This window comes from Eriocheir sinensis, chromosome 1, assembly GCF_024679095.1.
Source record: "Eriocheir sinensis breed Jianghai 21 chromosome 1, ASM2467909v1, whole genome shotgun sequence".
Classification (NCBI taxonomy): domain Eukaryota; kingdom Metazoa; phylum Arthropoda; class Malacostraca; order Decapoda; family Varunidae; genus Eriocheir; species Eriocheir sinensis.
The window spans coordinates 31,918,687-31,978,686 of record NC_066509.1 but is presented as its reverse complement, the minus strand read 5'-3'; the positions used below and the strand labels follow the sequence as shown (position 1 = coordinate 31,978,686).

Sequence of the window (60,000 nt, the reverse complement as noted above, 5' to 3'; positions counted from 1 at the left end):
CGTAAGTGTTTTTGTGTGTGTGTGTGTGTGTGTGTGTGTGTGTGTGTGTGTGTGTGTGTGTGTGTGTGTTTAACGGTTGATGGCATGACAAAATCAGCAACCACGTCAAAAGGAATATCTGGGAAACTAAACTAAACAATCGGTAAAGAAAACGAAACTTTAGCAACATTTCCCCGCTGTTTCACGCACCGTCACAATGCATCCATCAGCTCCACCTCTTCCTCCACTGCCACCCAAACAACACACGCGTCTCTTCCTCCACCTCCTTCATCACTTCCTTCTTTTCCTCCACTTCCACCGCCACTCAACCACCACCTCCATCTCTTCCACCACCTCCCCTACTACATCCCTTCCACCTAGCCACCATATTCATTTCTCCCTCCACCTCCTCCACTACCTCCATTTATTTCTCCATTTTATCTACCACCCAATTACCTCCAATTTTCATTCTTCCACTTCCTCCACCATCACCACCCCACCACCACCCCCATCTCTTAAAATTCCCTCTCGTCCACCCTTTCGCCATGCGGTCACCGAGCGGAGAGACGGGTGACAGTGTATCAGATGGGTGGGAAGGTGGATGACTTGGGTGTGTGTGAAGCGGGTGACGGGAGAATGTAAGTGAGTCGGATGTGGATGACTAGTTAGTGGGTGAGAGTGTTAGGTTTGTGAGAATGTGTGGATGGGTGAGGTGAATGGGAAAATGAATTAATGGGTGAGAAAGTAGGGAGACATGGAAGGTTGGGAGGAAGGGGGTGAAGGGACAGGGGAAGGGGAGCAGTAATCGTGGAAGGTGTTCGTTTTCATTGTTGTTCATAATTGACGCGTGGATACCTTTTCTTTGGGCCCGTGCTGAGAGAGAGAGAGAGAGAGAGAGAGAGAGAGAGAGAGAGAGAGAGAGATTTACATAGATTTACATAGAAAATCAGACCACACAGACCCCATGGTCCAGACTTGGTGGTCTGCCCTTAAACCTAAGTGATTTTACATTAATCAGAAGACTCCAAAACGTTGCATTTCTACTCTAGTTGATATTAAGTTGAAGGAAGTGACGGTCGAGCTTATTTTTGAAGGAGTCAATCGTGTTACACTGGACCATTGACGGTGGAAGCTTATTCCATTCTCGCACTACAACGTTGGTGAAGAAAAATTTGGTGCAGTCTGAATTTACTTGTCTACATCTGAGTTTTACGCCATTGTTCCTCGTGCGCAAAGTGTCATCGATCATAAACAATGTTGATCTGTCTACATTCGTGAAACCATTAAGTATTTTAAAACATTCGATCAGTTTTCCTCGGAGGCGACGTTTCTCAAGAGAGAACATGTTAAGGGTAGAAAGCCTTTCTTCGTAGGATTTGTTGCGCAAGGAAGGGATCATTTTCGTTGCCCGACGCTGAACACCTTCTAATTTAGCAATGTCCTTTGCATGGTGGGGAGACCAAAACTGTATCGCATATTCCAAGTGGGGTCTGACTAAACTGTTGTAGAGCGGGAGTATTACATCTTTATTCTTGAATACAAAGTTTCTTTTAATGAAGCCCAACATTCTGTTCGCTTTATTTGCTGCATCGTTGCATTGCTGTGAGAATTTGAGGTTTGACGCGATTTTGACCCCCAAGTCTTTGACGCATTGAACGCTTTTGAGTTTAACGCCGCGCATTTCGTATTCGAACTTCTTATTCCTCGTTCCAACTTGAAGGACCTGGCACTTGTCTACGTTAAAGGGCATCTCCCATCTATCCGACCAAGCTGAAATTTTGTGCAAATCCTCTTGGAGGCTTTGCCTGTCTTCGTCAGTGAGAACCGAGTTGCCAATCTTTGTGTCGTCTGCAAATTTACTAATGCGGTTATTGAGTCCAACATCCACGTCGTTGATGTAAATAATGAAGAGCACTGGGCCAGGACCGAGCCCTGAGGGACGCCACTAGTGACAGGCGCCCACTCTGAGTTAAATCCGTCGATCACTACTCTTTGTTGTCTGTTGCTCAACCAATTCGCGATCCATTGGTTTACTTGACCGTCAATACCTATTTGCTTTAATTTGTAAAGTAATTTATGATGCGGGACTTTATCAAACGCTTTCTGGAAATCAAGATAGACTACGTCCAGTGATTTGGTTACGTCATAAACAGTGAAGAGGTCGTTATAAAAGGTTAATAGGTTTGATAGGCAGGATCTTTTGTTTCGGAAGCCATGTTGTGAGTCCCCAATCAATGAGTGGCTTTCAAGGTAATTCACAATTTTGTCTCTAATTATGCCCTCAAGTAGCTTACCTACAACCGAAGTTAGACTAATGGGCCTGTAATTACCTGGTACTTTTTGTCTCCTTTCTTGAAAATCGGTGTCACGTTAGCCTTTTTCCAATCTGAAGGGACGATGCCTTGTTGCAAGGACATATTGAATACGGTTGTGAGGGAGGAGTATTTCGCTCTTTGTTTCTTTCAGCAGAGTTGGATATACTTTGTCAGGTCCAGGACTTTTATTTGTTTTAAGTGAATGGAGAGCTTTAAGGACTTCATCGGTTGTTATTTCAAAATTAGGCAATGCATGCTCGAGATTTACAATAGTACTGGTGTTGGTGGTAGCGAGAGGAAGACTGTTAGTATTAAACACCGAGGAAAAGTAATTGTTTAAGAGGTTTGCAATGTGTTGGCTGTCAGTCACTAGTGCACCGTCGCTGTTTGTTATGGTTCCAATACCACTTTTGATCGCCTTTCTGTTGTTTATGTAACTGAAGAAAGATTTCGGATTATTTTACAGTTGGCTGCAATATTTTCTTCGTATCTACGCTTTGCCTGACCTACTAGTCTTTTTACTCGTCGCCTGGCATCATTATAAAGTCTAATGTTTTCAGGCGTGCTTTGTTCTTTCTTTAACCTGTAAAACAATTTTCTCTCATTGACTGATTGTTTAATTTCGCTATTAAACCACGGTGGGCTTTTATTAGTGTTAATTCGCTTCTCGCACAAGGGGACGAATGTGTTCTGCTGAGTGAGTAAGTGATTTTTAAGGCTTAGCCAGGCTTCCTCTACGTTGCCGTCATCTGATAGTTGTATTTCTGTTAGTTTTGTCGGATTTCTACGAAGTTAGCTCTTTTGAAATTGGGCACCTTTACTTTATTTTCAGTCACTGATGATTGAGCTTTAATGTCGACGCGCACTAATTTATGATCGCAAGAACCGAGGTGTTCTCCTACCGTGACACTACTGACTAGGTTATCTTGGGTTGTTATAACAAGGTCGAGTATATTATTTTGTCGAGTTGGCTCAGAAACCATTTGGCTTAGATAATTTTCTTCTAGAAATTCGATCATTCTATGTGACTCGCCTTCTGTACCTGACAGTGTCGCCCAGTCGATATGGGGAGGTTAAAGTCTCCTAATATCAGTGAGTCGCTGTTATTAAGTGACTGCCTTAAGACGCTGTACATTTCAAGGTCGTCATCAGTGATTGCCCGGGAGGTCTGTAGGTGACAGATATATTTAAGTTGACTTTTGCAATGTTTACTCGCACGCACAAATGTTCAACGTTACTGTTTCCCGGAGTTTTGTCAGTGGGTTGCAAATAGCTTTTGACATAAAGGGCGACGCCACCGCCTCTACGGTTTACACGATCTTTGTTGAAGAGTCTGTAGCCATCTATGTTGTATTCGGAACTTAAATCAATATTTGTGGTGTCGATAAATGTTTCGGTTATAGCAATTATGTCAAAATTTTCTGTTAAAGCAAGACATCTCAGTTCATCAAATTTGTTTCTTAGGCTACGCGCATTGAAACTAAGGATTTTTAAGTTATCTAGAGGCCTGGTAATAGAGGTGGTGGTACTTGCGGGATCACGGTTACGGGTTTGTTGTGATGCACGGCGTCTATTTACACGGGCGGGGTGGAGGGACGTGGCCGTGACTCGTTTTTTGTTCGGATGACACGCACTGCTTCGTTGAGGAGCCTTCCGAGTCTGGCTGCCCCGATGGGAGAAAGGTGCAATCCGTCCCTGTGAAAGAGCTCATTTTGTCCATAGAAATTGTCCCATGCGTTTAGGAACTCCACGTCAAGCTCCCTACAAAGAGTCTGTAAGCGGTTGTTTAGGCTGAAGGCCTTACTGAAAAAGTCGCTCTCCGCCCAAGTCCGTGGTAGAATTCCTGAAATCAAAATGTTAGGGGATTTAGTCTTATACTGCTGGATGAGCCTACGGTACTTCTCCAGGAGTTCCTCAGACCGGGTCGTGGTGACGTCGTTCGTACCTGTGTGAATAACAAACAGTGAATCATTAGTAGCCTGGGTTTAGTTCTCCTCTTGAGCAGCAGTTATGTCGTCGATCCCAGCACCAGGATAGCAATAGTTCCGTCTTCGACGAGGAACTCTGCCGCAGAACTCAACGACCTGCTGGCGAATCATGGAGTCACCCACCAGGAAGGTGCTCTCCTGCTCGTCCTCCTCCTCCAGAATGGCAAACCTGTTGAAGCAATGAACAGGATAAATCGCTTGTCTGGCTGGCTTGGCTCCTCCATTCACGACGGTGAAGCCATCATGGTCGGTGCCACTAGCATCCTCCCGTTGCGTGGTGTTGTCCGCTGGTGTCGACGGTACCGCTGAGGGCAAGGGGGCGGTTGGAGAAGGGTTTGGCACCACAGCAACGTTAGCCTGGATGAATTCCTGCAAGGAGGCAACAGTGCGAAAGCTCTATTATTTTATTCTGACCTGCTTCCATCTTCTCTTCTTGCTCCTGCAGTCTTGTCTCGAGATGCTGCCTGGTGAGAGAAAGCTCTATTATTTTATTCTGGCCTTCTTCCATCTTCTCTTCCTGCTCCTGCAGTCTTGTCTCGAGATGCTGCCTGGACAGACACAGTCGACAGACAGCAGAACGCCCTGTAAAAAGTGAGCTGAGAAGCTACCGTTACAAGTACTGCACTTCTTAGGCGCCATCTTAGCTGAAATGAAAGAGATAAAACACAGAGTGAAGGGGATTAGGAAAGGGGGTGAGGTGTTAGAGGTAGTTTAGTAATGGAGGAAAAGTGAGAGAGAGGAGGAGTAGGAAGGGATGTGAGGTGAGTAAAGAGGGGGAAAGAGAGGTGTGTGAGATCAAGGAGGGTTAGGAAATAGGTGAGGTGGGAGAGAGGAGGAGTAGGAAGGGATGTGAGGTGAGTAAAGAAGGGGAAAGGGAGGCGGTGAGTGAGGTGTGAGAGATCAAGGAGGGTTAGGAAATAGGTGAGGGGGGAGAGAGGAGGAGGAAGAGAGAGAGAGAGAGAGAGAGAGAGAGAGAGAGAGAGAGAAAGAGAGAGAGAGAATTATGTATCACTCCACCACAAAAGACAAAAAGAGTATCCAAGACACCATTTTCTTTCTTCTGTTTACTGACGAGAGAAATAAAACGGAAAAAAAAGGGATAAGGAGGAAGGAGATGTGTTTCGAAGGGGTGGCTCAAGTGGTCTCCGGGGCACACTTTACGTCATCTGCTTCGCGGCTAAACAATCTATATCCATTATCATATTCCCGTCCTCTTAACTTACATGAAGCGTGTGATTCACGCATGTGAATCCCCCCCCCCCCCCCCCCCCCCCCCCCCGAAAAGACTCGCCCAAATTTTTTATGATGTTGGTGTTCAGGCATAAAGGTGAATGCTGTACTTTTCTTAGATTATTTAATTTTATATGATTGTTATTTATTTATTTATTTAACTTAATTTACTTTAATCAAATTTTTACTCTGCTTGATGTTTTCTTTTTCTTTTCATTCTTTTCTGCTTTTATCTAATTTTCTTGGTGCTCTTTTAATATCATCCTTTTTTTTATGTTCCTTGGTCTGGATGAGCCTCTTTCACCCCAGAAAAGACTCACCCATGATTTTGGATGTTAGTCAGGTTTTGTATCTTCCTTCTTCTTTTATTCTCTTTCTTTATGATTACTTTTCTGGTATTGTTTCTCTTTTATCCTCTTTTTGTTGGTGTTCTCTTGTATCGCGTTTTCTTGGTGCTGTGTGCGGGTACTCCTGAGTCTCCTTCACCCCAGAAAAGACTCACTCGTCCCAGCATACAACACCAAACACCTTCTTCTTTTATTCTGTTTCTATATCATTCTTATTTCTGGTGTTGTTTCTGTTCTCTCCTCTTTTCTCGGTGTTCTTTTTTATCGCCTGTTCTTGGTGCTGTGTGCTGGTAGGGCAAGTCTCCTTCACCCCAGAAAAGACCCACCCATACCAACACACAACACCACACGCCTTAATGCTACATTTTTTTTGTCTTTTTGTCGTTTTGTGATTTTTTGTCCATTTTTGTAGTTGATGAGATGACACGATAGTTTCCTTTTATCGATGTTGTGGTTCCATATTATCATTTTTGGTGGTCTTTTTCTATATCTTCCTTCTTTTATTCTCTTTCTGTATGATTCCTTTTCTGGTATTGTTTCTGTTCTATCCTTTTTCTCGGTGTTTTCTTGTATCGCCTTTTCTTGGTGCTGTGTGCTGGTATGGGCAAGTCTCCTTCACCCCAGAAAAGACTAACTCATACCAACACACAACACCACACACCTTGATGCTAGATTTTTGTCTTTTCTGATTTTTTCTTTTGTTTTTGTTGAGATGACACGATTGCCTTAAGTACCTTCCTTCCACAACGTGTAACGAACGTGTCATTACTTGGGTCGTCTGGTTATTGAGATGGTCAGTACTGTCTTGCTGGCCCCGCCCCCCGCCCCTGGACCCTCGGGGTCTCCAGCACCGCCATGAACGCCCCGGGGGAGCCGAGGCGCTCTGCCGGGACTCCTGGGCCCTGCGACGCTCGCCAGGAAGACCTTGGGCCCCCTGACTCTCCCCAGCCCCGCCGAGGCGAGGAGGGTTGGAGCAAGACTTGCCTCTTAAAACCACCAGACGGGAATATTAAGTTAATCGAAAATACCGTGAAGGCGCCGATCACGGAGTTTGTCGGATCCGGGATGGCAGAACGAAGGGCCGAAGGAGCGTGACAGATCCTGATGACCTTGGAATGGTTTCCTGGGCAGAATCCGTTTGTCTCTTTCCTTCTTGCTTCCCTTTTTGCTTGTTTGCATTCTCTCTCTATCTCTCTATCTCTCTCTCTCTCTCTCTCTCTCTCTCTCTCTCTCTCTCTCTCTCTCTCTCTCTCTCTCTCTCTCTCTCTCTCTCTCTCTCTCTCTCTCTCTCTCTCTCTCTCTCTCTCTCTCTCTCTCTCTCTCTCTCTCTCTCTCTCTTAAACAATATAGTAGTAGTAGTAGTAGTATAAATAGTAGTTAGACCAAATCTGAGTATTGCCTCGTGTCTGTCAGGTCTTGATATGCCTTAACTACGCATACGTAACCACGGCCCGGAGACATAGAATCATAAGAGGGCAAAGGACGGAGCCTAAGAGTAATTACTGGGCTGCAAAGTTGGAACAGGGAAGGGAGGGCTGAGTTATCATTAGACTGAAAGAGTGTCTGGGATGAAGGCAGGAAGAATGGGAAAAGAGGAGAGGAAGGAGGAACCGGGAGGGAGAAAAGGAAGGAGAGGAAGGTTGAAAAGGAATTGAAGAAGGGAAGGAGGAAGAACAAACAGTAGAAAACGGAGGCAATTTAGGAGGAAGAGAAGGACATTAAGAAACGAGAATAGGAAAGAATAATGGGGATGAACGGGAGGTAGAAATTGTGAGAGGGAGGGGCCGACTTGATCGGCTAGATTTCGATCGCCGATAGAGTCGGTCTGTCTGCACCCCGCTACGGGCCTCCTTTGGCAAAGGGCCGTGCTCCATTCTATAGGGAGGGAGCAGTCTTTGGAGGAGGAGGAGGAGGAGGACGCTCCCTCGCTTGGTTTCCACAGTGTGCCACACAACGTCTTGTCCCCTTCAGGACCCCTTCTACATCATACCGAAGGAGAGGAAGGACAGCAAACCCCCCAAAAAGAGCAAGAAGACCAAAGTTTCTCCACCAGCCCCCCTTTCCTTTTCTTCCTTTTCTGTATCAGCTGTGCAACATACTGGAGGGTCATTATGTGCAGTCTCTCAAAGGCCACTAACTGCCACTAGCTGAGGATTCTTCACAGTGTCACTGTCGATAAAGTCAATGAGGCTCATGGTGTTGGCTGCAGGGGTAGATTGGTTAGTGTACAGGCAGGTAGACTCATGGTGTTGGCGTTGGTGCTGCAGGGGTAAATTTGTTAGTGTACAGGCTAGTAGACTCATGGTGTTGGCTGCAGGGGTAGATTGGTTAGTGTACAGGCAGGTAGGCTCATGGTGTTGGCTGCAGGGGTAGATTGGTTAGTGTACAGGCAGGTAGACTCATGGTGTTGGCTGCAGGGGTAGATTGGTTAGTGTACAGGCAGGTAGACTCATGGTGTTGGCTGCAGGGGTGGATTGGTTAGTGTACAGGCAGGTATACTCATGGTGTTGGCGTTGCTGCTGCAGGGGTAGATTGGTTAGTGTACAGGCAGGTAGACTCATGGTGTTGGCTGCAGGGGTAGATTGGTTAGTGTACAGGCAGGTAGACTCATGGTGTTGGCTGCAGGGGTGGATTGGTTAGTGTACAGGCAGGTAGACTCATGGTGTTGGCGTTGCTGCTGCAGGGGTAGATTGGTTAGTGTACAGGCAGGTAGACTCATGGTGTTGGCTGCAGGGGTAGATTGGTTAGTGTACAGGCAGGTAGGCTCATGGTGTTGGCTGCAGGGGTAGATTGGTTAGTGTACAGGCAGGTAGACTCATGGTGTTGGCTGTAGGGGTAGATTGGTTAGTGTACAGGCAGGTAGACTCATGGTGTTGGCTGCAGGGGTAGATTGGCTAGTGTACAGGCAGGTAGACTCATGGTGTTGGCTGCAGGGGTAGATTGGTTAGTGTACAGGCAGGTAGACTCATGGTGTTGGCTGCAGGGGTAGATTGGCTAGTGTACAGGCAGGTAGACTCATGGTGTTGGCGTTGCTGCTGCAGGGGTAGATTGGTTAGTGTACAGGCAGGTAGACTCATGGTGTTGGCGTTGCTGCTGCAGGGGTAGATTGGTTAGTGTACAGGCAGGTAGACTCATGGTGTTGGCTGCAGGGGTAGAGTTGTTAGTGTACAGGCAGGTAGACTCATGGTGTTGGCGTTGCTGCTGCAGGGTATATTGGTTAGTGTACAGGCAGGTTGACTCATGTTGTTGGCGTAGCTGCTGCAGGGGTAGATTGGTTAGTGTACAGGCAGGCAGACTCATGGTGTTGGCGTTGGTGCTGCAGGGGTAGATTGGTTAGTGTACAGGCAGGTAGACTCATGGTGTTGGCGTTGGTGCTGCAGGGGTAGATTGGTTAGTGTACAGGCAGGTAGACTCATGGTGTTGGCGTTGGTGCTGCAGGGGTAGATTGGTTAGTGTACAGGCGGGTAGACTCATGGTGTTGGCGTTGCTGCTGCAGGGGTAGATTGGTTAGTGTACAGGCAGGTAGACTCATGGTGTTGGCGTTGCTGCTGCAGGGGTAGATTGGTTAGTGTACAGGCAGGTAGACTCATGGTGTTGGCGTTGCTGCTGCAGGGGTAGATTGGTTAGTGTACAGGCAGGCAGACTCACTCCTCATTCACATCCCTGTGGGGACACCCGGCAGGTGGTCACGAATAATTGCAGTACATCGTTGCGAAGTCGAACTGTAAACGAGAGCCAGTCGAGCAGCAGTCGAGCAGCATTCTTTACCCATTACAATAATCGTGCGTACGTCGCAGGTGCTCACGATGTGCTCACGATGAATCCCTGCAGGAATTTGCGATAATTGCAGTAAGCTGCGATACCCACTCGATCTTTCATCACTTCGCCTGCAATGGTAGCAAAGGTCTACGACTAAGCGACCGGAGATTGAGCACACGTCGTAATGGATCGCAAGATCTTTCTTGTCGCAACAAATCGCACTTCTAGGGTGGCGACCGAGCTGAGACGCCAACATTTTCGGTATCGCAGTTAGTTGCAGAGGAAAAATCGCAGATGTGTGATCCCAGCAATAGATTCCACTCTGTCCAAGAGAGCTGTGTGAGTGGAGCCCTCCCACACGTGAGATGCATAGGTCAATATATATATATATATATATATATATATATATATATATATATATATATATATATATATATATATATATATATATATATATATATATATATATATATATAACCTATCCATCTACATATATATTCATCTCTCTCTCCATTTCTATCGTTTAACTTCCCCTTCCTCTTCCTCATCTTTTCGTTCCATCCTTACCCATAAGAAGCAGTAACAGGAAAGAGGTAAAGTTAGAGCTTCTTTTCTCTCCTCTCTTCTCACCTCGGCTTTCTCGCCTCATCATCATCATCTCGCCTCCCTTTCACCCACCTTCTTGTCTCCTCACCTGCCCCTCGTCTCCCTCCAATCCTTACACAGGAAAAGCAGGAACAAGAGAGGAATAAGGTAACTCGTTCCTTGTCTCTCTTCTCACCTTCTTGTCTCCTTTTCATCTCCTCCTCTCTACCACACCTTCTTCCCCTCATCTCCTCCTCCTAATCTTCATCCAAGAAAAGCAGGAAGAGGCAGGAATAGGCATAGCTGGGCACGATAACAGAAAACCTTATTCCCGATAACCGATAACTGATAATGAAAAACCTTAACGGCGATAACCGATATTCGTTAACTAGAAACACAAATATAGGCGATAACCGATAACCGATACCCGATATAAATCCACAATTCCGATACTTGCTAGCGATAAGTCCGATAGGCGAAAACGATACTATATTGATATTTCAGATAGAACAACATCGATGAATTCAAATTTTCATTATCTGTATTTTAGGAAACTTACAGAACCTTAAAACCACACGTTGACACGTATATATGGACGGTAATACTAGAAATGCCTGAACCGGTGTCGTGTTATTTGGCGTCCCCACCGTCAAAAATTATTTACAAACACTGGTCTCTCATGAACGGTGCATGCTCAGACCAGCAAGCGTAGACCTGTACAGTCTCACAAAGCTTTTAAACCGTAGTAAAGAGTTGCTGGAAGGCTGAATCAGACATATAGTACAACTACCACCATCCTCGCTGTTTCTAGGACGACACTCTGTACGAGTTGTATTTATATGTACAGAGTGTACGTCGTTCTAGAAACAGCGATGATGGTGGTACTGTGTGTTTGATTCAGCTTTCCAGCAACTCTTAATGGGTTAAAAAAGCATTGTGAGACTGTACAGGTCTACACTTAATGGTCTGAGCATGCGCAGTTCACGAGAGACCAGTGTTTGTAAACAAAAGCGCCAGCTTTTGACGATGGGACACCAAATAACACAACAGCGGATGCCTTCAATACCATGGCATGGTCACAAACGAATATGGAATATCAAATTTGAGGCAGTGAATAATCATTTTGGGGGCAAAGTTAAATGATTTTTTTCTATGATATATTGATTTTTGAGTAGCATAAAAAAAATAACCTAGTTTTTTAAATTTTCATTATCTAAGTATGAAATCTCATCACGGAAGATATTTCATACCCCGAAGTTTTTTCATACAACACCGGGCCACGCATGCGCAGTAGGGAGGAGACAACGTTTTTTTCTGAGAGGCGGAAAAAAAGTAGCGATTATCGCTAGTTTGGTTACAAAAGTAACGAAGATACCGATATATATTTAAATAAGTAGCGGATGGTCGATAATCCGATTTTGTTATCAGCGATAAAGTATCGCGATAACTTATCGCGATAACGCCCGGCTATGGGAATAGGTGACCTCAGACCTCCCTTTTTCCCCTGTCTCCTCACTTTTTTCTTCTCACTTTCCTTCTTTCCTCTTTTCACCTTCTCTCCTCACCTGTCCTTCATCTCCTTTTCCCAACTCTCACACAGTATAACCAGGAACAGAAGGAGTAGGTTAACTCTGAACTCCTTTAATCTCTTCTCACTCATTTCCTCTACTCTTTTCACCTTCTTCCCTCTTCTCTTCTCACCTTATCTCCTCACCTGTCCCTCATCTCGTAACCCTCGCCCATGAAAACCATTAACAAGGAAGGAATAGACGAATTCTGAGCTCCTTTTCTCTTCCCTCTTTTCACCTTCTTCCCCCTCATCTCTGCTCACCGTGTCTCTTCTGTCTCCACCTTGCCTCTTTACCTGCCCCTTATCTTCTCTGTCCAACCCTCACACAGGAACACCAGGGAGAGGAAGGAATAGATGAACTCAGAGCTCCTTTTGTCTCCTCACTTCTTACTTATTCTTTCTCCTCACCTCCTGCTCCTCATCTTCTCCTCACCTCCTCTTTCTCCTCTTTCACCCAAGAACAGGAATACGTATAGATGAACTCAGAGCTCCTTTTGTCTCCTCACTTTAAACATTAATATCCACTTCACCTCATATCCTCACCTCCTGCTCCTCATCTTCTCCTCACCACCTTTTCCCTTCTTCTCCTCATCTCCTTTTCCCTTCTTCTCCTCATCTCCTTTTCCCCTCTTTCACTCACGAACAGAAAGGAATAGGTGAACTCCAACCTCCTTTTCTCTCCTCACTCCTCACATTCATCTCCTGTTTACCGCCTCATCTCCTTCCTCACCCAAGACCATTATGACCAATATTTTGACGAATATTTTTGGAACTGACTAAATTAGTTTTTCTCGCTCAACATGTCGGAGATCTCATGTACTACCAGGTAATGCAGCTTATTTTTGTAGACTTAAAAAAAACAGCGTCCCATTAAGAGATTTAAGTGCCCCGCGCTGTTCCGTCATAGCCTGACTCGCGCGCCAACACTCATGGTATGACTCAGAGATGCTTGGAGGGTGCCACCAGGAACCCTAATGAGTCTCTTCATTCAAAAGTTTGGATCTAGTGCCAGAAAGTCAAGTTTTACGGCCTCTCGAGGGTTCTGTTCTTGGTACAACATCCTGCACTTGATTGTAACTTTGGATATACAGAAGGAAGTATCATAATGCCTCTCCTCAGGACTGAAGCAAGATTACAAGACTCTCTGCAGTGGCTGGATAAGGAAAGAGCCAGGCGTGCAACACCTAAGGCAAAGAAAAAGCGAAAAGAGAAGATGGATGAGGAAGTTAGCACCTTATGACACCCTCACCTTGGAGTGATTATAGTTTTTTAGATGCCTTATCCTTCTCCAGTAAGTGAACAAGGTATAAACAATCATATGTGAATGTTTCATGCCAGTCAAATAAATACAAATAGCAAGACACACAGGAAATGGAAAAAAAATCTTTAGGAGCCAAAATCTCGAAAATTTGTTTTTTACACTTCAAAAATTTCAGAAAATCTACAAAATATCTGACAGTCTGTTGTAAGGTATCAATAGAAACTACAAACAAATGGCAATTTTTTTCATTTTTTTTACTTTTAAAAATGCAAAATGAAAACTGGAGAAAAAGTGGAGAAAATTATTAGTGAAAAAGAAGTGCATTTTTTTCGAAAACAACACAAAAAAATCTAAGATTTTCAAAATGAGAACGTAGATTTACAGTTTATATGTTTTTTTTTTTCAAAGCAATTAACAAAAAATTAAGTTTGAATAAAAAAAATAAAAATGTTTTGTTTCAGTCTCCCATACACATTCACCCAAATCTCACGAAATTCACAAAATGTCGTACATTTACATCAACATACAGCATACTATTTCAAAGCCATAGGACTTACCGTAGGCCCAGGAGGTACCCCCTAGGCTCCCCCCTTAAGGGCTAGGTAATATCTGATCTCCCTTCCTCTCCTCCTCTCACCTTCTTGTCCCCGAGCTGCCTGACGCCGCAGGTGAGGTTGGCCGGGATGCCCACAGGTGTGGTGACCTCGACGGACGTGGGCAGGAAGTAAGGACAGGTGGGACACAGCTGATCCGCCTCCAGGGTTCTGTGGGCGGCACCTAGGGAGGGAGAGGGGGGGAGGGGGTTAGTTTGGTGTGGGAGGCAGCGGTGTGATGGAGGGGGAGGAGGAGGGGGAATAGGAGGAGGAAGGGGGGTAGTGGTGTTAGTTTGGTGTGGGTGGCAGGGGTGTGATGGAGGGGGATGAGGAGGAGGAAGAGGGGTAGTGGTGTTAGTTTGGTGTGGGAGGCAGCGGTGTGATGGAGGGGGAGGAGGAGGGGGAAGAGGAGGAGGAAGTGGGGTAGTGGTGTTAGTTTGGTGTGGGAGGCAGCGGTGTGATGGAGGGAGAGGAGGAGAGGGAAGAGGAGGAGGAAGGGGGGTAGTGGTGTTAGTTTGGTGTGGGAGGCAGCGGTGTGATGGAGGGAGAGGAGGAGAGGGAAGAGGAGGAGGTAGTGGTGTTAGTTTGGTTTGGGAGGCAGCGGTGTGACGGAGGGAGAGGAGGAGAGGGAAGAGGAGGAGGAAGTGGGGTAGTGGTGTTAGTTTGGTGTAGGAGGCAGCGGTGTGATGGAGGGAGAGGGAGGAGAGGAAGAGGAGGAAGTGGGGTAGTGGTGTTAGTTTGGTGTGGGAGGCAGCCGTGTGATGGTGGTGGAAGGAGGAGGGAGGTGGAGGGGGGAGTGGGGATGATAGGGACTGGGGGAGGAAGGGTTGGGTGACATCTGTGAGGGGAAGACTTTGTGGGGGTGGGATCGGGGAGGCTGGGTACGGCTCCATGAGGGGAGAGAGGAGAGTGAGAGTGAAAGGGTGAGTTAAGTGGAAAGGCTTCAGAGAGAGACAGAGATAGATAGATAGAAAGACAAAGCATAATATGAATGTTAAATTATGATGCGCGCGCGCACGCACACACACACACACACACACACACACACACACACACACACACACACACACACACACACACACACACACACACACACACACACACACAAACGGAATTACTCACGGACAAAGTAATTTGAGAGAGAGGATTACGAATGGAACGGAAAAGGAAAAAAAAGAAATCAAGAAAAATGAACGAAAGAAAAAGAGAAAAAAAAAAGCAAGTGGGAGGAAAGAGAAAATATGTAAAGATAAAGAACAGTACTATTATAAGAGAGACAGACAGATAGACAGACAGACAGACAGACAGACAGACAGATCCAGATACAGACAGATAAGCGAAGAGACAAGCAAACGGACAAAGGAGAAACAAGCTCAGACACAGATTTTAAAAAATGAACTAAAATACAAACAGATCGATAATTATGACAGCAAGACAGACAGACAGAGCGCCACCTGACCTGCTGACCGCCCGCTCACCTGTCCCTCCACCTGTCCGGCGCTCACCTGCAGCCACTAATTAACGAGCTGGCGGCCAGGTAACGCGACTCACCTGAGCTTCATGTTTATTACTGCCGCAACAAACCTGTCTCCTTCATCATGACATACGTTTGACAGTGACCAGTGATGGTGGATTGGTTTGTGATGGTGGATTGGGTGGTAATAGTGGATCGGTAGACAGGTGTGCAGGGACGGGTGGATGTACAGGTGTGTGGGATGGGTGAATGGCCAGGCAGGTATACACAGGTGGATGCATGGATCAAAACGATGTATTGGACGGTGTAGAGTTGGACGTTTTAGTAGAGATTGATATTTTTTTCATATCAGAGTTTGACGACGCGACTGATAAGCTAATGATGTGTGTGTGTGTGTGTGTGTGTGTGTGTGTGTGTGTGTGTGTGTGTGTGTGTGTGTGTCCATCAAACACAGTCTCCGTGGTAATAATGAAGTAGTAATGGTTTCTATAATAACTTTCGGTTTCCCCACAAAAATCTGGACACAAAATCAGGACTTGAAACAGAACGTGAAGCTTTTCGTAATTTTCACTTCCTCTTATGTCACACAAAAATCGTCTTTCGCCGCCAGATGTTTCCTCGGCTGTGAATCAACGAAATAAAAGTTAAGGAAAAGGAGGAGAAACAGGCGAAGTAGCTGAAAAAAATCATGACAAAGATTACTCTCCCTCTTTACTCCTTCTTTTCCTCATTCCTGCTCTTGCCTTTTCGCTTTTCTTTTCCTCCTTCCTACCCAGCCAACCTTTTACTCGTTCATTTGTATTACCTCTCCCTTCTTCCCTTCCTTCTTCCCTTCTTCAGCCTCAGTCATATCCAAACACAATTCTGAACTTTTTTTTCTTTGCCCTTTCATTCGTTTTCTCCTTCTTGCACTTCCCTTTTCACCTTTCCTTCCCCTCGTAACCCCTCTTACCCTTTGTCCCCTCAGCAGCATCCCCTTCTTTCATAATTCCCTTTTTCTCCTTCCTCCACATAACTATCTCTCCCCACTATTCTCTTTCTTTTCTCTTTATTTCCTCCTTCCCATTCTTCTATTTCACCCTACTCTTCTTTTTACTCTATTTCCTCCTTCCTATTCTTCTCTGTACCTTCCCTCCTCCACCCTTTACCCGCCTCCACATCGCCCCCCTTTTCCCTCCTCTTCTCCTCTCCTTCCCTCAGTTCCTTGCCATCAAGCCAGCCTCATATTAATCCTTTGATACCTTAATGAAACATCCCCAACTCCAATACTAATATTATAATCATTTTTATTGTTATTATTATCAAGCTTTGCTCCTCCTGGGTTCGTGTTTACGTATCCAAGTCTCCATTCCACGTTTTCTTTGCCCATCATCTTCCGGGGCTCCGCACACTAAGAGGGCAGTGCCGTGGAGTGGATGCCCGGCCGCTGTTTAATCTCCGTCTCAAGTTCTTTCCTATTACATGCTCGCGTCCGTTTGGTTTAATCTGCATAATGATACACTTGCTGAGGCACGGTGCGTCCTGTGTGCCATGCTGGATGGGGTAAGAGAGAGAGAGAGAGAGAGAGAGAGAGAGAGAGAGAGAGAGAGAGAGAGAGAGAGAGAGAGAGAGAGAGAGAGAGAGAACTTCCTCTCCGCCTGGATTAAGGGCCAAGCCTTTGCGTATACACTTCCTGATCAGGCTCGCGTCGGCGAGTGTCTTGCAGGTGACACACACACACACACACACACACACACACACACACACACACACACACACACACACACACACTACTTTTCTTCCTCTCCTCACCACTTGTCCGTGTTCTCAAAATGGCATCAAAGTTCATTACACAGGATGTCCTGCAATCTTTTTCTCCATTGAATCGGAATAGTGACATAAACGTCCTTATTATTTGTTTTTACATTGTTTATTTATTATTATCAACCTGTGTCAGCTTCTAAACTCTTTCTCGTTTGATTTGAATTCCTCATCTTTTACTTCCGATTCCTTTCTTCTGGACTTCTATGCGCCATAATGATACTGAAAGGGAAGTACGGTATAAACTGTTGGGCGTGGCCATTAACCCGTAACAGAGGTTCATAGACAGCTCGTTGTGAGTCTGGCGTAATGATATTGTTGCAACTGATGTCGAGGGAATGGTGGAAGAGGAGGAAGGAAGGGAGGAAGAGCTTGCATGGAGTATGGGCGTTGGCTTCAGTAAGCCGCTCAGACCACCCACGCCAAGCTTTGTGTTGTGACGTGAGGCGCTGAGTGTTGTTTTCCTGTCTGACTTATAAACCCTTCTTACTTTCCACCTTCGTTACGGCACCCTCTCTATCGCTTCCCCACCCCGCTTCACTTTCCTCTTCTATTTATGTTATGTATTTGTGTGTTTACCCACGCTGCTGCCTCCACAAATGTTCAGTTGCACCCAACTTCCTCGGCCTCCCTCCCGTCTATCGTTTTAGTCTTTAATTTACCTCCATCCCTCCCTTCCGTGTCAAAAACTCGCTCCATTCGTCTGTTCCTTCCGTTTAATCTCCTTGAATATCTTCCTCTCTCTGTATCTTCCTCTCTGTCTGGGTTTGAGTTTATAGTAGTGGACAGCTTCCTTTTCTTCTTGACGGTTGTTTTGCGCGTCCTTCCAGTTTATTGTGTTTCCTCTTATCCTTTAGGTGTGTAATTGCATCCATCAGTTTTTATGGTTGGCAGAAAATTATGGACCATTAATGTTTTATGTTCAATACTACGTTTGTTGTGTTATGTTAGAGTTGATATCATTCACGATTATTTTGTTTGCCGACTGAAGTTTGGTTTATCCAGCCCTAACTCTACTTCCTTGCCTTCTGTGTTTCATCTCTGCCTACTTTCACTATTCTCCCTCTCTGTTTACCAATATTTCTAATTCTCTCTTTCCTCTCTACTTTCTTACGAATATCTCTACCTCACTGCCACCTCCATCCTTCCTTTTTTTTCCCTTTTTTTCTCTTCCTCCCTTTCTCTGCCTTCCCACGAATATCCCTCGCTCTCTCCCTCCACCTCTCCATATTTCTCTCTCCTTTGTTCCTTTCACCTCCCTATACATCTTCCTTCCTCTCCACCTGCCTGCCTACAAGTTTCTCCCTCCTTCCCTCTTTTTCTCCCTCCCTCCCAATCTCCCTTTCCCCTCCGCGCCTTTCCTCCCACTCTCTCTTTCCAGTCCGTGCCTCCCGTTTTCCACTCGGTAACGTGACGGGGGGTCTTGGATATTTATGGCCGTCCACTAAACCATTTGTTGCATTAGTTTTTCAAAGTGTTTTTTCTTTGATGAATGTTCGTTATGTTTTGTGTGAGTGAATGCGTTGAAGGCTGCTCTCTGATTTCCCATTGGTGTCTAACTAAACTATTTCAATTAGTTTTATATTTTTTTTTACTTTTGATTTTCCTTGTTGTTTTTATATTCGTCCAATAATTGTTCCGTGCTATAACTTCCATTTGTTTATTCTATAAGATATTTTTTCTTTTTTTTCGATTCTTTTTTCTTTTTTGTCTTCCACTAAACTTTTTTCATTAGTATTCTCACTTGTCTTCTTATCAATAACAGTTTTCTTATTTTTTTTCTGAATTAAAGTCACTGTTGGATTCTGTTTCATCACTTTTTGTGTCACTTTTATTTTTTTTCTCTGATAAGCTTTTTTTTTAATGTTTAGTGTTTGGTTGATGCAGGCCGAGTTATTTATAAAATTCTGTTTAGCTTCTCATTTTTTTTCATCGTTGGTCTGTTGCATCAGGTGTCCGGTGAATGCAATTTGAATTCTCTAGTTTTTTTTCTTTTTCATTTTAACGTTGTTATTGTTTTCCCGAGCAATTCATTGTGTTTTCTTTTAGTTATTTGAGGGGTGGAGGTGCGCACAGGTTTTCTTTTTTTTTCGTTCTTTTTGTTTCATCATTTATATTTTCCGCCTGTTGCCACGCCATTGCTCCGACATTGTTTTTTTATTTTATTTATATGCAATTAATTTTCTTTTTTTCTTATTTTTTAGGGGGGCGTGGAGGAGGAAGCTGAAGATTTACATGTGTTTCATCTTCTTTGTATTTTATTTTCGTATGAACTTTGTCTTCTTCCTTTTTCATCTATAAGTATCATGACATTTATTTCCCTGTTTGCTATTCATTATATTCTTTATTTTTAGAACAAAGGTGTTCAAGCGTCTCTCCTTATTATGTGCGTTCTCTCTTTGCTTGGCTTTTTTTTATCTCCTAAGTGCTGTATTTTTTTTTTCTTTCTGTGCAGTTTCTTTCTTATTTTCTCTTTCTTTTCTCCGCCCTGAGCCTCGCGAGTCAAGGTTGTAGTTTAGCGAGGCCTGAAACGTTTCCTGCCGTACACGACCCCGCCGGCAGAGAGAGAGAGAGAGAGAGAGAGAGAGAGAGAGAGAGAGAGAGAGAGAGAAGCCAGCTCGAGACTATTGCGTCACGGTGACCTTCTTGTCTCAGCCTGTATTCCTTTGTCTGTGTCTGTGTGTGTCTGTGTATTTGTTTTTTCGTGTCTGTCTGTCTGTCTGGGTGTCTCCTGGTTCGTGTGTGTCTTTCTTTAATTTTTGCCTTTGTGTCTGTCTACCGGTCTGTATCTACTTGTCTTTTGTGTGTGTGTGTGTGTGTGTGTGTGTGTGTGTGTGTGTCCTCGTCCGTCTGTTTGTGCGTATTTTTTTTCTATATATATCGTGGTGGTTACGTTTTAGTGTTATTTATATCAGTATCATTTTTGTACTATTTCTATTTTATCATGCCTACTAGTTCTTTTTTTCCTTTATTTGTCTTGCTTCTTGTTTATGTGTTATCAGTGTTATGAGTATTAGTATTAGTGTAATTTCTGTATTGTTTCTTTGTTGTCATGTTTTAGTCGTTATCATTTTTCTCCTCATTTCCTTCTTTTTTGTTTTCATCATCATCATCATCGTCAGCATCATCGGTTAGCCTAATGCCGTCTTCGTAACGTAACTAATGCTGCGAGAAATTTTTTCTTGGCGAGCATTATCATTGTGGATTAAACTCCATTTTCTTCGCATTATTATGATTCATGTTGTATGTTTTTGGCGTCATTATTTTCTTTCTTGATCGTTAGTCTTTCGTTTGTCCAGTTTTTCTATGGAGTTTACGTAGAGTGACTATGTATATATTTTTATGGATTGTTATTTCTATTGTTGTTTGTTTTATTATAGCTGTTACTATTGTATTTTTATTAATGTTATTTATTTTTCACTTCTGAGCGTTATCGTCAGTGTTAATGTTTTTCTTATTTATTTCTCCCGTGGAAGGAACTATTATAGCATTTCTTAGCCTCAAATAAATGCCACCCACCTCTAGTACGCTCGTTTTATACGTTACGGATATTATAGTCAATCAAACGTTCACTGCGTCACAAATACCTACGTTATCTCACCCTTCTCCCACCTGTCAAACATATTCCTCCTACCAATGCCACCCACCTCTAGTACGCCTGTTTTATACGCTACAGATATTATTGTCAATCAAACGTTTATTACTGTGCCTCAAATACGTTACCCCACCCTTCTCCCAATCAATACCACCGCCTGTTTTATATGGTACAGATATTATAGTCAATCAAACGTTCACTGCGTCACAAATACGTTATCCCACCCTTCTCCCACCTATCAAAGACCCTAAATGAATCACCTGAAATTTATATACGGTTGTCACGCGAGGCCTCGGGAACACAAGAGCGATCAGAAACCCTCGCATTAACCATGAAAAGAGGCGGAGGATCTCTGGGCCGAGGGAAAGGTGAAGAGCAAGGAGGATAGAAGAGAGGTAGGGTCATATTAAACACAGCGGCGCCCAAACACACACATTTAACAATGCTTTCGTAGCGTATTTGGCATTTCCAGGGACGGTTTTATAACCTTGGTGGTAGTCTGACCCTTCTTCTGTACCATGCACGTGAAGAACCCGTCATGAAAACCCGATTAATCTCCTTTTCGGCCTCTTGAAGTAGTTGATGTGAGAGGCCGGAGCGTCTGAGAATACCGACCGTAGTGTCATGCAGGTCGGAAAGGGATCCATAATGCCTAATAGAAAAAGTTCATGCCATAATTTTTACTACAGCGGTCTTAGGGAGTGGCGATACCTGTCCCCTGCCTTCCTTGGTCCGGAGCCGCGCGTCTGCCTGAGTCTCCCCTTCAAGGCGGCGCCGGTGGTCTCTTTGTCGGGGCGGCTCGTGTGTCTCAGTTACCATTGTTCTCGATAGCCTAAGTTAATTATTTGTGCGTTTCTGTATCATGAGTTGGTTATTATACGCAAGAAAATGATGTAGGAAATCAAACTTAATCGTCAGGATATGAAAATAACGTAACTGGGTCCCTTTTGTGTTATGGAGGTGCATAATTTAAGCCTTATATCATTATAATTTATAAATCTATTCTATTTTCAAAACTGTTTTTAATATGAAAACCTAATTACAAAAACATATTACGTACGTATAAAGCATGTTTACTTAATAATAAAGAAAATTTTGCATATTACCGATTTTACCTGGCTCAGGTGTTAGTCAGAGGTAAATATATCTTCAGCGGCTGAAGCGGGCGGGCATGGGCGTCATACCGGGCCTTGGCATCTCGGGCACGGGTAGCGGCGCGGCGGTCACAGCTCTCGGCTCTGGCCTGCCACTCCTTCGCGAAGGCTTTGGCATGGGCAGGGACACAGGAACGGAGAGGACAGCCGTACAAGACCTGGGCCGGGGAGTGGCGCGTGGAACTCGGTGTGTTACACAGCTCCAGAAGGCCTTTGTCGAACGCTTCACAGTCGATGTTACCGGACGGGGCCACCTTCAGGATGAGGTGTTTAACTGCTTTCACTGCAGCCTCGGCGTGTCCGTTCGACTGTGGGTAGTTGGGCGATGACACGTTGTGGCGGACCCCCCAACGCTCCAGGAATTCCGCGAGCTCCCGGCTGGTGAACTGAGGGACTCCATCCGTCCGCAGACGCACAGGAACACCCAGATCACGGAAGAGGCGCCGGAAGTAGCGGATGGTGGCGGCAGACGTCGTGTCGGAGCCGCAGGTGACCACCACAGGCCAGCCAGAGAGTCGGTCGACGACGACTAGGAAGTGTTTCCCAGCCGCGGTGAAGAAGTCGGCCGACACTGACTCGAAGGGCCTGGTGGGGTTGTCGTCGCACAACAAGTGCTCCTGCTGCTGGCTAGGTAGCATAACCTGGCACGGCTCACAGGCGCGGACAGTGCTGACGATGTCCGCGTCTATGCCGGGCCAATACACGGCCTGACGAGCGCGGCGCTTGGTGGCTTCGGCCCCGCGATGACTATCATGGAGGCAGGACAGGACACGGCGACAAAGGGCTGCAGGGACGACCACACCAGCACCATACAAGACGAGGTCCCCATCTACGTAGAGGTCCTCCCGGAACTTCCAGTACGGGCGGAGGGCGTTGTGGAGGTCAAAGCGGTCGCGAGGAAACCCGGTCCGTACCTTCTCCAGGAGCTTGGTGTAGGAGGGGTCGTCGCGGGCCGCCTTCCGCAACTCCTCCAGATCCTCGTCAGGAGCTGACGAAGGCTGGGGGCGAGCGAGGGAGTTTACGGCCTGCAGAGTGACGCCGCTGCTGACGGAGAGGCTGGCATTCGTGCCGAGCATCTCGTCTTCTGGCGTCGGGCGGCTGACGGGAAAGCGGTAAAGGGCATCGGGGATGCAGAGGTCCTTGCCCGCACGCCACACCGCTGTGAAGATGAACGCCAAGATTTTCTCCTTCAGCCGCTGGAGGCGGGGATTCTCGACGGCGTCCAGCGTGGAGCTATTCAGGATCGGGACCAGGGGCCTGTGGTCGGTGATGAGGTCGAAGTGTTGTAAGCCAATCAGGTAAAACTTGCACTTCGACATGGCCCATACCACTGCCAGTAGCTCCAGCTCGATGGTGGCGTAGCGAGTCTCGGTATCGGTGAGGAATCGCGAGCCACACTGGACCAGGCGGAACTTTCCTCCTCCGTGGTCCTGCAGGAGGGCGTAACCTACGCCGTACAGGCGCGAGGCGTCTGTCTGCAGGGTGGTGGGGAGGGCTGGGTTGAACGTGGCAAGGACCGGAGGACTTGACAGGGCCTCCTTCACCTTTTTGAAGGCCTGGTCATGGTCAGGTGTCCACGTGAACGTCCTTTTCGGGCTCATCAGGGGACGAAGAGGTAAGGCGGCTGCGGTGATGTCGGAAGATAATTCTGCCAGCTGGTTCACCAATCCCATGAAGGACCTGAGATCCGTCAGATTGGCAGGCGTGGCGAAGTCTGCTATAGCTCGCACTTTCTCCGGGTCGGCCGCAATACCATCCCCTGAGAGCCGGTAACCGCAGAAGGACACAGTCGGAGCAGCCACGACAAGCTTCTCGGCGTTGAGAGTGATGCCGTGCGTCCTGCACCGAGATAGTACCTTATCGATGCTGAGGAGGTGCGTGAGGTAGTCTTTGTCGGAGAGCAGCACGTCGTCCACTACCTTCACACAGTTGGTCACGCCTTGGAGTGCCGTGTCGCCGGGTAAACAGAAGGCGTCGCCCGTGGCGGCGAAACCCATGGGGCCTCGACAGTAGCGAAAACGTCCGTAAGGCGTGATGAAAGTGGTGAGTGGCTGATCTTCCTCTGCCAGCGAAATCTGCCAGTAACCACAAAGGGCGTCGACCGTCGTGAAGAACCGCGCCTCCGGGTCCACGCTCCGTATTGCTGTGAAGTGCGTGGGCGAAGGGTGGGCTGGACGGGACACCTGGCTCTTTAGCTTCGACAAGCCAGTGGTGATGCGGACGCCACCGTTAGGCTTGGCCACAGCCACTAAGGGGTGACACCAAGGGGATGGGTCGTCGCCCGCGGGGGCAATGACGCCTTGAGTCACCATAGAATCCAGTTCTTGGTTGACTGCATCCCTGAAGGCGAGAGGGATGACCCTGGGAGTGTGTATGGCGAACGGCCGCGCGTCCTCCCGCAGGTGGATTCTCATCGGGGGACCCGCCATCGCCTTCAATGGCGCGGTCCTTAAGGCCTCCTTCGTCACCAGCACGTCCGAGTACTCCTTCAGGAAGTACTCCTTAGCTTCCGACGGGGACGTGTGGATATGGAGGGCGGGTGGTGGCTGTGTGTGCTGGCTCGGGTGAGGTGAGGAGGCCACTGCGTGGCCTTGGGTGGCGGCGCGCGGTGCGCTGCTGCCCCGCGCCTTCCTTACCCGGGCGGCGGCCGCGGCGGGGCCTCGGGAAGTCGGCGGGAACCACACCCAGCGCCTTGCAGTGCTCCCACTAGAGCAGAGGCGTGGTAAGAGAGGACTGCACGTCGATCCAGCCTTCACACGACCTATCGCCGTACGTGAGCTCTACTTGGAAGGAGCCCACCGCGGCTTGCATCTGTGAGTCGTCCGCGTTGTAATAGTTGATGGCGGGGGGCGGTTGCAAGTCGCGTTGGTGGAGGCCTAAGCTCTTGAGGTGCTGAAGGCCTATCACGGTAACATCAGCGCCGGTGTCGGATATCACGTCAATCCGGCCAGACGTGTCGCCCTGGGTGACAGCGACGCGGATGGTGGGGGAAGGGCGGGCCCAGGGGCGCGTGTTGGAGTCCACTCGCCGGACGTGGCCCGCACGCTCCTCGGAGTGGCGCGGGGCAGTGTCGGGTGGCGGCGTCCGAACCACGCCAAGGGAAGGACCCTTCCTCGGTTTGGGTTTTTTGGGATTGTTGAGGCTGCAGAATTGGTCGTAGTGCCCCACGCAAAGGCACACGCCGCATTGAACCCCTTTGGCAGAACACCTAACGGTGTACATCCTGTGCCCCTCGCGGCCACAGCCGTGAAAAGGTGCCGCGGCGGCTGGGCACGGCTTGGAGCCGTGCTGCGTGCCACAGCTGCTGCAGGCTGTGCTGGAGGGGGGCGTGGATGTTTTGGCACCAGCTATCTCCGCGTGGGCCGCCTTCTTACCCTTCTTGTACAGTGAGACGCCTCTCACGGCAGTGGACGGTGTCTCTATTTCAGAGTACGTCACATCGGTGGCCTCGTACGACCGACATTTCGTCACTGTCTCTTGAAGCGTGCTGGAGGCGTCCATGGTGATAAGCTCTCGCCTCAACTCCCCGTTGCGAACTCCGATCAACAAGGCATGCTTCATCCCAGCGCTGGCATGTGTTTACCTGTGTCACCTGGCTCAGACATCAGGACCAACTTAACAAACCTTCACTACTTCGCCCGGTCCAAGCGCTGGCATGTGATTACCTGTGTTACCTGCCTCAAAGATGAAAGCCAGTTCACCTTTCGTCAACGGCCACACCACGTTGAAAACACCGCTTCTCGTCCGATCAGCGAAGTTAAGCGACGTTGGGTCTGGATAGTACTTGGATGGGTGACCGCCTGGGAACACCAGATGCTGTTGGCATCCCTCTTTTTATTTAATTTCTCTTAACTTTTCACTTTGCGGTCTTGGTGACTCTTTTCTCTTCATATAGCTTTCGGCCTTTCGTTATGTTTTCTATTTTTTTTCTTTTCCATTTAATTTTTAGCCTTTCGTTTTGCACCCCTCTCCTTTTCTTTTCCTTTAGCTTTTAGCCTTTGTTTTGCATTCCTCTTTTCTTTTCATCTAGGTCTTAGCCTTTCGCTTTGCATCCCTGTTTTCGTTTTATTTAGCTTTTGGACTTTCGTTTTGCACCATTTCTTTTCATTAAGCATTTCGTTTTCCGTCCCTTTCTTTTTTCTTTCCATTTAGCTGAGCCTGTCGTTTTGAAAATGTTGACGCTGGTTACGTAACTTTATTTATTTATTTATTAATTAATTAATTAGTTTATTTATTTTAACCTCAAAGGTGTCCAAGCGCAGGCATTTGTTTACCTGTGTTACCTGGCTCAAACATAAGGAGCAAATTAACAAACCTTCACTACTTCACCCGGTCCAAGCGCTGGTGTTTACCTGTGTCGCCTGGCTCAAACATCAGGACCAACTTAACAAACCTTCACTACTTCGCCCGGTCCAAGCGCTGGCATGTGATTACCTGTGTTACCTGCCTCAAAGATGAAAGCCAGTTCACCTTTCTCGTCAACGGCCACACCACGTTGAAAACACCGCTTCTCGTCCGATCAGCGAAGTTAAGCGACGTTGGGTCTGGATAGTACTTGGATGGGTGACCGCCTGGGAACACCAGATGCTGTTGGCATCCCTCTTTTTATTTAATTTCTCTTAACTTTTCACTTTGCGGTCTTGGTGACTCTTTTCTTCATATAGCTTTCGGCCTTTCGTTATGTTTTCTTTTTTTTCTTTTCCATTTAATTTTTAGCCTTTCGTTTTGCACCCCTCTCCTTTTCTTTTCCTTTAGATTTTAGCCTTTTGTTTGCATTCCTCTTTTCTTTTCATCTAGGTCTTCGCCTTTCGCTTTGCATCCCTATTGTCGTTTTATTTAGCTTTTGGACTTTCGTTTTGCACCATTTCTTTTCATTAAGCATTTCGTTTTCCGTCCCTTTCTTTTTTCTTTCCATTTAGCTGAGCCTGTCGTTTTGAAAATGTTGACGCTGGTTACGTAACTTTATTTATTTATTTATTAATTAATTAATTAGTTTATTTATGTTTACCTCACCGGGGTCCCAGCGCTGGCATGTGTTTACCTGTGTTACCTGGCTCAAACATAAGGAGCAAATTAACAAACCTTCACTACTTCACCCGGTCCAAGCGCTGGTGTTTACCTGTGTCGCCTGGCTCAGACATCAGGACCAACAACAAACCTTCACTACTTCGCCCGGTCCAAGCGCTGGCATGTGATTACCTGTGTTACCTGCCTCAAAGATGAAAGCCAGTTCACCTTTCTCGTCAACGGCCACACCACGTTGAAAACACCGCTTCTCGTCCGATCAGCGAAGTTAAGCGACGTTGGGTCTGGATAGTACTTGGATGGGTGACCGCCTGGGAACACCAGATGCTGTTGGCATCCCTCTTTTTATTTAATTTCTCTTAACTTTTCACTTTGCGGTTTGGTGACTCTTTTCTCTTCATATAGCTTTCGGCCTTTCGTTATGTTTTCTATTTTTTTTCTTTTCCATTTAATTTTTAGCCTTTCGTTTTGCACCTCTCTTTTCTTTTCCTTTAGCTTTTAGCCTTTGTTTTGCATTCCTCTTTTCTTTTCATCTAGGTCTTAGCCTTTCGCTTTGCATCCCTGTTTTCGTTTTATTTAGCTTTTGGACTTTCGTTTTGCACCATTTCTTTTCATTAAGCATTTCGTTTTCCGTCCTTTTTTTTTCTTTCCATTTAGCTGAGCCTGTCGTTTTGAAAATGTTGACGCTGGTTACGTAACTTTATTTATTTATTAATTAATTAATTAGTTTATTTATGTTTACCTCACCGGGGTCCCAGCGCTGGCATGTGTTTACCTGTGTTACCTGGCTCAAACATAAGGAGCAAATTAACAAACCTTCACTACTTCACCCGGTCCAAGCGCTGGTGTTTACCTGTGTCGCCTGGCTCAGACATCAGGACCAACTTAACAAACCTTCACTACTTCGCCCGGTCCAAGCGCTGGCATGTGATTACCTGTGTTACCTGCCTCAAAGATGAAAGCCAGTTCACCTTTCTCGTCAACGGCCACACCACGTTGAAAACACCGCTTCTCGTCCGATCAGCGAAGTTAAGCGACGTTGGGTCTGGATAGTACTTGGATGGGTGACCGCCTGGGAACACCAGATGCTGTTGGCATCCCTCTTTTTATTTAATTTCTCTTAACTTTTCACTTTGCGGTTTGGTGACTCTTTTCTCTTCATATAGCTTTCGGCCTTTCGTTATGTTTTCTATTTTTTTTCTTTTCCATTTAATTTTTAGCCTTTCGTTTTGCACCCCTCTCCTTTTCTTTTCCTTTAGCTTTTAGCCTTTGTTTTGCATTCCTCTTTTCTTTTCATCTAGGTCTTAGCCTTTCGCTTTGCATCCCTGTTTTCGTTTTATTTAGCTTTTGGACTTTCGTTTTGCACCATTTCTTTTCATTAAGCATTTCGTTTTCCGTCCCTTTCTTTTTTCTTTCCATTTAGCTGAGCCTGTCGTTTTGAAAATGTTGACGCTGGTTACGTAACTTTATTTATTTATTTGTTAATTAATTAATTAGTTTATTTATGTTTACCTCACCGGGGTCCCAGCGCTGGCATGTGTTTACCTGTGTTACCTGGCTCAAACATAAGGAGCAAATTAACAAACCTTCACTACTTCACCCGGTCCAAGCGCTGGTGTTTACCTGTGTCGCCTGGCTCAAACATCAGGACCAACAACAAACCTTCACTACTTCGCCCGGTCCAAGCGCTGGCATGTGATTACCTGTGTTACCTGCCTCAAAGATGAAAGCCAGTTCACCTTTCTCGTCAGCAGCCACACCACGTTGAAAACACCGCTTCTCGTCCGATCAGCGAAGTTAAGCGACGTTGGGTCTGGATAGTACTTGGATGGGTGACCGCCTGGGAACACCAGATGCTGTTGGCATCCCTCTTTTTATTTAATTTCTCTTAACTTTTCACTTTCCGGTCTTGGTGACTCTTTTCTCTTCATATAGCTTTCGGCCTTTCGTTATGTTTTCTATTTTGTTTCTTTTCCATTTAATTTTTAGCCTTTCGTTTTGCACCCCTCTCCTTTTCTTTTCCTTTAGCTTTTAGCCTTTGTTTTGCATTCCTCTTTTCTTTTCATCTAGGTCTTAGCCTTTCGCTTTGCATCCCTGTTTTCGTTTTATTTAGCTTTTGGACTTTCGTTTTGCACCATTTCTTTTCATTAAGCATTTCGTTTTCCGTCCCTTTCTTTTTTCTTTCCATTTAGCTGAGCCTGTCGTTTTGAAAATGTTGACGCTGGTTACGTAACTTTATTTATTTATTAATTAATTAATTAGTTTATTTATGTTTACCTCACCGGGGTCCCAGCGCTGGCATGTGTTTACCTGTGTTACCTGGCTCAAACATAAGGAGCAAATTAACAAACCTTCACTACTTCACCCGGTCCAAGCGCTGGTGTTTACCTGTGTCGCCTGGCTCAGACATCAGGACCAACAACAAACCTTCACTACTTCGCCCGGTCAAGCGCTGGCATGTGATTACCTGTGTTACCTGCCTCAAAGATGAAAGCCAGTTCACCTATCGTCAACGGCCACACCACGTTGAAAACACCGCTTCTCGTCCGATCAGCGAAGTTAAGCGACGTTGGGTCTGGATAGTACTTGGATGGGTGACCGCCTGGGAACACCAGATGCTGTTGGCATCCCTCTTTTTATTTAATTTCTCTTAACTTTTCACTTTCCGGTCTTGGTGACTCTTTTCTCTTCATATAGCTTTCGGCCTTTCGTTATGTTTTCTATTTTTTTTCTTTTCCATTTAATTTTTAGCCTTTCGTTTTGCACCCCTCTCCTTTTCTTTTCCTTTAGCTTTTAGCCTTTGTTTTGCATTCCTCTTTTCTTTTCATCTAGGTCTTAGCCTTTCGCTTTGCATCCCTGTTTTCGTTTTATTTAGCTTTTGGACTTTCGTTTTGCACCATTTCTTTTCATTAAGCATTTCGTTTTCCGTCCCTTTCTTTTTTCTTTCCATTTAGCTGAGCCTGTCGTTTTGAAAATGTTGACGCTGGTTACGTAACTTTATTTATTTATTAATTAATTAATTAGTTTATTTATGTTTACCTCACCGGGGTCCCAGCGCTGGCATGTGTTTACCTGTGTTACCTGGCTCAAACATAAGGAGCAAATTAACAAACCTTCACTACTTCACCCGGTCCAAGCGCTGGTGTTTACCTGTGTCGCCTGGCTCAGACATCAGGACCAACTTAACAAACCTTCACTACTTCGCCCGGTCCAAGCGCTGGCATGTGATTACCTGTGTTACCTGCCTCAAAGATGAAAGCCAGTTCACCTTTCTCGTCAACGGCCACACCACGTTGAAAACACCGCTTCTCGTCCGATCAGCGAAGTTAAGCGACGTTGGGTCTGGATAGTACTTGGATGGGTGACCGCCTGGGAACACCAGATGCTGTTGGCATCCCTCTTTTTATTTAATTTCTCTTAACTTTTCACTTTCCGGTCTTGGTGACTCTTTTCTCTTCATATAGCTTTCGGCCTTTCGTTATGTTTTCTATTTTTTTTCTTTTCCATTTAATTTTTAGCCTTTCGTTTTGCACCCCTCTCCTTTTCTTTTCCTTTAGCTTTTAGCCTTTGTTTTGCATTCCTCTTTTCTTTTCATCTAGGTCTTAGCCTTTCGCTTTGCATCCCTGTTTTCGTTTTATTTAGCTTTTGGACTTTCGTTTTGCACCATTTCTTTTCATTAAGCATTTCGTTTTCCGTCCCTTTCTTTTTTCTTTCCATTTAGCTGAGCCTGTCGTTTTGAAAATGTTGACGCTGGTTACGTAACTTTATTTATTAATTAATTAATTAGTTTATTTATGTTTACCTCACCGGGGTCCCAGCGCTGGCATGTGTTTACCTGTGTTACCTGGCTCAAACATAAGGAGCAAATTAACAAACCTTCACTACTTCACCCGGTCCAAGCGCTGGTGTTTACCTGTGTCGCCTGGCTCAGACATCAGGACCAACAACAAACCTTCACTACTTCGCCCGGTCCAAGCGCTGGCATGTGATTACCTGTGTTACCTGCCTCAAAGATGAAAGCCAGTTCACCTTTCTCGTCAACGGCCACACCACGTTGAAAACACCGCTTCTCGTCCGATCAGCGAAGTTAAGCGACGTTGGGTCTGGATAGTACTTGGATGGGTGACCGCCTGGGAACACCAGATGCTGTTGGCATCCCTCTTTTTATTTAATTTCTCTTAACTTTTCACTTTGCGGTCTTGGTGACTCTTTTCTCTTCATATAGCTTTCGGCCTTTCGTTATGTTTTCTATTTTTTTTCTTTTCCATTTAATTTTTAGCCTTTCGTTTTGCACCCCTCTCCTTTTCTTTTCCTTTAGCTTTTAGCCTTTGTTTTGCATTCCTCTTTTCTTTTCATCTAGGTCTTAGCCTTTCGCTTTGCATCCCTGTTTTCGTTTTATTTAGCTTTTGGACTTTCGTTTTGCACCATTTCTTTTCATTAAGCATTTCGTTTTCCGTCCCTTTCTTTTTTCTTTCCATTTAGCTGAGCCTGTCGTTTTGAAAATGTTGACGCTGGTTACGTAACTTTATTTATTTATTTATTAATTAATTAATTAGTTTATTTATGTTTACCTCACCGGGGTCCCAGCGCTGGCATGTGTTTACCTGTGTTACCTGGCTCAAACATAAGGAGCAAATTAACAAACCTTCACTACTTCACCCGGTCCAAGCGCTGGTGTTTACCTGTGTCGCCTGGCTCAAACATCAGGACCAACTTAACAAACCTTCACTACTTCGCCCGGTCCAAGCGCTGGCATGTGATTACCTGTGTTACCTGCCTCAAAGATGAAAGCCAGTTCACCTTTCTCGTCAACGGCCACACCACGTTGAAAACACCGCTTCTCGTCCGATCAGCGAAGTTAAGCGACGTTGGGTCTGGATAGTACTTGGATGGGTGACCGCCTGGGAACACCAGATGCTGTTGGCATCCCTCTTTTTATTTAATTTCTCTTAACTTTTCACTTTGTGGTCTTGGTGACTCTTTTCTCTTCATATAGCTTTCGGCCTTTCGTTATGTTTTCTATTTTTTTTCTTTTCCATTTAATTTTTAGCCTTTCGTTTTGCACCCCTCTCCTTTTCTTTTCCTTTAGCTTTTAGCCTTTGTTTTGCATTCCTCTTTTCTTTTCATCTAGGTCTTAGCCTTTCGCTTTGCATCCCTGTTTTCGTTTTATTTAGCTTTTGGACTTTCGTTTTGCACCATTTCTTTTCATTAAGCATTTCGTTTTCCGTCCCTTTCTTTTTTCTTTCCATTTAGCTGAGCCTGTCGTTTTGAAAATGTTGACGCTGGTTACGTAACTTTATTTATTTATTTGTTAATTAATTAATTAGTTTATTTATGTTTACCTCACCGGGGTCCCAGCGCTGGCATGTGTTTACCTGTGTTACCTGGCTCAAACATAAGGAGCAAATTAACAAACCTTCACTACTTCACCCGGTCCAAGCGCTGGTGTTTACCTGTGTCGCCTGGCTCAGACATCAGGACCAACTTAACAAACCTTCACTACTTCGCCCGGTCCAAGCGCTGGCATGTGATTACCTGTGTTACCTGCCTCAAAGATGAAAGCCAGTTCACCTTTCTCGTCAACGGCCACACCACGTTGAAAACACCGCTTCTCGTCCGATCAGCGAAGTTAAGCGACGTTGGGTCTGGATAGTACTTGGATGGGTGACCGCCTGGGAACACCAGATGCTGTTGGCATCCCTCTTTTTATTTAATTTCTCTTAACTTTTCACTTTGCGGTCTTGGTGACTCTTTTCTCTTCATATAGCTTTCGGCCTTTCGTTATGTTTTCAATTTTTTTCCTCCCACATTTACTCCTTATCTTTCTTTTACTTTTCTCCTTTCCTCTCTTCTTGTCCACATCCCTTACTTTCCTCCCTTTCTTTCCTCTCCTTCTCATCATACCTGCCCCTCATATTCTCCCCTTCTTCCCTCTCCCCTTTCCCTTCTACCTACCACTCACTCCCTTCCCCTCCTCTTTCCCTCATATCTACCCCTCTGTTCCTCCCCTTTTTTTCTCTCTTCTTTCCCTCATACCCGTTCCTCTTTTCCTCCCCTTCTCACCCCTCCCCTTCTCTCCGCTACCCTTCCTCTTTAACCTACCCTCTCTTTCCCTCTTCTTTCCTCGCCCAGTCTTCACGTCCTCCCTTTCCTTCCCTTCTTTCCCCTCTCCATTCCCCACCCACCTCCCTCCTTCCCTCCCATCACTTCCTCCTTGGCTTGATGGGAACATAGATTCCTGGAGACCGTGAAGGGGCAGCCGCTGCGTTATTTAGTTCGGAGGGAAAAGAGGGGAGACTTTTTCCTCGTGTTTTTTTTTACGTCCTAGTATTTTACCGCCGCGTGGATTTATTTTATTCTTTTATTTTATTTTAGAAATGTGTAGGGATCGGGGGCAGTGGGGTTCCGGAGTTGTGGGGTGTTTGTTTGTGTGGTGTTTGTTTGTGTGTGTGTGTGTGTGTGTGTGTGTGTGTGTGTGTGTGTGTGTGTGTCTGTCTGTCTGTCTGTCTGTCTGTCTGTCTGTCTGTCTGTCTGTCTGTCTGTCTGTCTGTCTGTCTGTCTGTCTGTCTGTCTGTCTGTCTGTCTGTCTGTCTGTCTGTGTGTGTGTGTGTGTGTGTGTGTGTGTGTGTGTGTGTGTGTGTTTCGTTATTTTATTTATCTATTTATTTATATTTTGGTGGGAAGGAAGCTGTGGAAGAGTGAAAAGAGATGGAGATTGAGGGTTGTGAATGATTATGATTTATGAGGAGGAGGAGGAGGAGGAGGACGAAGAAGGAGAGGAGGAGACAGAAGTAGAGGAGTTGGGGGAAGAACAGTGGGAAAGAAGAAAAAGAAGAAGAAAATGGAAATTAAACAGGCTTAGAATAAAGAGGAGATATAAAGAACACCACAAACTAAAGATGAAAAGCGGAGGCCAAGAAGATAGACACACGATGATAAATAATAGATGAGCGTGAAGGAAGATGAACATAAACAACGGATTACGCGAGAGGCTTACCGAATCTCTCTCTCTCTCTCTCTCTCTCTCTCTCTCTCTCTCTCTCTCTCTCTCTCTCTCTCTCTCTCTCTCTCTCTCTCTCTCTCTCTCTCTCTCTCTCTCTCTCTCTCTCTCTCTCTCTCTCTCTCTCTCTCTCTCTCTCTCTCTCTCTCTCTCTCTCTCTCTCTCTCTCTCTCTCTCTCTTTTCTTATTCAAGGGTATAGCACGAAGAGGAAATGGGTTAGTGGTGAGGTACAGGTGGGGAATAGGAAAGACAGTCGAAGTGTACAGTTGTATGGTGTAGGTTCGTTAGTAACTGTTGTTCTGGTATAGTTATTGTTTATCGGGCACCTTATTTGTATACACCGGCGTGCTGGGAGTGTGTGTTTTAATTGTTTGTGTGTAAAGAGCTAAGCTATGGCGTCACTTGTGTGAAGTGATATGGAGGCGGTTGTTCTCGTAGTGACTTCAAGCTGCGCGGTAACCAGGGGTGGACCAAGATCGTGCTACCGTCAAGCTCCTTGACGTGGGTGTAGTTCACGTCATCTTGCTGGTCGAGTTTCTCCCATAGTCTGCCGGCGGCCTCCCGTAGCCTTGTGCTGACTAGTTGTACTCCGAGTCTGCGGTGTTGCGCTGCTGTGTTTTCCGTGTACGGGTATTTCTGTCCGGTGGCAAATCTCAGCGCTTTGTCCTGCAGCCTCTGAAGCTACAACATCATGGAAAGCCATGTGTGTCGGGGTGGGTGAGTAGTCTAGTATAGGAAGTATCTTAGTCTTTACTAGATATAGTTTGAGCCGCTCTGTGAAGAGCCAGAATCTGTTTAAAGATGTGAGGGCTGTTTTAACTTTCATTGTTTTGTCGTTGACATGTTTAACGATCAGGACGGTGGATGTCACTGTGTGGCCTAATATCTGGCATTGTTTTTGGTGGGAGATGGTGTTGCCCTGTATTTGTATGTCATTTATTTTTTTTATGTAGCTGATCTAGGAAGCTACATAAATTTTTTTCCGTTAGCTCTGGCAGTCCCAGTTAAAGTATTTTGTATTGCAGGCCCTAAAGCCAGAATTTATCAAACGCCTTGCTGATAATAATAATGATAATAGTGCAGTTTATTCCTTGTCCTTTAGTGAGTGTTACTTTATCGCTGGCGATGGAGATAGCTGACGTAGTGCTCCTCCCTGCCCTGAAGCCATACTGGGACGGGTTATAAAGGCTATTTTCCTCCAGGTGACATCTGAGTCGTAGGTTGATTATTCTTTCGAAGATTTTTCCACACACACACACACACACACACACACACACACACACACACACACACACACACACACACACACACATTATTATTATTAATATTATTATTTTATTGACCACAACAGAATCATAAAATTACAAAAAAAGTCATAAAATTACAAAACTTGACATATTATAGATACAAATGAGCAATGACGTTGTCAGTCCATTACAAAATAGCAGAAACTAAAATAAGAACTAAAATAAAATTTAAAAGAATACAAGAATGCAGTAGTGCAATAATACAATACAATACACCACGATAAAAGATTACAAAAATGCAATACCATAGTAAAATACAATACAATACACTACGATAAAAGAATACGAAAGCAATATAGTAGTATAATACAAAACAATACACCATGATAAAATAATAAAAAAAACAATACAGTAGTAAAAAAAAGAACAGTTCGATAGTAAAATACAATACAATACACTACGATAAAAGAATACGAAATTACAATTCAAAAGTAAAATGCAATACAAAAAATAGAACAACATTTGACTAAAAACAATAATTGAGTGCAAAATGATGGATATGTCTAATACTCAATCTTTGTAAATTTCTAAAACCTGCCAGATGATATTGCATACAAGGTTGTTACCGTGATTTGCCGAGAACATGTCATTAATAGATGACAAGCCATATGTATCTCGTATGTGCTGCGTCAAAGGGCAGCTCTCGATCACATGCACCTCGGTCTGTACGCCACCACGAACACACAGCCTCTCTGCCAGTGGGAGGTGGCCTAACCCCCTCCTACTCCACCTGCCAACCTCCACTGCCAGAGTGCGCCGACACACGAAACCGAGTAAATGCTGCCCTGTGAATTTCACTTATATTATGTTTAGTTACATATATAGGATGTACTTCCAGACTGGGGTTCATTATGGTCCTATATGTTATTCTCCTTGATGATATGGAATTAAGTACATTATTTTTTAATTCATCCCACCCTATTTGGATGTCATCAGGGTTCTCTTGTAGCAAGGCTGTCACGTGTAGCCTCATGTTCATTCTAGTAATGAGTACGGTTTTAACTGCAAAGACAAATGGGTCATCGTTCATCGCCTCCCTTTCTTCCCATTTACTTTGAAAAAAGTCCCTTTGCCTTTTTCTTAACAAGAGCTCTTAATGGAGGGCATCCCGACTCTAAGTAACAAATGTCATTGCAAGTGCTTCCCCTGACATCAAGGAGGCTCTTCAAAGCCCAGTGGTACAGTTTACTGACAAGGCTTAAATCCGCATTTAACCAGGACTCGCAACCGTATAGTAATGATGACATGAGGCATGCGTTAAATACACGTTTTTTTACTAAAAAGGGTATATCGTTATTTTTCTTCACAAATATAATAAACTTATTAATATCTTTCATTTTTCTCTCTGCATGTGCCTTATCAGCGGAGGCAACTGATCCATCAGGTGTAAATGGGGATCCCAGGTACACGTACATATCGCACCATTACCCTATCAGGTCATCCGCGATTATTGACTCCCTGTCCGCTGCCGTACCACTCACCACGAAGAATTTAGTTGTTGCTAAGTTCACTCCCACGCTATATGCATCACAATACTGTTTCATTAAAGAAAGTTTCTCTTTCATTGTGGCTCGAGTTGTGGAAAGTAAAACTGTGTCGTCCATCAACATGAGAAGATGGAGCCACTTTAAAAAGCCGTCATCCGGACAGTTTTCTTTAATTAGTTTAATTAAGTCATTCACGTATAGTATAAACAATAGGCAACTAGTAGGTGAGCCCTGCCTCACACCGACGGCCACCGTGAACACAGCGGTACCCGCCACACGGCACACTACATCACACTCCCGCACCCTAATCTCTTAAGCAGCGCTAACATGAGTGGTTTAGACACTGTCATAAGCCGAGCTGAAATCAACAAACGTTACATATAACTTTTTCTTTTCTTCCTTGCTATATCCATAAGTAACCTAAGAGTCACTATGTGTTCGGTGCATCCCCGACCTCGCTGTGCCCCCGCCTGCTCTCGAAACGGTGAGAACCAGGACTCGAGCCTTGAACACAAAATCATGTCATATAGTTTTGCTATACTATTGATAATATTAATTCCTCTATAGTTCCTCACATTATCCCTGTCACCTTTCTTAAAAATGGGGAAAAATTTAGCAACCCTCCAACAGGTGGAATATGTCGCTAAGTAAAACACATGATTAAATAATGTTTAGATCATCACAATAAATTGCACAGGAAGTAATTTAAGTATTCCCGGAGGTACTCCGTCAGGGCCACTCGCTTTCCCAGGTTTAAGTCTGTGAATTTGTTTGCATACCTCGAATGGGGTGATTGCGTCGTCCAGAACGGGAACATACACGTTATGGTCATTCACATCTGTACTCATATGTTGGTCAACCTCGCAGTACGAGTTTTCGTAAAACAATTTAAAATCTTGGTCAGATGGAACCACACTTGCCCGCTCCCTCATCTGGTACTTCCCTTTCCAATCTATAGCTTCCCAGACGCGCCTGTCATCCGGATCAGAGAGCAGGCCGGCCCAGCGGTCCAGGCCACCATCTTCCCGGTGCTGCACAGGGTTGGCGCGGCTGGAGGCTGCACTCATATACAGGGATTCAGATATTTTCGAAGCACTTGTGTGAACATCGTCCGGTCCATCACATCTTATATTCACTTCAGATAGGTTTGACATAAACAGGTCTTTATCAATATCATTAAACCTAACAGGCTTATGTACCACACCTCATCTGGCTCCCGGGTTCCCCAGGGCCAGTGTTGACCCAGGTGTCCTGCACGCTGGCACAGCTGGTTCATGTCCAAGCCACGTGACATAATCTCTAAGCTGATGGGGGCGTGATCAGAGGGTAAAAATTATGTCTGATGAATCTTAAAATCAACAATACTGTATAAAAGATTGACGGTTTAAAGATATATGTCTAATTCAGAAATCCATTGTTTTTTCTTCTTAAAAGTTTCCCCACCTCTGAACGAATTTGTAGGGGTAGATAGATTATTTAATACCAAAAGATCATTGTCAGAACATATTGTTCCTAAAATGTAAGCATTATCGTCCGCAACACTAACATCATCTGGTATCGTAGGGTAGGTATATAAGTGTGAATCGGGTATTTCACTTTTTACCGGCAAGTTGCGTATACTAAGGCCGAACCTGGAGTTCAAATCGCCAATAATTACAAACTCTCTATCATTATCAAAGCTCCTTATCTGTTCCTGTAGGGCTGATAAAGATAAGTGGTTAAAATACGGCGAGTCAGGTGGAGGGATATAGCAGAAGCCAAACACAACCCCTATTACACAACTAAACTGGACCCACACTTCGTCTGTCAAACTCTGGTCCATGATTGTAATGAAGGGAGTTAAGTAATTCTTTATAAATATTGCAGTACCACCTCGATGCGCTTCCTGAGCGTGCACGCTTTTATAACATTTATATCCTGGTATACTAAGTGGTAGTGGAGTTTTGATTTCATTAATACTGATATCATAATTAATTAGGAAACTTTGGACAATATGTTTTTCTAGTTTTGTTCTAGCAGCATTAATGTTACAATTTTAAGTTTACTTTCCTGTTGTGGTCTGCCTAAAAAGCCTGGAGCGTCCACTGGTCGATCACCATTTTACACTCACACACACACACACACACACACACACACACACACACACACACACACACACACACACACACACACACACACACACACACACACACACACACACACACACACACACACACACACACACACATGGCCCGGTAGCTCAGTGCGTAGAGCGTCTGCCTCACAACCCCATAAGGACCGGGGTTCGATTTCCCGGCCGGGTGAAGATAAATTGTGTTTATCTTCTTTCACGTGTAGCCCCTGTTCACCTAGCAGTGAGTAGGTACGCGACGTCAGGCAAGGAGTTGTGACCTCGTTGTCGCGGTGTGTTGTGTGTGAGTGGTCTCAGTCCTACCCAAAGATCGGTACTAAGAGCTCTGTGCTCTTCCGTAGGGGAACGCTGGCTGTCTCGAGAGAGACCCGCAGCAGCCCAAGAGGTGAATCACACACACACACACACACACACACACACACACACACACACACACACACACACACACACACACACACACACACACACACACACACACACACACACACACACACACACACACCTGTACACGTGCCTCCAGGTGTCGCCTCTGCCTGGGAGTGTTACTGTCACTGACGCTGGAATATTGTCTCAGCTGTCCTGCGCCGTGACGGACGCGACACGACGTCAAGTTAGGGAGGGCTTGAAATATGACATAATGGAAAGGTTGAAAGAATATAAGGAATGATACACAAGGAGGGAAGGCAATGGTGGGCGTGGTAACAGAACATGGACTGCTGCAGGACGTAGAGGAGAAAGCTTAAGGGCAAAAAAGTCTAAAAAAAAGGTAGAGTAATAGATAATGTGATTCTGAATGGAAGAATTTGTCGTTAAGATGACCCGCCCACGACGAGAAATTAATAGAATGAAGAAAGTACGAAAAGAAGAAAGGAAAAAAAGTGTGCAGAGTAAAGCGCTGTCTTTCATTTTTATTTTTTTTATTTTAACAACGAAAATACAGAAAAAGTATAATTAATACGAATAAATAAGTAAATAAATACACTGAAGTATAATACAGAAAGTATGAAAAAACAAGAGAAAAGACGTATGCAGAGTAGAGCGCTCAGTCTTTCAACTTTTTTTAATCACCAAATCGAATTCATAAATAAATAAAATACAGAAAAAAAAATCAGTATATATAGATAAAATATACAAGTGCGAAAAAGAAGCAAAAAAAAAAAAAAATAGACGTGGCCATGCAGAGTTGAGTGCTCAGTCCCTCAACTTTTTTTTTCGCTGTCAGCAAAGAATTTCAAAACTCCTCGCTGCCCAGCCTCGTCCAGACTGGCGGAACAGCTCGGCAAGGAGTTACTGGGTTTCGCCTGTCGCGGGGATGTTAGGCGGCCAGTTAGTGTTGAGGCGTGGGAGCCGCGGCGCCGCGGGCCAAGGCGGTACCTGCCGGTTTTGATTCACCTGCCTCATTTACCTGCCTTACCCACCTACCTTCCCTGTCATGTTCACCTGTCTCTTTACCTGTCCTTTTCTTATCTGCCCAACGTGTGTCATTTACCTAATCTTTTCTAAGCGCGCTACCTGTCATTCAGCTGTCTCATTACCTGTCCTTTCATACCTGTCTCCTTCACCGACCTCATTACCTGCCCTTTTATATTCGCCTTCCCTGTCTCCTCATGTCTCGTTTGCCTGGTGACCTGCCTCATGTTCTCTGGCCCAGTCTTCTTTCCCTGTCGTCTTTAACTGACTTTGTGTTATAATTACTTCTTAGAGTCGAAAATCACAACTATAATTATGTTTGAGAATGTAAGCTAAAATTGTTCTGGGTAAAAGGAGGAAGTCATTAGCAAGCAAATATCATAAACAAATAAGTCAAGGCCTCAATAAGCAGAATAGGCCGGCAACAAGTTTATGCAAGTAGTTAATTAAGTGAGTGAACTTAGGTGCACAATTACTTTTTACGGAAATGTAAAAGTGCACTTGTCTCATCTAAGTCAACAAGCCAATAATGACCACACCAGTCATCAAAAAACACGTGATGTAATTAGAAGAGCACCTAATGAATCCTGGCGTTATAAATACAATACTGCGGTTTGGCTAAAGATGTTAAATTGTAATGTAAGAAAATAAGGCTGCCACACATAATTACAATACTCCTCATACACTCCTTCCCTTTAGAATTTCTTTCCCTTTCGTACTTCAGTACAACACAACAGGTAAGGATGATTATACTGGCAGCTAACGGAAAAGGTTAAAGTAATTGCAACATGAAGATGGACGTTGTAATGAAATAGAACACTAAAATTGGCTCGTATAAGAAAAAAATCCATAAAAAGTAATACAAGACAAAACAAATCAAACAAAAGATAATTACAGGATAGAAAAGGTCATAATCAAGCAAGGTGACACATGTCAGGTGAATAATGTACCAGGTGACCTTAATTAGTGATGCATCTTCCTGAAAATGTAACCCTAAATTTTGTATGACCTAAATTACATATTGGATCATTATCAGGGCAGCGAAATTACACATTATTGCAACTGGTTTCTTGTTACACCCGACAAGCTATTCCCAGCCGTCACCCTCTCCATCTCCCCTTCCCTTCCCTTCCCTTCCCTTCCCTTCCATTCCAATTCCCTTCCCTCTCCCTCCCTTCCTTTCCTTCCTTTCCCTTCCTTTCGTTCGCCTTGAAGTATGAGGCAGAAAATTATCAATGCTATCATCAATCCATCATTATCTCCAATTAATTTGCAGCATTATCTTTTTCTATATCGTGATTTACCTGACTTTGTTGATGCATATTCGCCTCGGAGTATATTTGGTCATTCTTTTCTTTCATCTTGCATCACATGTCGTCGTGCTTGTCACATACTACCATTTCGCATTCGCCTTGGAGTATGAGGCGAAATATCATCAATTCCCTTCTTGAATCATTGCGTCATTCTATATTTGTGTCTTGTTTCGTTTCACTTCGTTCCCATCACACTCTTATTGATCCCTATTCGCCCTGGAGTATTAGGCCAAATGTAATCAATGCATCGTCCCTTCTTTTGATTAAACTGGGTTATTCGTGTTCTCCATCTCGCTCCTTTTTTTCTTTGTTTTCATCATACTTTTACTGCTTTTTATTCGCCTTGGAGTGTGAGGGAGAACATCGTCACGGCATGAAGCTACAACGAGGGCGAGATTAAGCGCCTCGCAAGTCTTCGTCCGCCGCGCGGTGAGGGTGAGGGTCAGGAGAACTTAATGCAGACCTCACTCGCGTCGGTCGTCACGCCACAACTCTTGAGGGCGACACACTTTAACCACATCGAGAGCGAAAACGAGAGCCCACCCGTCCTCTCCACCTCCAGTCCTCGCCCTCCACCTCGCGTCACAGACTTCAGGCTGACGCACTGCAGTCACTTCGAGAGCGAAATCAAGAGCCCACACGTCCCCCTCCACCTCCTCGTCCTCTTCCTCGTCACCTCTTCGCGGCACTGGCTTGAGGGCAAGACGCTCAGGCCGCGCCAAAGGGGAAGACCGACACGCCAGCCATGCCAAGCCTCGCCCTCTTACGCCGCGCGGTGAGGGTGAGGGTCAAGAGAACTTAATGCAGGCCTCACTCGCGTCGGCCGTCTCTGTTCCGTCAGCAGGCAAATCAAGGCCGTAAGGAGCGTGTGCACCCATCAGACGCTCGGGGCCCGCCATTACCCCCGCCGCCTCAATGGAACTTGCATCACGGCGAGAGCCTGGCGAGCCGTCGCGGCGCCTGAGCGTGTCTGGGAACGGCCTGTGAAGAGTGGAGAATGGCTTGTGGGAGGGTGGGGATGGGGGGTTTAGAGGGGTTTGGGGGTATGTTTGGGTGTTTGGGTGGGTGGGTGGTATTTAGAGGGGTCAACGATGTTTTGGGGATGGTGGTGGTGGTGGTGGTGGTGATGTGTGTGTGTGTGTGTGTGTGTGTGTGTGTGTGTGTGTGTGTGTGTTCGGATCAGCTCATAAGGGTTTGGGTGCAACTTGAGACATTAAGGTGACAGCAAGACTCCTCCTGACTTTGGACATAAAAACTGAAGACTGTGTGTGTACTCTACATGAGCTCATAAAAGAATACAAACCATGAACACCGGGAAGGCAACAATTAGCAGCCGGACGAAGCGATTTTACAAATTGGAGACGCGGGAGCTCGTTTTTCGGCTCGACAAATGGCGGCAAACTCATGAAACATTTACCAACTTACAACGAGTTTGGGGAAAGAACAAGGCGGACCGGCCAGTGGGAGGGTAGGGGGGGAGGTACCTTTCATTCGTCCGACTCGTGTAGTAAAGATTTAAGAACATGTATTTGAGAGACAAGAGTTTGAGTTTTAGAACAAAACGAGATGCTTTTGCTCAGACCAACTCGCGTGATGATTTATGAACATCCCTTGAGGAACTTCGGAGGATAAGAGGGGGCAAGGGTGGGCACATAGGGTGGGCGAGTTTGGATATGTAGGGTGGCACGGGAGGGTAAGGATGAGTACATAGGGTGGGCAAGGGTGGGAAGACAGGCTATTTAAGGGTGCGCGAGGGTGGGTACAAGGACTGGGCATGTGGGGGTCATAGGTAGGCAATGGTGGATAAGGGAAGAACAGAGTGGGCATTGAAAGTTAAGCAGGGTGGGCAGGGTAGGCTATGGTGGGCAAGGATGGGGAAAGGAGGGCGGTAACTTCCGTCCTGCATCAAGTCATAAATCTGAGCTTTGGGTTAAAGAGGAGGAGGTTCAAGAGACTCAAGTGTTGCCACTGGATTAGACTAGAGTCCCTTGATAGAGAGAGTACCGACAACCTAAGATTTGGACGCCATTATTGGCCCTGCTATTCGCCGCGCTTTTCAAACGCTCGCACAAGAGCTCTTGTATTTCTGTTTCACAGCCATACAGGTCGTTCACTGAAACTGAGCACACTTGTTTCAGACCTGCACACCCTCCGCTAACAGCCAGCAGGGAGCCAGCAGCCAACGAGCTCTGGGAAAATAAAAAAAAGAGACAGTTTGTGTCTACATCAACAGGGATCGCCAACCCACCTGTACGCCCTTATACTCTACCATAATTTGGTCACCAGCCGTTGCAAAGTGCCGTAAGAAGGTGACAGGAGATCATTATTAGCCGTACGATCAGCCACTGTCTCAGTATAAGCACTCAGTAACCCACGCAGCCTGTGATATAGGCGCGTCACGGCGGGCTGCTGACGACCTTGAGAGGCGGCATCGCTCAGAGGGTACTGAGAGACTTCAAACAAGTCTGGGTGCTTCTCTTTGAGTGTTGCTGCTGTGATGGATGGATTTAACAATACTTATCGCTGTAAAACATTATCGGCAGCAGTTGGGGAAGTCTTTCTCTTACCTACAAATCCCTTCCTCGCGGGACCCCTGCCTGCAGGGAGGGACGCTGCCTCCTGAAAGTCGTAAACTCTGCCATGATATACTTGTCATAGGCCACGTGGCAGCAAGGCATTGGTACATTAAAAAGTAGCCGAATCCGCTTCCAAAATAAGTAAAATTATGTTTTTAATACCTCAATTCAAAGTCGGCGCGGTGCTCGAGGGGCCAATAATGGCGCCCAGCAGCCTTATACACGGGGCCGCCTGTGTCGGTACTCTCTCTATCAAGGGACTCTAGATTAGACAGCTTGTGTGTGTGTGTGTGTGTGTGTGTGTGTGTGTGTGTGTGTGTGTGTGTGTGTGTGTGTGTGTGTACCCGGGTACTGAGTTTGAACTGAGAATATACAAAACAAGGGAAGGGAACAGAATGGAAAGGAAGGGAAGGGAAAGGAATGACAGGGAAGAGAAGGGAAGATGAGGGGCGGAGAGGACTGGGAATACCTCGTCAGGTGTAACAATAAACTATTTGCAATCCAGGAAAAGAATGGTCCAGTTTAAGCTAACATCATATGATGCAGTGACAGTATTCCTCCTCACACTCGAAGGGGAACAAGAAGTGGTGACAAAGTGAAAGCGAAGTAAGAAAAATACAATATCAACAAAGAATGGTCCAATTCAGCCAAAGAGGTAACGACGCAGTGACACTATTCCTTCACGTCCGACACCTTGGAGTAACAATGTGATTATCGTAAACACTGACTCCTCTGCTGTAAAAAAAAAAAAAAAAGTAAACTCATCAAGGTCTCGGCACTCGCAGAACACCGGTTTAGTTCAACACACAAGCCGTTCAGGAGGAGTTTATGAGGTGTGTTTGCCGCTTAACAGGCTGATGAGTCCCCAGTTGGCGCACGCGTAACCAGAGACACTTGAATGAAAATTGAAGCCTGTTCTTGTTGAGCCTGAGAAGAGTTTGAATGTCTTTAGAATATCAGTGATTTCCGATTCAGCGTACACGACCTCTCTTTTGGCCACTCTTCTCTGCTTCCTATTATAGGAGCAGTACTAACGAGCATTTTTGTTTTTGTTTTATTTATTTTACTTCATTTTATTTATTTTTATTTATTTCATCAAATTTATTTTATTTATTTTCTTTTCTGTTAAAAAATGTCAGTTGTCATAACGTTTCTTTTCTTTTGTTATTGTTGCTGAGAACGTAACTCACAGGTGTTTTATTAAGCCATAACTTCATGCTTCTTCAACCTGTTTGTGTCTTAGACGAACACATCCCCACCTATCTAACCCCGCCATTTAGGAGTTACTAAGTCAACTCCCTTACTTTGCTTGTTTTAATTTTTTTTTTATTAACACAACCCTACTTGTCAAACCTCATCCATACAGGTGGATTATTATCTCAAACTCTCACTTTTATTTTTCATGTTTTTTGCTCAGTTGAACACAACCACACCTCTGTAGCCTCTTGTATACAGGTGTGTAATCAAGTCAAACTCCATATGTTTGTTACCTGCTTGTTGCCTTAATTAATAACACAACCAACACAGCTCCATCCATTCAGGTGTGATATTACATAAGACCACCACACACACACACACACACACACTTGTTTTGCCTGTACTTAAATGCATTGCTTATTAAAAAACACCACATGTTGAACCTTATCCGTGATTATCTCTTTCAGGTGTGTGTGTTATTAATATGGATTCTCCCACTTCCTGTATGACCACTTAACATTGTTGTCACGCAGAAAATAGCTACCTCGCCTGTCCCATCTCATCCATGAGTAACCCATCCAGGTGTTCTGGGGAAAGCCAGCAGAACCTCTTTTGTATTGTGAGACCCAAACACCACCTTCACCCACTATAACCGCCACCACCACCACCACCGCCACCACCACGTCCAGAGATTTTCAACACATTAACATTCAGTCTTCACTTCCTGTGCCTGCCAACTGTTTAATTGTCCGAAAACATCACCTGGCGCCGGGACGAGAACTGTGGCCGTGTTTGCTTTAAGAGGGACAGCTAAGTAGAAGGAAGAGGAGGAGGACGAGGAGGAGCAGGAGTATACCCATAAATAATTCTGCCTTAGCAACAGGAACAGAGGAACACAAAGAGGTGGTGAAACATTAAGGGAACATCACCACTTTATTCCCACCCAAAGTGTTGCGTTGGTGTGTTGCGACTCGTGTGTGTTGCGGTGAAGTACAGCCTACGTCACTAACCACTGACGCCACCACTAACACTTCTTTGGATGCTACTTTCTCCCTCCTTTTTTTTTCTTGTTCTCTCTCTCCCTTCCTCTCTCCTTTCCTTACTCTTATCATCTTTCCTCCTCTTTCTTCCTCTTATCCTCCACTGTATGTCTTGCCTTACCTCTCCCTTTCCCTCTCCGCTTTCCTCCTCTCTTCCCCTCTCCTCTCTTACCTCCTCTCCTGCTTCCCTCTATCCTTGACCGGAAAGGTGACAAACAGGTGTTATGGAGAGGGAGGAGGGGGAGGGTGTCGCTTTTAGACGCTAACACCGCTGAAATGTTACCGCTGCCACCACTGCCACCACCAGGGTCTCTCATCACTATCATCATTAACCTCATCTTCATCACCAATAACCTTCAAACCGTCACTATCACAACGTACATACTATCACGCACCATCGTCTTCGTCTTTTTTTTCCGCGTCACACACACTCGTTGGAAGAAAAAGGAATAGGAAAGTGGCAGGAGCAGGAGGAGAAGGGAAGGAGGAGTATGGAGGGGAGAAGAATGAAGGTGAAAGGAGGAGGAGAAGGGAAGCAGGGTGCGAGGAGGAGGAGGAGGAGGAGGAGGAGGAAAGGAACACACTCGCACGCACGCCGTCATCTCTCGTAATGCGCTGCAAGCGCCATCAAACATTTTCCTAGCCAACTCTTGTCACGGACTTGGCCTTTCTCTCCTCGCACCGCCTCGCGCGCCGCTCCAGGCCCGCTGAAGTGCCTCTCCCGCGGCCCAACGAGCCCGTCCATCGCCGCCACGGCCTCCCACAAACCCGTCCCCGAAGAAAACGAGGTGCGTTAGGTTTCCCTCACGCTGGTTTGTCAAGGTCACACTCAGCCAAGCGAACGCAGTCTCCTGTGTTTAAGCTTGTCAAGGGAAAGAAAACGACACACGAAGTTCTTTTCCTTCACTCATAGTAGTTTAATGTTGTGGTTCATAACCCTCACGTTGGTTTAAGAAGTCAAGGTCATACGCACAGCCAAGCGACCTCAGCCTCCCATAAGCTTGTTGGGGGAATGAAAACGACACCACGTTCTTTTCCTCTACTCATTGGTTTTAAGTTAATTGCTCATAATTCTTACGTTGTCTTAAGTCAAGGTCACACACATCCAAATAACCTCAACTCCACTTAGGCTGGTCGGGGGAAAAAAATGTCACACCAAGTTAGTTTCCTTTACTTTCTTTCTCAGTCTGGTTTTAATGAAGTAAGTGTTGTTTGTTTAGCAAGTCAAGGTCACACGCAGCCAAGCGGCCTCAGCCTCCCCTCAAGCTTGTCGGGGCAAGAAAACGACACACCAAGCTCGTTTCCTTTACTCGCACTGGTTTAGTAATAAGGAGTTTGTGGCTCATAATCGTCACGTTTGTTTGAGAAGTCAAGGTCACACTCACATATTCAGGCGACCTCAGACACATGTCGGGGGAAAAAACTGTCACACCAAGTTCGTTTCCTTCGCTCACACTGGTTTGAAAGAGGTCAGTGTCTCGTAGCCAGACCAGAGGCATATTTTTTTTGGTTTTTTGTACGCTTGTTTTAAAAGCCCTCAGTCTTTCTCTTTGCTTTACACTTTTGACTGTCCGTTGGAACCATGAAGAAAAGGAATCAAACAGAACGAAAAGAAGGGGAAGGGAATGTTTTTTTTTTATATTATGAAGGAAGGGAAGGGAAAAAAAAGGGGATGAGAAGGAAAGGAATGTAAATTGACGGACGGATTGTGACAGGAAGGATTAGGAAGGGGACGGGGAAGGAAAGGAGGAATGGTGGAGAAGGAAACCGAAGTAGTGGGAAGGGGATGAGGGAGGGAGGAATTAAAAAAAATCATTTGATGCCTGACTTCGTACAGTGATCTTGGCGATTGTCTCTGCTCGTCTCAACATAATTCGCTTTGTGACGTCTTTTCCTTAGTCAGGGTAACTTACTGATCATCCATGTATTGGCTTATAATGACGCGCAGTACTGTTTTGAAGAAGAAAAAACGTGCGGGGTCGTGGTGCTCGAGCACCCCCCGCGTCGCTCAGGGATCCGGCAAGGTTCGAAGTGACTCGCCAGGTGCTGTTCACTCTCAAGGCAGACTGAATTAATGTAATTTATTTATATATTTTCTTTAAGTTTAAGATAAGTTCCGACTCCCTGGGGCAGGTGTGTGTACAGCGGTGGGTTATATGACTTAGTGATTGGTAACAATAGTTGGTAATGTCTCGCGCCTCGCAGTAACGTCTGGTCAGCAGGTAACCACTCAGCCTAGCCTCGCCCCGCCGCCCGCCACGCAGCCGTCGCGTCTGCGCTCACCGTCACGGCGACGTTGAGCTGTCACGCTGATTTACTCGATACCCTGCCTCTTATAACAATCCCATCATCTATTCTTATTCATATTTTTATTCAGTTTTACATAATGTCTCTTTTTATACTGTTTTTATTATGTTTATCCATTTAGCGGGAAGGGAAAGGTGGCAATTGCTTAGTCAAGTTAACCAGATAACGCGAGCGTTTTCTGTCACTAAGCATCACATCACACCGCCTCGTTGATTCTCCTCCGCTCTCCACTGTCTCCACCAAGGAGACTATAGAACAGGAGAGGGGGCCTCTATGGGAGACCGTGGGCGGGTGTTGGTGTATGTCGGTTGCAACAGATGGCGCAGGAGCAGCTTTGTTTACATTCAGGCGCCTCCCCCCCTCCAGACCCCCCCCCCAACCCCTAGAACCAATCAGCAGTGTTACTATATGGGATCAAGCAGCAAATGTTGCTTATTTTGTTTCTTCAGTCTGGTTATTTCCCATTTTAAATAAAAAAATAAAGGTAGATAATATTAAAATGAACAGTAGGAACTATATATACTGTATATATTTACTAGGTAGATATAGCCTGACTGCATGTCATGAGTAATGCTATTATTGTTATATTATTATACCGCAATTATATTACTTTCTCTGCATGTGTGGTTAGATGTGTTCTATGTGTTTAACCTTTCTGTATACATACTGGAATGAACCAAGGAATTGTAGCCCTACTGCCGTTCTTTAAAAACTATGTGATCATGTTTTTCTTCCAAACTCATTGTTTTAGCACGCACGCTGACTTCCATCAGTAATGATGATATATATACATTGAGTCATTGGTTTGTAGGGGGAAAGAGTGGGTGAATATAATTATCTTGGTCTAACTTATACTGTTTATTATACCGCTATTCGCAGCAATATCTTTCTCTGCTCCGATGGCAACGCTGCCTCGTTCAAAAATCATAACACCGCCGCGGCCGCCACGTTTACCAGCCGGAGCCTCAAATCATGTCCCTTTGTGGTGATAAAGAGGACACAGCCTGGTGTGAAGCTACATTTATTACGGAAGGATGCCAGCCGGGGTAAGTGATATATATAAATAATTATAATGTGGAAATTCTAATAATTTTCACGCTGACAGCTGTTCTGAACTTGCTAACTGCATGCCTCCCCTCCTCCCGCGGCAAGAGGCCGAATGGCCTACACACGACAGCTCCAGATTCCTCCCCATTACCACCTGTCAGCCTCGTCCATGTAGCTATCCAGTCTACTCTTAAAACAAGCTATCGTCCCTGCACTCACTATGTGATTGCGGAATCTATTCCATTCCCCCACCACCCTATTATTAAACCAATGCCTGCCCATTTCCCTCCTAAATCTATACTTTTATAATTTAAGTCAATTACTGCATGTTCTATCTTGCCAAACATCTTATGCAAAAGTTGACCAGCATCTTCACTCTTTCATCCCTTACACTGATAAACTGGAACAGCCTTCCATTGTCTGCATTTCCTCCTGCCTATAATTTGACCTTCAAGAAGAGTGTATCAAGACTCTACTTTTGTCTGTTTGGGAGTGGTGAGTAGTGGGGCTTTTTTTTTCTAGTACGCTTTGTTGCCCTTGAGCTGTCTCCTTTGTTTAAAGAAAATAATAATTAAATAAATGGAAGTTGGCCGCCAATGCTTCCAACACATTTTGGTGCCATATCTACAAGTGGCTGGTGACTGTAAGCATCTCAGCAACCTGCATGCATCTATGCCATTCCTATCACGGTGCATGGAGCAAGCTTCACATAACACTCAGACAGAGACAGTTTAATTATGGTTACATATCAGACTCAGTTTATTGCTCAGTCTATTAGGTGCAGTGCTGTTAATATTGTTAGTGGTAGTATTAGTACAATTAATGTATTTATTTTAATTAATTTATCAATATTTATTTATTATATTCTTAGTGTTTGAAAATTCCAATACTAGTATTAAGATAAACAAAAATATCAGAAATATATTTACACTCATTAATTATTATTGCTTTTCTTATTATTACTTCCTTCAATGTCCTGGCACTTTGACATCTAGTGCTTTTCCATCTAGCAACCAAAATTGTGGTCTTTCTCAATGTGTATGCCCTAAGTCTTCATTGGTGTAACTAGCTATATAACATAAAAATCTGCATCTCTCTCTCTTCTCACCCAGTTGTCCCCGTACATCCTTTCAGTATCCAAAGAATTTCAATTTACATCTTGTAATCACTCAACTAATGCAGTGCAATCCTCATTTCTGTATTTTACTGTGTGGACATACTCTTTCCTTCCATGTTCCACTGTCGTATGTTATTCCACATCTAACACAACCTCATCCCAACAGACCCGAACACGTCCGATATCATCCAAGAGAATGTGGCAGCTGAAGGGGGAGAGGCCAAGAAAGAGGCCAAGGGTCAAGACATTTAGCCACCCCCTGAAGTACATGGCAGCATTCAACCTTCTTGGTGAGCTGCAGGAATGTGCTTCCCATTGCAGTGCACCAGCTCCATGTACTGATTTTGGTATGGATACTTCATCTAGTGTTTGTTGATTGTTGTGTTATTAATCTAATTATGACTTCACAAAATAGTCTGTGCAAGTCACTTAACACATGCCCTGCTCAACATCACTTTTAAGTTGTAGAATTCCTTCATATGGATGCTGATTTATGTATCCTGAAATGATTGGATATTGATTGTCTTAACATTTTTTTTTGTCCATGATCATTGAACCATGTTACGGTATGTCTTTGGGTGCAGATCCAGGAAATGAGTTTTTGGGAGGACGTCACACTTTTTGCGGGTGGAAGGAGCATTAGCATTACCGATTAGCCATTCTCGGCAGTCCTGGTCTTGAAAAACTGGTGGAGTGACCTAAATCAATAGGTATAACGGCCTGGACTTTGTGCCAAAGCATTGTTTTAGCCGCAGCGCGCTTTTGAGCTAGTTTTCCTGTATCACTCAGGAACACTGGGGGGCCTGGGCCCCCCTTTGGATCCACCAATGTAGCTATGTCTTATAATATATCTCTCCTTTACAGTCTGATGGTGCATCCTTCTAGGTTGTCAAGTTTTAGTAGCTACTCATGAGAAGTATTCCTTATAATGATCATTGATTTCCAGATGGTTTGCACTAAAAAAAGTGTCGTGTAACCTGCCGCAAATAATAATCAGCTGTAGTCAACCCTTGCTTTAAAGAACCAATATGGAGGAAGGGGGTGATGTTATATCCAAAAATCTTTTACATCTGAAGTATCCAACCTTTTTGTGTATAATAAACCTTGTTTGTTACATGAACTTAAAAGTTCACAATTTCCATACATGATTCTTTTTTCCTTGTATTTGATGATTAATCCTGACATGTATTTCCATTATCAGTAGGTAATATATAGTAACAAGACAATAATACACATTATAACAATGTATATATTATAGCCCAGTGAGTGCACAAGAACATTTACCTCATCAGTGACGCCAAGTCCTTCCCTAAATTATTTGTCCAAATTTGTGACACCAAGTATAATAACTAGTTTTAGTGACCATTTGCATCCATTTTTCACTTTGATTAAAAAATTGCCTCTCAACAGGGTGTGAACTTGATGGGGCTGGAGGAAACTCGACTCGGCCATCAAGCCCTCCACAATATAGTAAGGAACCTCTTGTTCTCAGTGATAATTTATCCTCTTTAGTTACTATTCCATGTTGCTTTAATCACAACTAATGTGTTGGAAACATTACAGCTTAATAACATACCTCACATCTCTGCATTCAAATTGAGTTCAATATTTAACTGTTACACCAGTAGGCTTCATATCTTAAAAAAAGGTATGTAAAAAGGTTGACATTTTGAATGATATATTTAAACTCTTTATTATGTTTCTATGGGTGTAGTACCGTTACGATTAGTCAAGTGATCAGCATATGGGTCTTATGTTTTTGATAGCATAGGTTCAAATTTTGCCATAGGCTGGCAATTGATAGTAACAGTAGTGTCCACAGATATCTACCTGTTTCTTGTTTATCCTGTTCCACTTTAAACCATGACTGGCCAATCTTTGAAGAGGTAGCATAACCTTGAAGTGCCACTAACAAACCTTTGTCCATTCTTCTGATGTGATCCCTTTTTTTTTTTCTTTTTCTTTTTTTTTCTCCCACCTGCCTATAGAGCCAGTTGGTTTTCTTCAGGCGCCTGGCAGTCGGCACAGGCCCGTCATGATGCAGGCAATTTTTTTTTATAGTGGTGCCATTTAGTATTGGCTCATGCTGCCGCCCAGAACTCATTCTTGATTCACTTGGATGGTTTAGCAGGGCTTAGGTATGATTAACATTGCAGAAACAGGGAATTTTTAGATTTTTAGTGTGGTAACACATTGACTAATGTTTTAGTATGGACTGAACATCAAAGATATATATGGTAAATGGGTGCTTGTAGATCTTGACATTATATCTGTCAAGAGTCTCCAGTTGTATCCTCTCCCCCATCTCCTGAAAATATTACTCTTGTCAGGCAATCTAAGTGAAGCCTTCCATCGAAGCTGGCGTGCAGACAATGTCAATGCTTAGATTCACTGTCCTTATAGCACTGAAAATAATGCAATTACATGCACGTATTTTATTATTTAGAATTGTGATTAATTGTGATTAAATATTTTTTCATGTATTTTCAGACATGAAAAGTGAAAATTGCTGCACACAACAGTCTGCCATCTGCACCGGGAGGCAAGGCAGCTCAAAGCCCAGGCTGTTACAACTCCTGGGCAGTTTTTGCCCAGAGCCAGCAATTTTTTAGATCCAATAGGGATGGATTTTTTCTGAGGTCAGGTTCAACATGCTGCAAGATGCCAAGATCTAAGCCTAGTAGAAGATATGGGTTACAAGAGAGGAGGTTTGCTCTGGCCTTATACTATCAAAGTCCAAATGCTAATAGATTTCTGAGCACAGTATTTCACTTGCCTTCAGTTTCAACACTTCACTCATGACTCAGGGGTATTTCAGTACATGTTGGCTGGGGCAAACAGGCTGACAGCCCTGCAGCAAAGAGCACAGGCTTTGTCAAAAGAAGATAAACTTTGTGGGATTTGCCATTATTTAGTATTACTCTTGTTACTCCAATAATGTTTTTCCATATACTTTGCCAAATATTGCAAGTAATGCACCATTGTTGGGCTTGCTTGTTATAAATCAGATCTTGTTCAATTAACAAGCTTTGGGTGTCTGCCACTTTCCAGTTGTAATGCAAGGAATCATTTATCTTCCCTGCTAGATATCACATGTAATGCACCATTGTTGGTTTTGCCTGTTATAAATCAGATCTTGTTCAGTTAACAAGCTTTAAGTGTCTGCCACTTTCCAATTGTAATGCAAGGAATCCCCTGCCATATCACATGTAATGCACCATTGTTGGTTTTGCCTGTTATAAATCAGATCTTGTTCAGTTAACAAGCTTTAGGTGTCTGCCACTTTCCAATTGTAATGCAAGGAATCCCCTGCCAGATATCGCATGTAACGCACCATTGTTGGTTTTGCCTGTTATAAATCAGATCTTGTTCAGTTAACAAGCTTTAGGTGTCTGCCACTTTCCAATTGTAATGCAAGGAATCCCCTGCCAGATATCGCATGTAACGCACCATTGTTGGTTTTGCCTGTTATAAATCAGATCTTGTTCAGCTCACAAGCTTTGAATATCTGCCATTGTTTATTTCAGGTGTAATGCTTGGAAACATTTGTTCTCTTCCCTACCCAACAGTATGCAATACTTTATTGTGGATTTTGCCTGTTATGTTTAATCTTGTTCAGGTAACAAGCTTTTGGTGTCTGCCTTACCTAATATGTGCTGCAGTGACACTTGGCTTGGTTTCATGATGTGAAATACAGCATGTAATTTCATCACACTAAGTGTCTATCATCACGTGTCTGGCATCATTAATGTGGCTTCCAGGAGTAATCTTGTTTGTATTACAGCTTGCAATTTTTTTTCTGCTTTATATGATATACATAATCACATAGGTATGATTTACAAAATGTAATGGCAGTTGATATTCTTGACTAATGCCTCATAAACCTTGTGAAAAATAATGCTTTTTTGAGGGGGGGGGAGGGGGGGGGGCAGAGAGTGCTTTGTTTGGTTGGCCAGTTCAAGGAGTTTCATATCAAATGATTTTATTACATCCAACTTTAATGTGTGCTAAAAACATATATTTTATTACATCCAACTTTAATGTGTGCTTCCTGCAATAAATGCTACATGTTTACTGATGTAGCCTATGTAATACATATCACTCTCTGCCCTGTAATTTAATTGGTGTGTCATACTGCAGCATAACTTTCCTGCTATTTTCTTACACTATGAGTTGCCTTATTTTGTCTCACTTGCTTTTATCATATGTGCCTCCGCTGCATAGTTGTGCCTACTGAGCTTAATATCTTCATGACCCTGACACCAAGGTCAGAGCTTGTGAGATCATACCGTGTCCTACATTCCATTTTCACCTCCAGGCTTGGCTGTCTCCCAGGACCACCAAGTTATTGCATTCCATTTAAGACAACTCATGTGTTACCTTCTTAATGTCCTCCATCATGTATTTCAGCATGTTTTATGATGCTTTGCTCTTATACTGATGTGCCTTGCAACATTTTTATACAGTTTTCATTGTATATAATTCACCATTGTTGTATTTAAAGCACTGGATATTTTTGATACACACACACACACACACACACACACACACACACACACACATATATATATATATATATATATATATATATATATATATATATATATATATATATATATATATATATATATATATATATATATATATATATTAGCAAATGCTTTCAACATCATATTTTTCCTAAAAAAACAAATTGATATAGTGTAGATAATACCTAATAAAACATAAGAACAAATATATTTTTCTTTACCCCATTAGTAAATCATTTTACAATGAAAAAAAATAAGTGAAGGCTGGAGAGGGTGCTGTGGCAGGTACTTCAAAAATAGTTAAGCTACCCTTGAAAAGTGACGTTTTTGGTGGGCTGCAATAGATGGCGCTACTTCCGCACGCCCGAGGAATTACTACATACCACTATCTCTTCGTATATAGTCTCTTTGGTCTCCACTCTCCAGTGGCCCGTCAATCAGTCAAGTGTGTGCGTGTGTCTGTGTCCGTGTTTGTCTGCGGCGAGTAATTTGCGGCAAGGATGGAGCGGCGAGTGTCGGGCGTGAGGTAAGCCAGCCAATTAAGTGTCGTGACAGCCATCAGCGTCACGAGCTGCTTGGCGGCGTGTAATTTGTGAAGCCAAGCGATGAAGTGTTCCGGGGAGTACCGCCAGGCTGAAGGGTCGCCGGGACACTATGCAGCCGGTGTGTCAGGGTGACAGATACATACGATTAAGATGAGCAAGGAGCGAGTGGTTTCAAGTCATCATATTAATTAATTACAAACATTAAGATTCCATTATGTGCGCCTAGTGTCAGGCGCTCCACTCTGTACCGGTAAGGCTTTGGAGTCACCGTTATTTACCGTTTAAAAGATACATACGTTTACGATTATGCAAAGGCGGAGGTTATGAAGGAAGAAACATTGAAATTAAGGTACAGTATAATGAATTAAGTTGTCATCATATAAACATTATGATATCGTATAAAATAAGGTGTATAGTGATAAGGTGTCAACTTATACAAAATAAGGTATAGTATAGTAATTCACGTGTCATCATATAAAAAGAAAAGGAATAAAGTGCGTAACTGTAATTTGTAAACTATCCCAACAAATAACAAGTTCTTCTATACGACCTGAAGCATCTCGAGACGCCTCGCAAACCTGAACTGATTCGTTTTGAGGCACCGTCATCTGGTTTTGCGATATGCAGCTTTTTTATACGTTTGTTACATCATAAAGCAAATATGCCAAGAAAAAGTTTGAAGCGAAGTCTGTTCATTTCATGGAAGGCGACAAGCACTTCAGAAGCTGCCGTTGGTTTCGTCTCTCCTCGACGCCTCGTAGTGAGGGAGTGTGTGTAACACTGCCGCGAGTCATCGTTACATTAACTTGAAACACTGTGGCTGTTACAATAATCAGGAAGTCTTGATATATTTGTTTCTGAAGGAAAAAAATAATAATTAGATAACCTTCTAAGGGAACGTCAGCCATGTCAGTCTTCCTGCCACGCACCAAAGAGACACCTTCGTGAACTCCTGGACGCCTCGGCACAAAGGCGAGACGTACTCACATTAAGGTTAACTTACTCATCTCTGCAACGTTTTGTCACACCAGTCAGTCTGAACCTCGCTGGAACATTTTAGGTAAACTCTGGACGCCTTATCCGAAGATACTCAATGTCAGTCTACATTTAATTCCCAAAAGTGGCTCAAATAACCTTTTAGAGTTAATCTTACTTAACACAACAGCTAATATATTATAAAACGTCTTCATCCGAGGACCAAGTATGTCAGTCTACGTTTAAATATCAAAATACCTTGGATAGCCCTTTTAAAGTAAGTCATACCAGGGAGTAACACTAGCGGACTTTTTGTTTCCTTTTCTTTTTACTCTTGAGCTGCCTTCTTTCCCTTAAAGAAAAAGTAGCAAAAATGAAAAAAAAAAGAATCCCAGTACGTTTTGACCTGGACACACACGGACGCGGAGCCCAAATACAGTTCATCTTGAAACAAACACAGCGTCCAGGCCTTCAGTGGCCCGGGGAGCGAGCGAGGGAGAAACAGATTAGGCTGCGTTTACACCAAGCACGTCGCGTCCCGTCACGTCACGTCACGTCACGTCAGGTGAAAAATAGAACCAGCTCTATATATTGACTTGACGCGACGCGACGCGGCGTGACGTGACGTGACTGGACGGAACCGGTGTAAACGCATTTTTCAAATATCCATACAAATCAGTGTTAAACTGGGGTGGCGATTCATGACTTGACGTGACGTGACGTGACGTGACGGGACGCGACGTGCTTGGTGTAAACGCAGCCTAAGGCGGTATACCGAAGAGTCGTGTCGCGCATTGGTCACCGCTCGGCTGACAGGCGGCGGCGGAGTAGAAGGAAGGAACAAACTCGGCGAATCAAAGCCTGGCCGCGGCCTGGCATGCCTCGCGACGGCTGACTTGGCCGGGAAAGTTAGTCGCCGCCGCGCTGAAACACTCCATCAAAGGATGGCATCCTGCCCTGCCTACCGCGCCTCCTCCGCCTCCTCCTCCTTCTATTCCCCATGCTATTCCTTCCCCCTCTCCTCCTCTTCCTACTGTAATGATACTTCTCTTCCTCCTCCTGTTCTTATCCGTCATTCTTCTCCTATATCCCCCAATCATGTTACTGCTTCTGTTCCTCCTCCTCCTCCTCCTCCTCCTCCTCCTAGTTCTCCTATTTCCCGGCCTACAGAAAGATTGAGAAGCAAAAGGAGATAAAAGTAAATAGATAGATAGACAGTGTGTGTGTGGGAGGTATGTGTGTGTGTGTGTGTGTGTGTGTGTGTGTGTGTGTTTACCGTGCCACAGGTCTCTCGCATTTTCCTTCAGTTTCTGTTTCTAAATACACTCCGCCTTATTTTGTTCCTCCCTCATTCCTTCTCTCTCCTCCTCCTCAACCTACTTCAGGAACAAAACACTCTAATTGTCTCCCTCTTCCCCCTCATTCCTCCCTCCCTCCTCTCCCTCAAACCCTCTCTCCCTCACTTCCCGAAACAACAGACTCTCCTCCCTCCCTCCTTCCCTCCTTCCCACTCCCTCCTTCCCACTCTCTGACCTGTCTATAGTCTTCTCCATCTGCAGTTCATGACGAGTAGTTTTTCGCGAAATTTAAAATTTTTCATTAATATAAGTGAACCTGTGGTGCGGTGCGATATTTTATGTTTTTGTTTATTCCTTTGGAAATCAGATTTACAGACAGGTGCACACACACACACACACACACACACACACACACACACACACACACACACTAACACACACACGTCCGCACACCATTCTCCCTTATGTCTCATCATCATTTGTTCTTCCTTTTCATTTTTTTTCAATTCTTCCTTTTCCCATTTTTACCGTTCATTGCGTTTTCTTCCATTCTCTTCATGTCTTCCTTCCTCACCCTTTTCTTGTCACCCTTTACTACTCATCCTATTTCCTTCACCCTTTTCCCCTCACTTTTCTTCACCCTCTTCCCTTCGCACTCTCCTCTTCCCCAACTCCTCTTTCCCTCACCCTTCTCCATCACTCTCCTCCCTTTATCTTTCAATTACTAGGCGAGAAAGGAGTGTGTCTGTCGGCAGGTGTGTGTGATATAGGTGTGCGGAGGGGGAGGAGGAGGGGAGGTGGTGGTGGTGGTGGTGGTGGTGGTGGTAGATTGAGAGTAGGAGTTTGAAGGTAGCAAAAGTGATAGTTAAGATAGTTATGCAAGTACATAATTACATAAGAACGTAAGGAGTCTGCAAGAGGCCGGTTGGCCTATACAAGGGAGCTCCTGTACACTCAACCCCACCTTACCTCACCATCCATGGCTTTATCTAACCTCTTCTTGAATGTATCTACGGTATTGACACCCACAGCATGGCTCCCAAGCCTGTTCCATTCATCTACCACTCTATTGGTGAACCAATTCCTGCCTTGTCTTTGTTGAATCTGAATTTGTCTAACTTAAAACCATTGCTACGCGTCCTACCTGGCTATTTTACTATCAAAATCTTATTGATATGCCCTTTACTAAAGCCCTTCATCCATTTTTAGACTTCGATCAAGTCTCCTCGCAACCTTCGCCTTTCTAGAGAGTGTAGATTTGAATGCTTCAGCCTGTCTTCATACGGCAAGTCTCTCACCCCCTAAATCATCTTTGTCATCCTCCTCTGTACAGATTCTAACATCTTGATATCAATTCTATAGTAGGGGGACCAGAGCTGAACTGCATAATCGAGATGAGGTCTAACTAGTGCTAAGTAAAGTTTGAGGATGACTTCAGCGCTCCTATTGCGTACGCTCATTGAGATGAAACCAATTACTCTGTTTGCCTGATTTTTAGCCTGAATGCATTGAGGCCTAGGACGGAGGTCAGCGCTCACAAGGACTCCTAAGTCTCTCCCACGCCCAGACCTGCTTAGAGGAGTGTCATTTAAGGAGTAATTGTGTGAGGGATTATTCCTACCTACACTCAGAATGCTACACTTCCCGACATTGAATTCCATCTGCCACTTCCCCACCCACTCATATAGTCTGTCAAGCTCATCCTGGAGAACGGTAGCGTCCCTGTCTGATTTGATTACTATACCGATCTTGGTATCATCTGCAAACTTGCTGACATCACTACTAATTCCTGTGTCCAAGTCATTGATGTAAATAATAAAAAGCAGAGGACCCAGCACCGACCCTAGTGGCACTCCACTTGTAACATTGCCCCATTCAAATTTTTTACCACGCTTTTTCTCTTTTCTTTCCCTTTCTTTCCTTTTCACTTTCTTACATCATCCCTTCCCCTTTCTATTCGGACATTACTCCTCCCCCTCCTCCATACCCTTCCCCTTCCTCCTCTCCTCCCCCTCTTCCTCACCCTTCCCCTTCCTCCTCTCCTC

General features: G+C 44.7%; 1 protein-coding gene and 10 non-coding genes across 11 annotated transcripts; all 11 read left to right on the top strand.

Moving 5' to 3' along the window:
• The first annotated feature begins 25,356 nt into the window (after positions 1-25,356).
• Positions 25,357-25,475, top strand: LOC126996982 (5S ribosomal RNA). The gene has a single exon (XR_007751798.1). It is a non-coding gene; the product is annotated as a 5S ribosomal RNA (ribosomal RNA).
• A 652-nt stretch (positions 25,476-26,127) lies between these two features.
• On the top strand, positions 26,128-26,246 carry LOC126996979 (5S ribosomal RNA). Its single transcript, XR_007751796.1, has one exon. It is a non-coding gene; the product is annotated as a 5S ribosomal RNA (ribosomal RNA).
• Positions 26,247-26,892: 646 nt separating this feature from the next.
• LOC126996973 (5S ribosomal RNA) lies at positions 26,893-27,011 on the top strand. Its single transcript, XR_007751785.1, has one exon. It is a non-coding gene; the product is annotated as a 5S ribosomal RNA (ribosomal RNA).
• Positions 27,012-27,653: 642 nt separating this feature from the next.
• LOC126996972 (5S ribosomal RNA) lies at positions 27,654-27,772 on the top strand. Its single transcript, XR_007751778.1, has one exon. It is a non-coding gene; the product is annotated as a 5S ribosomal RNA (ribosomal RNA).
• A 649-nt stretch (positions 27,773-28,421) lies between these two features.
• LOC126997265 (5S ribosomal RNA) lies at positions 28,422-28,540 on the top strand. Its single transcript, XR_007751962.1, has one exon. It is a non-coding gene; the product is annotated as a 5S ribosomal RNA (ribosomal RNA).
• A 643-nt stretch (positions 28,541-29,183) lies between these two features.
• Positions 29,184-29,302, top strand: LOC126996966 (5S ribosomal RNA). Its single transcript, XR_007751776.1, has one exon. It is a non-coding gene; the product is annotated as a 5S ribosomal RNA (ribosomal RNA).
• A 648-nt stretch (positions 29,303-29,950) lies between these two features.
• LOC126996964 (5S ribosomal RNA) lies at positions 29,951-30,069 on the top strand. The gene has a single exon (XR_007751773.1). It is a non-coding gene; the product is annotated as a 5S ribosomal RNA (ribosomal RNA).
• Positions 30,070-30,711: 642 nt separating this feature from the next.
• Positions 30,712-30,830, top strand: LOC126996959 (5S ribosomal RNA). The gene has a single exon (XR_007751770.1). It is a non-coding gene; the product is annotated as a 5S ribosomal RNA (ribosomal RNA).
• A 652-nt stretch (positions 30,831-31,482) lies between these two features.
• On the top strand, positions 31,483-31,601 carry LOC126996954 (5S ribosomal RNA). Its single transcript, XR_007751766.1, has one exon. It is a non-coding gene; the product is annotated as a 5S ribosomal RNA (ribosomal RNA).
• A 652-nt stretch (positions 31,602-32,253) lies between these two features.
• On the top strand, positions 32,254-32,372 carry LOC126996947 (5S ribosomal RNA). Its single transcript, XR_007751763.1, has one exon. It is a non-coding gene; the product is annotated as a 5S ribosomal RNA (ribosomal RNA).
• A 16,575-nt stretch (positions 32,373-48,947) lies between these two features.
• LOC126995959 (uncharacterized) lies at positions 48,948-53,427 on the top strand. The gene is made up of 4 exons (XM_050855893.1): positions 48,948-49,490; positions 50,775-50,955; positions 52,019-52,078; positions 53,099-53,427. The coding sequence occupies exons 1-4, from the start codon at positions 49,479-49,481 to the stop codon at positions 53,218-53,220; spliced, it is 375 nt and encodes a 124-aa protein (XP_050711850.1). The 5' UTR covers positions 48,948-49,478; the 3' UTR covers positions 53,221-53,427.
• Positions 53,428-60,000: the final 6,573 nt, after the last annotated feature.

Coding starts and splice junctions, on each gene's coding strand:
- LOC126995959 (XM_050855893.1), top strand. Junction 50,956..52,018: donor AGCTCCATGTACTGATTTTG/GTATGGATACTT, acceptor GCCTCTCAACAG/GGTGTGAACTTGATGGGGCT. Junction 52,079..53,098: donor ATCAAGCCCTCCACAATATA/GTAAGGAACCTC, acceptor ATGTATTTTCAG/ACATGAAAAGTGAAAATTGC.